At 32.3% G+C, this 72,089-nt stretch overlaps 5 protein-coding genes and 2 long non-coding RNA genes across 11 annotated transcripts in view; 4 read left to right on the forward strand and 3 right to left on the reverse strand.

Moving 5' to 3' along the window:
* Window positions 1-6,540: 6,540 nt before the first annotated feature.
* Window positions 6,541-12,407, reverse strand: LOC121115424 (uncharacterized). The gene is made up of 2 exons (XR_005863489.2): window positions 7,485-12,407; window positions 6,541-7,421 (listed from the first exon to the last, which is right to left on the reverse strand). It is a non-coding gene; the product is annotated as an uncharacterized lncRNA (long non-coding RNA).
* A 597-nt stretch (window positions 12,408-13,004) lies between these two features.
* On the forward strand, window positions 13,005-16,227 carry LOC121114192 (lysosome membrane protein 2-like). Its single transcript, XM_040708068.2, is given in 4 exon segments — window positions 13,005-14,049; window positions 14,356-14,495; window positions 14,498-15,456; window positions 15,791-16,227. Coding segments are annotated over 4 exon segments (1,815 nt in total). The 5' UTR covers window positions 13,005-13,361; the 3' UTR covers window positions 15,819-16,227.
* A 4,698-nt stretch (window positions 16,228-20,925) lies between these two features.
* On the reverse strand, window positions 20,926-24,141 carry LOC121114191 (uncharacterized). Its single transcript, XM_040708067.2, has 2 exons — window positions 21,895-24,141; window positions 20,926-21,802 (listed from the first exon to the last, which is right to left on the reverse strand). The coding sequence occupies exons 1-2, from the start codon at window positions 23,449-23,451 to the stop codon at window positions 21,269-21,271; spliced, it is 2,091 nt and encodes a 696-aa protein (XP_040564001.1). The 5' UTR covers window positions 23,452-24,141; the 3' UTR covers window positions 20,926-21,268.
* Window positions 24,142-25,497: 1,356 nt separating this feature from the next.
* On the forward strand, window positions 25,498-27,208 carry LOC139904913 (uncharacterized). Its single transcript, XR_011779190.1, has 2 exons — window positions 25,498-26,262; window positions 26,336-27,208. It is a non-coding gene; the product is annotated as an uncharacterized lncRNA (long non-coding RNA).
* Window positions 27,209-34,249: 7,041 nt separating this feature from the next.
* LOC121114190 (scavenger receptor class B member 1) lies at window positions 34,250-60,108 on the forward strand. 2 transcript variants are annotated; one of them, XM_040708066.2, is made up of 3 exons: window positions 34,250-36,174; window positions 41,660-41,786; window positions 57,511-60,108. In XM_040708066.2, the coding sequence occupies exons 1-3, from the start codon at window positions 35,078-35,080 to the stop codon at window positions 57,526-57,528; spliced, it is 1,242 nt and encodes a 413-aa protein (XP_040564000.1). In that variant the 5' UTR covers window positions 34,250-35,077; the 3' UTR covers window positions 57,529-60,108. The 2 variants fall into 2 exon arrangements, with proteins under 2 accessions (XP_040564000.1, XP_040563999.1); XM_040708065.2 differs by lacking the exon at window positions 41,660-41,786.
* Window positions 60,109-62,995: 2,887 nt separating this feature from the next.
* LOC121114189 (protein disulfide-isomerase) lies at window positions 62,996-66,520 on the reverse strand. The gene is made up of 6 exons (XM_040708064.2): window positions 65,002-66,520; window positions 64,631-64,922; window positions 64,327-64,565; window positions 63,753-64,271; window positions 63,426-63,699; window positions 62,996-63,347 (listed from the first exon to the last, which is right to left on the reverse strand). Exons 1-6 carry the CDS (start codon window positions 65,071-65,073, stop codon window positions 63,169-63,171), a joined length of 1,575 nt encoding a protein of 524 aa, XP_040563998.1. The 5' UTR covers window positions 65,074-66,520; the 3' UTR covers window positions 62,996-63,168.
* Window positions 66,521-68,985: 2,465 nt separating this feature from the next.
* The window catches only part of casp (Fas associated factor casp), a 3,916-nt gene continuing 812 nt past the window's right edge, over window positions 68,986-72,089 (forward strand). For 2 of the 4 annotated variants that reach the window (XR_011779191.1, XM_040708062.2), the window contains exons 1-9: window positions 68,986-69,595; window positions 69,668-69,736; window positions 69,819-70,282; window positions 70,345-70,406; window positions 70,467-70,690; window positions 70,754-71,038; window positions 71,104-71,258; window positions 71,325-71,616; window positions 71,745-72,083. Coding sequence is in view for 2 of the 4 variants with exons in the window: in XM_040708062.2 (XP_040563996.1) it covers window positions 69,560-69,595; window positions 69,668-69,736; window positions 69,819-70,282; window positions 70,345-70,406; window positions 70,467-70,690; window positions 70,754-71,038; window positions 71,104-71,258; window positions 71,325-71,616; window positions 71,745-72,083 (1,926 nt within the window). In the remaining 2 variants the exon portion in view is untranslated. Of the gene's footprint in view, window positions 69,596-69,667; window positions 69,737-69,818; window positions 70,283-70,344; window positions 70,407-70,466; window positions 70,700-70,753; window positions 71,039-71,103; window positions 71,259-71,324; window positions 71,617-71,744; window positions 72,084-72,089 lie in introns of all 4 variants that reach the window. The other 2 variants (XR_005863221.2, XM_040708061.2) reach the window with 1 other exon arrangement.

Below are 72,089 nucleotides of genomic sequence, written 5' to 3' on the forward strand. Positions count from 1 at the left end.
TTGCAATTGGATTAAGTAGCTCTACCATATGATTCTTTTCCAGACTAGTTATTCAGTGATTGTTTTATTATTTAGTCACTCATTGCTTATATTTGACGACTTCCGAGTTTCTCTAATTGATCTGAGGAATATTTAAATATATCTGAGCTAAACTATAGTCTTTTATCTATTAAGTGGCCAAATTTTATCCGAATTGCAATAGTCTTCATGTCAAGATAAGATAAACTATTTATTATTAATAAGTATGCGTTGTTATGTTTTTTTATAACGATGATTGGAAATTCGATGCACCATCAAGTGTTCAAATAGACTAAAAAAACAAATACTCATGAAAAGTAGGACAATTGCGGGTGATAAAAGTTTTAAATTTATTTCCAAGAAAAATTGCAATTACATCGTCTATATCCAATCAGGTGTTGTAATTTTTGCATCATTCCATTTTTGAGCTCAAATTTTATAATAGTTATTTTATAAAAAGTCAAAATTATGATTTTTTGATATTTTGTGAATATATCCAATAGCAAAAACAAACAAAAAAATTACTCGTATGATACTTGTACACCCCTGCAATATTTCATAATACAACTACATTATTGTTCCATATATCAAAAAAAATATTTTTATGATTTACATCAGGGAGCACTATATACCCTGTATAAACGCACGCACACGCCTAGATTAGTGCACTTATACAACTACATTGTTATTTCTTATTACATTATATATACAGTGCACACGGGGACTAGTTTTCATATATTGAGGCATTCATACATTGAGAAAGACAGATTTGCAAATCTAACTTTATCAATATAGATAATTGTTGGAAATTGTTCAAAGCTGAAAAGAAGCTAAATCAGAACACTGATTTGGGGGAAAGAAGCAGAAATATCCACAGGTGATAAAAACAAACCCGTTATATTTTTGTGTTAGCGAGGTAGATATCCAATATATTTAGGATGCGATAGTCAGTCCACTCCAATTTACTTATTCCATTTCTGTCTCATTTTCTTCTTAGCCTCATCGTGACCTAGAAGTGAACAAATCAATGAATTATTGTTGTTAGAACTTGATTCTTCTTCGTTCCCATTGTATTTTTTTATATCCTCGATTGATCCTTTTAAACTACTGAATGGAAAATATTTATTATATATAAGCGTAAATATCTCTAAATAATATGTATGCACCCACTTAGAACTTAAATATTTCTTTCATTTAAGACGTTACAGAAATTCATAGTTAGTATTCTGTCAGTCCTTATTTATTCGGTCTAGTCCAGTCTGAGGACCGATCCTTACAACATCTCAGTTTTAAGACTATTAGTACTAGAACTGATAAAAACCCGAATAAATAAACTTAAGTGACGTTCTCAAGGACGGACTTTTATTTGCAGTCTTCGGTCCTAGATAAGGATCGACACAACACTACATATACATACAGTAATATACGTAGCATGCAAATCAAATTAATTTATCTCATAATAAATGTGGTGCGTTAACTTAAAAATAGTCTTGCATAAAAATCTCGAAAAGGAGAAAAAAATATTTCATCTTCATATATTACGGAGTTATCTTGATTGTATCACGCAACTTTTCCTTAAAAAAGAAACCGAAAAAGGCTCCAAAATCAGTTGATAGTTATAGAAATTATTATATTTTTCATGACAATACAATATAATACGAACATATTATATTGTTAATTAGTTATATAATGTATTTTATTATGAAACGGAATAATTAAAAAAAAAATATATATCCTCATTGACGTCAGGACGGATCGATTTTAACTTCTTTAAAGACCGAAAAGTGGGAGTAAACTTAATGAGACCGGACTCGACTGCAGTCCTTGGCCCTCAATAAGGACCGACACATCTCTAATTGTTGAAGTAAGGCCTATTCAACGGATCAACGTTCAGCACAGTGATAAGGAGAAAAAGAAGCAGAAATGTCGATAGTTGACAACAATTAGCAAGGTAACACCGTGATATACGTACAGTCCAATATTTTATTGACATATTTGAGTCAATTATAGGCTTATTATGCAAATTACTGGGATGAATTAAGATACTTTAAAATTTCAACAGCAATTTAGAACCTTTATTTGATTTAAGAGACTTCTACTGGTCCTGATAGTTTCCTTATAACAATAAAATCCATCAGTTTTTTGTTTATTTACTGTGACGATCAAACTTTTAGCACTGTAAGTGGAATTAGTGACAGAACCAAAGTGTTAGTCATAATAATTTGTTGATAGAAATGGACCATGATTTGTCCATGGATAAAAACATAATTCTCACTTAATTTTGAGAATAATCATTCTAGCTTGTTTTTGACTTGACGGATCATAAAAATCAATATATATACTTCATAGGGATATTATACAAGGGCGTCCGCAAGGGCTGGGCTGGAGCTTTTCACTCTCTAATTAAGGAATTTATGTTTTTTACTAGAAATTTTTTTGTCAGGTTAAAAAAAATTGACACGAAAAGAGGGCATTTTTTTTTTTTTTAAAGGTCATTTTGCAAATCATGCAGCAAATCAAAAAAATTAAAATTAAAATTTATTACCTGAAATTTATTTTTTGTGAATAGCTATAGACTGGAATTTTTTACCCATAAATTTAATATTTGAAAGTTATTTTTCCTAAAATTAATTTCTGTGAATATCTATGAATTTTGATTTTTTTTTTCCAAGACCAAGCTAAGAAAAAATATATATATTAAAGGTATTGTGTACAAATTTGTGGTATGATTTAAGATAAATTAGAATGTTTTCTATAATTTAGAATGTTTATTTGATTTGAGAAACTTATATTGACCGCAATATGGCCAATTTCAGCCGTAAAATCCATTAATTTCTCATTCATTTTTGAGGAAGTTCATTTTTGGTTCAATAAGAATTTTTTTGGATAGTAATTTACGGATATTCGTCGGTGAACAATACAAACCTGGAATCCACACTCCCTCGTGCTCAATGCAAATATCTAAAGAAAAACCTCGTATCTGAAGATATTAATATTGATAACAAATTATGTATGTATAAGCAACTAACCACGAGGGTGCGATGTCTTGAAATCTATTATTATTTAATTTAAATGATGTTTTAAATAGCACGGTTTCTAGAGTCCCGTTGTATAAATGATGTGATAGTTTGCTTCACACCACTCTCTAATTCTACATACTGTAAGTTCTACAAATATGCATCATCGATCACCAACAAAGCAATTGGGGGAGTATGAGTCATGAATCATCATCATCATGATGATAATATGGATAGTCATACTATGTAGTAGTTGTAGTAATAACTATGTATATTCATGAAATAATATGTGGTGTGTCAACTAAAAAACAATCTTAAACAAAAATTATGAAATCTATTTTTTAACTTCATATATACTGGGTGATCCATTGAAATCTGAACACTTACTAATTAATTAATTAATAACGTTTGAGTGATTGAAATTAATTCATATTCCTATATATTCAAGCATAAACAATTAGTTACAAAATAAAACAAACCTGAGCTCTCTAGCTTACCTACAAGACGAGAAAATGATATTTGAACGTGATCAACAAATTTCCATTGGCGTACTCCTTGACGCTGAGCGTCTCCAGTACCACCGTCTACGTCATCAGCAATTCAGAAACATAAGAGAGAAAGAAGTGCTCTGTCAAAAAGACCAAATTGATCAGGAAGAGTTTAAGAAAACAACCCAGGTCAATCCCCTCAAGTCCATAAGAGCCCATTCAAAAAGATTCAAACCAGACTGTTCAGATACCTATCAAAAAAGTGGATGGTAAGGACCTTGTGGGGGTGGTGAGACCACTTTTGGCACCACCAATAAAAGAAAACTAATCTCCTCCATTGCAAGACTCTTTTGAACACTTTTTGACACTCTCGGCCTCCTACAGCCCTGATGCCAGCACCCTCGGCTACGCCTTTTGGGTACATGCCGAAGGTAAGGCCTGCAGTGTCCTTCATCATAATACCAAGGTCCTCAATGATACTGTCATCCAGAACTGGGACAACATGATATAGGACTACATCTGCAGTGGGTGCCAGGCCATACAACGCCGCCTGAAGTCCATTTTTGCCGCTCAAGTCAGCTACATTAATGATTAAGAGAGCCAAGACACACATATATTTATAGAATTAATTTAGTTGAAATTCTATTGTTAATGAATAAATGATATATTGTTGAAGTTATAATTTAAAAGTATTCATATTTTAATTCACCACTCGGTACGTACAGCCCGACATTTCATGTGGATATTTAAGTCATTTACAGGTATATTATCAAATTATTGGAAGGAGTGTAGATAGACAAGAATATTGTCACATATGGCCCCTTTTAAATACATAAAATCTATCCATTTCTCATTCATTTATCGGGACAATCAATTTTGGCGTGTCTTTAAGTGTGCAATTTCCGGATCCTCTAAAGGGTTAATAAGAACAATTTCAATGATAAAAGTTAAGGATAATTCGTAGAATAGTACAATTGTGTAATTCAAACTCAATTTGAGGAAATTCACTTGCCTGTGTGTTGTTGCGTAGCATATTATGAAATGAATATTTAAAAATGAAAACTATCATAGAGTGACGTCAATGAATTACGTCTCTCTTTGACAAAACAAAACATAATTATTATAAGGAACTAGGATGTACCCGTTTTATATGTTTTACAATGACAAACTTGCTGATCTGCATAACACGTGATATAAAATGTCTATAGTACATTGGTTCTCAAGTGATGATACGCGTACCCTTTGGGGTACTTGGAGGCACTCTAGGGGTACTGGAGATTTTGAAAGAATATTTTAAAAGTTTTATATAACTTAGGGGCGTCTGCAGAATGTGGGATGGAGGGGCTGTAGGTCCTCCCTCCCCTCCAAAAATAAGGATTTTTTTTTTCTAGAAAATTTAATGTCTTAATTTTTTTTTTTTCAAAAAGTTTAGTAATTCAAATTTAACTTAATTTCCAGTGAATATGTATGAACTTTAATTTATTTTTGGGAAAAATTTCATTATTTGTAAACAGCTGTGGATTTTAATTTTTTTGCAACTAAAAAACATAATTTTTTTGTAAATAGCAATAGATTTTTTTTTTTTCCAAAATAATTAATTTTGGATTTCTTTTTTTTTTAATCCTAAGACCTCTCCCCTCCCCCCTCCAAAAAATATAATCCTGTGAATGCCCTGGTACTGAAGCTAAAAATGCTTTCTCCTGGTAAGGTGGTACTTGGGTTAAATAAATATTTGACAAGTGGTACATCAATAAAGAAAGTTTGAGAATCCCTGCCATAGTAGATATCAAACTAAGATAGATATAGGTAGTGTTGCATCCTAGATTAGATTCATGTTAGGAGAATATACTTTCTAATTTTTGAGTTCTGTCGTTTGATAGTTTTTGATCATTTTCAAATAGAGTAATAACTACAAGTTAAATACATACAAGTTTGATTCGTTCCTGGACGGAGTAAACAAAAAAAAAGATTATGTGAAAGCATGAAGCTTGAAGCGGCTCTCACATCTCGTCACCAACTCTCTACAAGCTAGCACCTAAATATAACTTTGCATTTCAATAATTTCAATATTTAATAAGGATCAATTAGGTAGATATCGAAGGAAAAATATTGTATTTTGTGTTACTAGTAACCGAAAATAAACGTGTTAATCCTGACAATGAAAAGAAAGTTTGGAAGAGGAGAGCAGTTTAGCTGTCATAACCTTATATTAGATCAGCTGTAAACAGCTGTGATAGGAAGTAAATAATTACAAATCCCACTTTGAATCTAGCAAGTACCTATATAGGCAGGAAATACACCGATGTCAATCCTCAATTCTACTCAAAGTCCACTCACTTCCTCCGCAGGGGTGGGATGGAGGGTTTGTTTACCCCCCTCCTAATAAATGAAATTAATTTTTTTTTTGTGAATAGCTGTGGATTTTTGAAAAAATTTGATATTTGAAATTTAATCTTTCAATTTTTTTTCCAAAATATTAATGAAGAGTTCAAATTGTTTAAAGAAATTTGTCGGCTTGAGTCAAGTCGAGTCTTCTTTTTTTTTCAAGTTCGAGTAATAGTACTCGAATACAACACTAGGCAAAACTGACCTTCACAAGGAATGCAGATATGCTAAATAATATTATACAGATAATTTAACGATTCTAAGAAACATTCCTTACTCTATTTTATAAGTCATAAGATATGTTTGTCAAGGCTTCAAAATGTGTTGTTAAATACAAAAATGTTCAGAAAATGTATCGATTGAAGTGAGATAATGTGATAACACTGACTTTCTCTGAGCAGTGACGGTTTTTAGTGGGGTATTGCAGGTAGATATAAGACATGATTTGGAGTCTGTCCCAAAGGACCGGGTTAAAGTATAAGTAAACTTGTATTATCTGAAAAGATCTAAGATACGAACCACCTTCAAGTACTCAAACTTTTACATACCATAAAAAGGACCCAAGGGATATTCTGGATCATAAAAAGCTTATTGTATTGCTCAGTACTTAATCCTAATTATAAAAAAATGTATTATTTATATCAAAAGCAGCATCTCTATTTATTCTGATAAGTGCATAAAGCCACATTTACTTTAATAGTTGTATTGCATGGTTATTTAACAAAAAATGCACAATGTAATTGGTTGTTAGCTGCCAAAGTTTCTTCTTCTTTTCCTCTAATAAGTGCTCTTAACATTCATTGGTTGGATACGAAATAGTTCTTATTAAACTGTTAACAGTTATTAACTTTATTTTTTTTAGTAATAATTCCACATTTGGAAGAATTGGTTAACTACCAATTGATTTTGCACCTTTTTTCTCTATAGTATGCAAAGTTAACGCAGTGCCCAGTGTTATTATAACAATCATTCTAATACCCCATGTTCCAAAAAAAAAAAAAGGTAAAACTTATTAACAATGGTATACTTTTTACAGGAACTATTTGATGAAGTTAGAAATAATTTTATTTATTTTTTCATAAATCGTTACTTGACTGTAAAATAATTGGATTGTATTTTTCCGGCATTGCATTCCAGGTTGACATGATGGATGCCTCTAGGGATGTTGTTGAGCTGTGTAAATTGTTGCAGGCAACTCCCTCAACCGGAGCCTTAATGTTGTAGTCCACTGGGTTCAGGTTTTTAATCAGAAAACAAAATTGTTGACTTTCCAGCCTTGAGCTTATTGAGGAGACGTCTTGATCTCGTGAGCCTTTTTGCCTTTTTTGAGTACCCAAAAAACCCTGACTTGGGTTGGATATTTTGTCCGACACAAACCAGCAAAATTACTACAAAAGATGTAAGCTGGATCAATTTAAAAAATATTTTTGTCCCTCTATATATAAAAAAAGAAGTTAATGATTGACTTGCATCGTGTGGCCCGTTCCTGCATAAGATTTTGTGTTCAAAGAAACTGAAAATTAAAATTAAATTAAATTAAAATCTGGATAAACTATTCATTTTGAAATTACACAACCTCTCTATTATAAGCATTACTGCGTCAAAACAATGGATTATTTTATTTGATCGTTTAGTTAAAACATGAATGTAAAATAGTCAAAAGATAAAAAAACGTTCATCGAGAGACGTTCTTTTCCAATACAAGATAAATATGATGGACAACAAAGGAACTGATAATGTAATAACTGTGTCATCGATATTCCCTTTAAAATGTCTTCTTTGGATGATATTTAATAAGAGGTCCTTCTACCATACTCACTAATGAAGGAGATTTGGGATTAGGAGTTAGATCTGCATGGAATAGAAGGAAATTCTATATATAAAAATTAGGAGTTTCTTTGAACAAATTGAATCATCCTTGATAATTCCTTTTGAAGCACTCTTTCAAGTTTCATATCCCAAAAATGAAATTTTCCGACACAATCTTTCATTTTTCCATAGCTCCATGATTAAATACTTACATCCCAAATGAGCATTTTCAATAGACGATGAGATAAGTTCCTCTGTGGGCGTTCATAATTCATCACTTTTTAACAAAAAATTATGATTTTCTTTAACACTTGTGGAATACCTATTTATTGACGAGGCTCTATTAACGAGGTTGCCAGTCTAGTGTACATATTCTAGATATGAAGTAATCTATGCTCTGTAGCATCATTTTCTTGTGATGCAAAATTTGCATTGAGCTATGATTTTTCACATTTCATAATGGTTTATCTCATAATTATCGTTTAAAATCCTTTTAAATACACTGAGTGGTCCATTAAAATCAGAACTCTTTGAATTTTAAACTTCAACAAGATATAATTTATTAATAATCAATAGAATGTCAACAAAATTAATAATATAAATAGATGTGTGTCTGAGGTCACTTAATCATTAATGTAGCTTCCCTTGGTTATAATGATGGCTTCCAGGTGGTGGCAGAAGGCCTGGCACCCGCTGCAGATTAAGTCCTATATCATGATGTTTTCTTTTTGTTTTATTAACTTGCATACATCGTCCATCACTATTTAGAATGTACTGTATCTATTTGGAATTTATGCATATTGAAACATTATACGGTTATATCATATCTCAAGAGCTACTCATATATTACCGTATTTAAGGTCAAATTTCCCCTGGAAAAATTATTTATATGTAGTCTACAAGGGTAACTTTGAGTACACCCCGAATCAAATTCCATGTGAAAACTTGTTACTGGAAACCAAGAAGATGTATTGGCAAAGAATGGGAGCAAGAGTACCACTTCAAGGAAACACTGTGATCATAATTCACTTATCTAAGGAGATATGAATGAATACACCCTGCAATAGCGATAATGTTGCGGATTCTTCATTTCTCCTTCGACCTGACTAAAAGATCTAAGTCCATAGACGTAGTTATGAATTTTCCAAATCATTCTATTCTATGAAAAATAAATTGTATCGACAATATCAATAATTGCTGCACTCTAAAGTCAAATTGATAAATAACGAGCTAAATAACACTATCAAAAAGAGGCAAAAGAAAGTAAAAATTATAAAGTATTTGTAACTGTTGTCACATATTAACATCCTCTCATAGAAATTTGCAATAATTATCCTTATAGGTCATACTTTATATCATCATTGTGATTGTTCATAAGATTAGTTATACACACTGGGCATACGAGAGTCACTATCAACATTAGTCACAATATTGTATTACTATACCTTTATATATATATATGTACTCTGTGCCATTGTATCTCCTCAAGCTAACGGTCACGTTTCGTTACTTTATTTTAATACTTTATCCTCCTCTTTTCCCAAACATTTTTCAAATTACCAACTAATTTTAAGTTTCTTTTATTTTAAGTCGCAGGTTATATGGACCATATATAATATAAATCTCTTGTTTTGAAAGTCGTCCCTTTGATATCTTCTAAGAGTGAAGGAGTAAACTGCTTTCCCAATATGCACCTACATTCTTCTCTCATATGTGCTCCTTTAAGGACAACGAATCATGCGCAATTAGATTTCGTAGTATGACGCAAAAGTAGGAATCCATAAATAAATACCTTAATTTACATATGTACATTAAAAGTGGGATATCTTGCGTATCACATTTCTATTTTGACTCACAAATCTAACAAAACTAGATTATGTACATTGTAAATAAGTAGGAACATACTTGGGGTATCTAGTCTCCAATCCACAGGCAGAGTTGTATAAAGTATGACCTGCCCTTATGTAAAAATAAACGAAAATGAACGCGGTACTCCATACACTCCTAATAATGTTTTGTAGGGGAGCAGCTACGCTATCATGACGTTTCAGCTAGATGATGCAGGAAGTAAACACAAATACCACTCCTCATATACTTTGGAATTACTCCAATGTCGATCCTTAATTTCACTCTAACTCCAACAAGGACTTACAATTGTTACTAATTATGTAAACCGTGTGTATATTTTAGCTCCCTTATTGTTTCGGAATTGGACACCTGAAGAATGAATTTAATTTTCATCAGCTGTTGTCATTATTTTTTAAGTCCTGCGTAGAAAACTTCCTTCCGAAGTCATTCTTGTTAATGTCCTTGTTTATTTCCTTTTCCTCATCCTCCCTTGTCACAGCTGATGTTATGAAACGTCATGACAGCTCAGTTGATATCTTCTAAAACATTCTTCAAATTGTTTGGGTTGATTACCATGTTGATCTTCAGTTTCTTTCTTATTAACATGTTCAAAATACACATTATTTTCATGACTACTTGTAACTCTTGAGCAAGTTCTTATTTTTACTCTCCGTTTTTTATGAGCACACATATCTGTTATTACTCTATAGTTTCACAAGAGGTGGGGATCCAGCATTTTTCGTGAGGCTGCTAAACGCTGCTACATAAAGAACCCGTCTAGGTCAGAGGTTCCCAACAAGAGAGAAATTTTGAATATTCAGTAGGAGGATTGTTCTTCACCTGAAACTCTCTTTATGCGGCTAGCCTTGTCAGCTGTGACAAGGGAGGAGGGGGAAAAGGAAATAAACAAGGACTTGGCAAGAATTTCTTCCGATGACGATCCCCAATTCTACTCTGAATCCAACAAGGACTTACAATTATAATTCTGCAACAAATCTTCTAGGTTACTCTCCGTCTTTTATGAGCACACATGAATGTTCAACCAGGTTTTGAATATAATTTAATGTTGTAGAAAATGAAGTTCACTACTCAGGAGTTAATTAGTAATGAAAATAGTTGAGGAAAATAAAGTTCATTTATCAGATTACTTACTTCAAAAGAACGAGCGAACTAAAAAAAACACTCTTTTCATCACTACCAATAATAATAATAACAGTTGTAAAAGATAAAAAAATCATTTTCAGGTTGCACACTCATTCTAGGTTATATTTGAAGGAATCTACTTAAATGCGGTAATAATATGAAGACGTGTATAACAGTACCCATAAGTATATAATGAGGATAAAAAATAATGTTATTTAAAGCAATGAAGAAGAATTCAATAACATAGAATATCCCTCATTGATAATGACATTTGAGGGATTGAATTCAAGGTCTTGAAGAATTAAGTAGGTTCACTTTATTGCTGTTTTTCTTTATTCTAAAAATAAGGAAATAACTTTTTATGAAATATAGCCAGAGGAACTGACCATTGCAGTTTTTCGTTTTAGTCTACGTCACTAATTTTATCATTGAAACTTCATATACCTAATCTACAAATTGCACATGCTACATTATATATCTTATCTTCAAATTTGTATAAGACGTGTACTAGATTCAACTTGTATATGCAAACTGTACAAGTTACAATTATTACGTCACATACGTCTTTATATAATTAAATCATCACTCAGTTTACAATTACCAATTATTATCGTTTCATTTTGATCTATTAAAAGTACTTATTCATTGTGTATTTATGAGTAGTATAACCGTGGAAATTTGAACTTTATAATGTGTCACGGAGTAATACTCAATTAGTCATTTTCATAATAACTATACCATTAATATATCAACCCTCAAAAAAATACCAAATTATTGCATTATTCCCATGACAAATAAATCCAAATTCTTTATCTCATTTTTTGGTTACAACTTGCACCAAATCTCAACTCGTACACAACATATACTAGTTAGGATTTTATACAAGTTGGAGTAGAGTTACTTAACGTCTCACAACAGCCATTTTAATTATTATCAACTATGTCCGATGCCATAAATGTATTTTGATCTATTAAGGTACATATTTTATACCTACATACCAATGATCCTACTCATAGTGTTGTGTCAGTCCTTAGTTATTCAGTCCAGTCCTTGGAATCGACCCTTCGGACTGTCAGAACTAGAGAACTGATTAATAAAAGAAGAAATATAGGTGAGTGGTGTCATCAAGAACCGAACTTTATAAGTTTTAGAACTGAACTGGATGGGACTGCAGTCTTCAGACCTAAATGAGGGTTTATACCCCCCCCCCATAAATAAACAAAAACGTGATTACGACACTACTTCTTATTTACTATTAATTAATCCTTTAATTCATAATTTAGCCAACAAATATACATTCGACCATCTAATGCAATGATTTCCAACCTGGGTTCCGTGAGGTTATCAAAAAATGTATCTTCTAAAAAAAAGCATAATAAATTCCATATGTATATATCTTTCTTAAAGAAACAGTCATAAAAATAATGTTTGACCCAAATATTCGTCAAAATTACATGTTCCCTCCCCCAACACAATAATACATCTTAGGACTCAACATTGATGAAAAGGTTAGTAACCTAACTTATCTAATTCAATTTCAATCATTGTATTATCCTCATCATAAATCATAACAAGTACTGTAGATTCTTCATTCATTATTGTTGTGTGTCATCATATCAAGACTCTTGAACAAAAATTAAGATAAGTAGAAATATCCAAGTATTTTTTGTCATCATATATACATAGAGACCTATATGTATTATAATTATAGGCTCTGTATTCAAATTACTGAGGTGAGTAAAGATAATCAATAATTTTAGTTATAGTTTATAACCTTATTGGATTTGAGAGACGTATATTGGCCCCGACATGGTCCACTTCAACAATCTAATCCATCAACTTATCGTCGCGATTAATTCCGGCGTCTAATGAATGCAAATTCCGGGTCCAACAAAGGGTTTATAAGAATATTTTGTTGATAGACATTGAGGATAATTGAAAAATACAAGTGTAATCACAACTCAATTTAAAAAAAATCATTCAAGCTTGCTTTTGTATTGACGGGCAACATATCTCCTTTTTATTGCAACATGTATTCAAAAACACTACTATATTAATAGTCATTCGTGCTGACAATTTACAGCAAATAATATACAATAGATAAGATTGGCTTTATCATGTTCTGTTCCTGATTGCATTGTGATAAATGACTGTGAACTGTGAAGCCCCTTCATATTGGCAGATGTAGACCTTAGAGTAAAGAAAGCGTTGTATTGTTTTGTTTTACATGGCTTTTCAAACTTATTTTAAGTTGCTTGGCTGAATAGAGTACCCAGGAATTGATATAATATATACACGTAAAAACCTAAGGGAAGAGGATTTGGTCAATCAGTCAAAGGAAAAGTACGTTGTAAATAGATACACATTTTTATAGGAAGAAGTTTAAAAAAAAAATGAAACATCACATCAGGCAACGACAACAAGATACAAAATGGTGCTCGGGCGTGCGTGAGAAAGGGAAAGAGAGGGAGAGAAAGAAAAGAATCATACGATCATCGGGTTTATACCGCGTGCTCGTCTTCGGAATTCGCATTTGAATTGTAATATTTGAAACAACCTTATTAAGCTCAGTCGTTGTACAGCTGCAGGAAGGGGAAGTATCACTCGGGCGGTGGACCGACGCATATTATTATTATTAATTAACATATGAAATATGTCTGAATCTACTTATCATAAAGACGATATGTCTCTCAGCCTGGACGAAAAAGAGCGAATGGTTTTTATTCCCACTCGTAAGAATGCTCCAGAGGGTCTAAGTAGGCCAGGTCTCTGCTTCCAGAAAAAGACGCGTTTATGTTTGATTGGCATTGGCGGGACTGGAGTCTTTTTCATACTGATGGGGATTATCATCTTATCCGCTGGGAGAGGGATCCTTCATAACAAAATCATATCCTCAATGGCACTCAAACCCGGATCAGATCGTTTTGCCTCATGGCTCCGCCCCCCAGTTCAACCTCATTTATCCGCGTACGCTTTTCATGTTGAGAATCCCGAAGGGGTCTTGCGAGGAGATAAGCCTCGTGTACGTGAGGTGGGGCCTTTTGTCTACTCTTCTTCCACGCTCAAGGATACAGATGATACGCTCAAATGGGAGTCTGACAATGAAAAAATCACCTATAGACCCAGGAAGCTCTACCAATTTGTTCCAGAACTCTCGGAGATTAAAGACCCTGAAAACACTTTTGTGACCGTTCCTAATATACCTTTTTGGACCTATTTGAATAATGTGAAGAAGAAGGGAGGGCCCATCGCTTCTGGTCTGATTGAGACCCTCTATAGCATCGGCTCTGTGCAACCTTTTGTCAACGTTAGCCTCGCTGGTCTCCTTTGGGGATATCATGGTAATTTATCACATTCTTATCAATGTATTCATGTCATTATGAGGGTGGGGAAATTTTGAATATGATAGCGCTAGCGTCTCTTACCATCTGCTTCCGTTTACCTCTTAGGTGTTATTTCCCCCCTTAAATCATTATTTATTATGTGTATTTGTAGATTAATATTAGCAATTAAGTCTTTCTCAACTCCCCCCGCCTGACTCGCTAACTAATCAATTGACAACTTAATATTATGCATATTGATATATATTCTAAGGAATTTTAATAACTTATATCTGAGGATGCTAAATTATATTTTTCTATTTATAGAGGAAATCCCCTGTTTGAAATTGAATCGCCCTCAGGCTGTGCTGGTGAAGAGGATCCTTTTGGAAGTGATGATCCCTTTGGAGGGGATGATGATCTTTTCTCCATGGATGATGATTTCTCATCAGAACAAAATAAAGATCAAAACATGAAGGAAGTTCAAGAGCCTAATGTAGAGTCTGAATGGGATAAATTAGTCAAACCCAAGGCAGAGTTTATGGATTGTAAATGCAACTGGGGACTTTTCCGTGATAGGAACGTAACTCTTCGAAAACCCATCGAATTCATGAGTGGCATTTCTGATCTCTCTGATAAAGGAAAAGTATTAGCATATGATGGAAAAACGGAGCTTGGATGGTGGAAAAAGGGGTCTACCTGTGATAAGGTACGAGGCCAAGATAGCTCAACACTTCCTCCGTCGTTAGCCCGTGATATGAATTTGGAAATATTTATTGCTCTTATGTGTAGACCCATTGATTTAACTTATGAGAAAGATACTTCACATGCTGGAATTCCTACTTATAGATTCGTCCCTCCCATCAATGCCCTTGGCTCACACTTGGATTCTAATAAAACTCTTCAAAATCCAGACAACGAGTGCTATTGCTTATCTGGAGATAACTATGAATGTTTCAAGTCTGGAGTGTATAGTATGGAACCATGTAAGAGAGATACAAATGCTCCACTTGCACTTTCCTACCCACATTTCTATCAAGCTGACCCTAGTTTCCTTGAAGGAGTTGAGGGACTGAATCCACAGAAAGAAAAACATGAGTTCTATATGGATGTTGTTCCAGAGTTTGGATTTCCTCTTGCTATTCGTCCAAGATTTCAACTCAATGTTGTTATTGGTGATGTAGACATTTATGATGAGGTCAGAGATGTTAAGAAAACTGTTTTACCTTTCTTATGGGCACAGGATGGTTTCGACGAGCCTTCTGAACCCATGGCAGAAGCCATCAAATTTGGATTGGACGCACCTCAAAAGTTACCCATGTTGATATCCGTCGTTTGTTTTCTCATCGGAGCTTTATTCATTCTGAGTAGCGTCACTTATTTTCTCTACGTCAAAAGAGTTAACTCATCGGATCAAATTGTCCCGAAGTAAATATTCTCTCCTGTAACATTTAACGCAAGTCTCAGTACGAAAAAGTTTTACCAAAGTTATGTGAATCCTAGTTGGATGAAAAAACACCTTTTTATGTTAATATAGTGACTATTAGTTACGATTGTTGTAGATGTAATCATTCAAATTTTTGAGCTGCTGTTAAACCCCGAGCTTATGAGGTACTTTGTGTTCGTCTTAATGTTTATACTGTCATAATGGGACTTTTGGCTGTGTATTTATATATTTAAAAAAATATCTATGATTATTGGAGATCTCTCCTAAGAAACACTTCTGTCTTAGTTTCCCTTGTTAAATATTTTCTATTTTTAGTCTCATGTCGCTTATTCTTACATGTTAAATTATAAGATGAATGTGTTTATGGACGCCCTAAGGAGCTTTTTGAAATAAGGCCATGAAGATATGGATAACGGATTCCAAAGGCGCATTTACGATATGTTTTTTCCACTTCCCTCTTCGCCACAATGGTTATTGTTATTTTTTTTTTAACTCGAGTGGGTTTTTGTTAAAAGCTTAACACCTTCTGTTTATTTGAGTATTATAGTTGTTGATGAAATTTGGGTTTGTAATCAAATGTCCTTGGGATTTTTCTACAATCTGTTGAAAATCTAGTATAAGAATAACATACTCACTCTAAAACTGTTTTCTCTTTGTACATAATTATTTTTAACATAATATCTTAGATAGATCAAAGTATTTTTTAAGATTTCATAGATTTTTAAAAATGAAATATACTTTGTTTTAATTTATTAGCCATGGAGTATTTATTTGAATTACAAGTGTTGAAACACTGGAAACTGTTTAAACCTCTAGCGTGGAAATAAAATAAATTATATGGGGAGGTTTCGTTGTGTTTTTAATCTTCCGAAAACTTGTTCAGTTTAGTTTAGAGTATTTTTTAATTAAAATAGCTAGTTAACTTACTGGCATTTAACCGTCTATATCCAAACTCGTAAAGATGAATTTAACAAAATTAAATATATACATTAGTAAATAAATTCTTATAAAATCCTTAATTTTAAATGGTAGATTATTATATTTTACTCTATTAGTGATATTTCATTATACATAGATAATTATAAAAAATATTTATTTCTTTATGAATTGACTGAATCATTGTATGAAAATTTCCTTAATTAATAAAATTTGGGAAATTGGTTAAATTTCTATCATTGTAAGTTAATCAAACACATGTCTACAGCAAGGAGACCTATCATTAAGATAATCGTAACTACAATCAGAATCTAGAAGATTTTTATATAGATAAATTTATTTAAGTATAATTTATATATATATATATTTCTCAATAATGTTTGAGATTAGGGATTAGTGATTACCCTTTATTCAAGAATAGAGTAACCTTAGAAAGGTCGTACTAAAAAATATTTTTTCATATCTATAGAATTTAGTAGATATTCTGGTTTATCCATTAGTTTTATGTTGTAGAATGTAGAAGACAAGTTTGTCTTCGTTCTTCCTTATCATCCTTGTAGTAAGACGATTGTTGAAGATATTGATATTTACTTATGTATGTATATTAAAGTTTTACTTCATAATATGTATATTTAATATTGTTAGTTCAAACATTGTATCTTTTGTTAAAGTGTTTATTGTATATTGTAGGATAAGATCCGAAGATGACAATTTCTTGAGATAACAGTATTCCTTGATTTTATAGGTTTGATTGTAGAAAATGGTAACTGATCTATTTACAGAAGAATAACTAACTTTTTATATTTATTTTGTTATAAAAATATAAATAGGGTAAAACATGACATTTCTGAATATAAACAAAGACATTATAAGATACATAAAGGTCTTGTTGTCCATTAATTGCAACGAAATCTTCATAGGAGAAGAATACAATTATGTGGTTTTATATATTCGTTTTATTTTTTATATAAATTATTTATTTTCCACCAATGAATGATGTACTTTTTTATTCATACGGGTCTAAGCCCTTTAAATTATTCGTAAGTACATCCTTTTTATGATAAATATTCCAAGGTTTTTTAAGACACCATACAGCAAAATATTGTCTGATATTTAAGATATTATCTATCACCTTATAAAATTGCATAAGGCTGCACTAACCATAATTGCGTTATTTACCTCTGCATCGTATATATTTTTACAATCATAACAATAGTAACTTTTGTAATTCCAATTAATTATAATTATTTGTCTATAAATGTAGATAATTGTTTGAATATCTTTGTAGTTTATGTATGTGCTACAACTTCTTTTGTTAATAAACTATTTCATATTTTTCCCCCAAAAAATTAATATTCATTATTTAAACGTATTATACTACAAAACCGTAATTTATATTTAGATAATATAAATGTGAATTTTTTAATGTATTTCTATAAATGATAATTGTTAAATATAATAAACCACATTCCTTTTTACTCTATAAATAAAGTTTCTTAAATTTTAGAATTTATTGATGAACTATAAATTAAATTTATGTCGTTGATATCGAAAAAACACTTGAATTCAGCCAGTAGACACATGAAACAAATAATCATGATGCTAATGATGATCATATTAATATTGTCGTATAAGTAATTCGATATACCATTTTTTCATTTAAAATCTTTAATGTAGCTAAAAGTTATCAATTTGTTCTCATTCAAGAACTTACCCATTATTGGAATTTTTTCAGCAAATAAGTTTTTAGTATAGTAATGGGGGTATGGCTCGTAATCTTTTATACATATTGATATAAATATATTAATAGAATTTTAATAAATGTTGCTAAACCATATGTTTCTATTTATAGAGGAAATCCCGTGTTTGAAACCTTTAGGTTTAATAATTTGAAGAGATATAATCATTTATGTATTTTGAAACTTTCTATGATGAGTTGATATTATTTGAAGAATATTTGGGATGTTTCTGTGCAATTTTATACATGATATTTGAAAAGTTATACATAATTAACGCATTTAAGTATTTTATTTTGATATTCATAACTCTATTTCACCGTATTTAAGGAGTTCTCCCAAAATCCCTCCTGAGAAATTCAATAAAACTACTTCTTCAAAAATGGATCCCTGAATTCATTGTATATTTTGTGTACAAGTTGGTATTTTGTACAAGTTGTAACTTGTATAAGCAAATTGTACAAGTACAAACCAAACAGTTAGATGAATGAGAAAAATGCAATAACTGAATATTCCATGAATGATCTATATATTAATGTTGCAATAATTTACTATTTTTGGCAACAAATGAATTAAATTATAAATATTATTTGCCACATTATGATGTTCAAATTACCCCAGTTATATATATCATAAATATATAATAACCATTTAATTTGAATCGATCAAAATGAAATGATTGTATCAGTTAATAGTCGGTGATTAGAATGACCAATGCTGTAATTAAATAATGGATTTTTACACGATTAATTGTAACTTGTACAATGTGTTTATACAAGTTGCAACTTGTTCAAACATCGCAACTTTTACTCAACATATATAATATAGTTTGTGTGTATTTTTTTTTATGGGTGCCCCCACCGTTGGCCCCTAGGAGGTTGAAACTTTTTATGGGTACCTCTTTTGAACATGGTAAGGCTATGTCGGGGGTTGTCATATAAAGGGGGGTTTATTATATACCCAAAACAAAAAAAAGTATTTTTGGAGCTCAAAGAGACTAGATCAGGGGTTGAGTTACAAAATCAAATATGACTAGCGTCTCAAAAAATAACAAATGAATACGAACGTTTTCTAAATTTATTGAAAGTCAAAAAAGATATGGAAAAAAAAAAAAAAAATTGTTGAAAATTGCAGTTTCGTTTTTTTTTTTTTTTTTCAGATGCAAAAAAATGGATTTCCAATGTTATATTGGATTCAAAGATTAAATAAAGTTTTTAGAAATATCTTTAGAAATTCGTTTACATATAAATTTGACAAATAAAAATTAATATTTAACTGTAATATCTTTCATTTTTTAATAATTTTTCCATTTTTTCTCTCTTTTTTTAATCAAACGTCAATTTGTAGGAAGAAATCCCATAAAATAATGTAATTTGGATACAAATTTTTAAGCCTAAATATTTCAACATTTTAGTATTTTTAATTTCTATAATATTTTATTATATAATTTCTTGCAATATTTACAAAAATGAATCATAATAATTTGGTAGAGATACACATTTTGCCACGCAATTTACGAAATAAAGAAGATGCAATTATGTACTGACGAAGAATATAAATTGTACATATCGACAAATAATCTACCAATTTATCCTTTTCTTAAAATGTTATGGGTCGTTACTCGTTACCCTTATTGTATGACGTATTTTATTGTCAGCTGTAGATATTTTCGCTTCTTTTCCACAATTTCAGTGTTTTGAATGTTGATTTTGTTGAATTAAAATATGTTCTTGCTAAGTTTTGAACACTCCTCGACAGTTACTGAATAATGATTCCATAGTTGGGAAGAATTGGCTAACTGCTACGAGCTGATTTTTTCTGTTTCTTTTCGTATAAAAGGTTGCGTGATACAATAAGGGTAACGACGTGATGTGAGTTAAATTCCGAACGTTTTGTAAACGTAATTATATTGGAATCAACACTCTGGCTTCGACTATTGGAATAACTATATATCACTTTAAACAATTCTATTTATTTAAAAAGACCATTTTGAAATAATTTTCTTGATAGGAAATATTTCTTATAAAATATATTATTTACGGATAATATGCGAAAATGGATAAAATTAGTAATCTTTTTCCTATATTTTTCCAAAAATAATAACATTTGAATGTTATCTTCGGGATTTCGACTGTTGCAATAAAGACTAATGATGAGGACTCTATATCTATACTAGGTAGGTATGTAATTTTCAACCTTTTCTTTACTTCGGAGTAAAAATACATTTAATACTCATATAAAAGGCTGCTGATATTAATATGTATAAAATTGTATGTATAATGGGCATGTTAAAAAACAAAAACAAAAATCAACAAGGTAACTGTGATAATTTGAAGAATGCATTGGATGAAAGTAGATTCAATCACCTGTGACAAGGGAGGACGGGGAGAAGGAAATAAACAAGGACTTGGCAAGAACTTCCTCCGATATGGATCCCCAATTCTACATTGAATCCAATAAGGACTTAGAATTATAACTTTCCAAAAATCATCAATGTTACTCTCCGTCTTTTAAGAGCAAATGTTCAATCAGCCTTTGAATATAACTGAATTTAGTATAAAAGGATGCTCATTATGCAGGAATTCAATAATATGACAACAGCTAAGGAAAAAAATATTCTTTCTTTAGATTACTAATTCCAAAAAAACCAAAATGCCCTAGCTAAAAAATACACAAGATTTACATTACTAGTGATTACTCACATAGGATGACGTTGTCATCATAATTTGATAAGAACATTTGATGCTAGGAGCTGAACTGCCATATTTTTTAAAGAGGTTTTTGAATAAGACTGTCTTTATTAAAAGAATAAATTTGTATTCACATTCGTAACATTCACATAATATCTGATGAATTCATTATAGAGCTACGATCTAAAAATAAACGTAAGCAAAAAACAAGAGAAAAAAATATTAAAATAAAGTTTTTAAAATATATATAAATATACAGTTTCAAAATTTAGATAATGAATAAAACATTCAATTAGCTATTAGAGTTGCGTACATATCCATGCTTCTTTGATCAAATCAATCACAGTAAAATAGCAATTATTATATATGTAGAAGCACTAATTATAATATTGAATATTTCTTTGTAAATATATAGATATACAGATATAACATTATTTTGGTAACTTCATCACAATAGCTTCACCAGGCTCAAGGGAAATATCCTTAAATTCAGCGTAGTTACCCCTCGTTGAATTAATAATTGATGCATTTCCAAAATCCGTACCTCTACCCGTGTGAATTTGAACATAGCCTCCAGAGTATATTTTAGCAACAGAATCCAGGCCTAGAGTTCCATTGCCCCCAAAATTTCCAACATACACAAACCGGTTTCTTCGATTGTAGAATCTCTCCATTTGTAATATGCCGTCCTTGTGCAAATGAAACTCAAAGTTAATCTCTTTCTCAAACAATTCTAGACAATTACATCGCCTATAGTTTCCATTCATATAAATTGGAACAGATTCCTTTCGGAGGGACGTCAGCTCCTTAAAAATGCTTGAGGAGGATTCAATATCTTCTCTAAGAACATTGATGGTACCAGGAAGCATAAATTGCAAGGCTAAAATGGCATTTGAAAGAGGGCGAACAGATTTTAAATTCCAATTAATCCATGGGTGCTCAAGGGAAGTATCCCAAGAAGTAATCTAAAGGGAACAAAGTCGAGATTTTTATTGATTTCAAGTAAAAACAAACATACAACAATAATTGTGTCACAATGAATATAAACATTCCTTACATTATACATTTTTTCAAGAGCTGATAACATCTCAAAATGACTCTCTGGTATTTGAAGGCTTGCATCCAAGAGATCCATTTTCTTTATGAGGGATTCGTCTCCTATCTTTTCTGCAAATTCAACTTCAGTCACTAGGATTTTATTAGTAGAAGAAGTTCCATATTTGGCCATGACGGTCCTCCAATCAGAGACAGCATCACCAATCCAAGTATCTGAGCTGAAATGATTCAATCCACGAAGTATGATGCCATCTACTCCTCTTTGTACCCAGAATTTGATGCAATTAGCAACAGTATGCTGAAGCTCAAGAGATAGCACAGCCTCAATCCAATATTCCTTATCGTTGGCAACATCTCCAATGACTGGTATTTCTACTATTAGATTGATATCATGGTCATGCAGTTCCTGAGTAAATTTTAAAGCTAAGGACTTATTATGAAAGAAATCAGGAATGTTCTTCTCAACAAACTCTTTGGTAGAATGATTTTTGTGAGCGTTATCCCGGAGGACAATGCTTTTAATTCCATGTTCCTTTAAGTTTATAATTCCATGTGAGAGCAAGTCATGAAAATTCTCTTCAAAGTCGAGTTCTACAGATACAATCCCTTGATACCAAGAGATGGTGGGATCACAAGTTTTTGGCATTTGAGCAATAACGATACCTGCGGCCACAATGCAACACAAAATGAAGGAAATTGAACCCCAAAAACAGATACCTCTTGCCGTAGCCCAGTATTTGGTATCGTTATGTTGAAACCATTCTTCATCTCTTTCCATTTTTTTACTATTTGAGGAATGTGAGTGAGCTCCTCCACCATGGCGGCGGGATCTTCGTCCAAATCGTCTTTTAAAGTCTCCAAGTAGTTCAGCTCCAGAGTCAGATGTCGTCATTCCCCCATCTCCAGAGAGACACCCCCCTTCGACATTTACACCTCGATTGGCATCTGACTCAAATGCGGATGTATCATCAGTGTCAGAAGGAACGGCATTGTACATACCCACAGTATTTTCAGGGTTATCCATTTTATTAGCCTCAATCATGGATATGGAGAAGGAAGATTTTATGAGTCCCTTTCCAGGTCTCATGAGTTGAAATAACTTATTACCTGTTGGAGACTTGGGGTTATTCACATCATTATCTGGATGATTTCGAATGGAATCAATCTCGTCCCGCCTATCATTTTCAGAGTCTGAAGAACTTAAGGCTGTCTGCGGAAGGAGCTCCAACTCATTTTCCTCTTCCGCTAATTTCCCAAGACTTGGTTCTCGAATATCCATTCGTGTTTCGGGGAGCTCATAGGCTTCACCCGACATATAGCCTGTGGAGAGAGTGTCATACTGCTCTCCGGAGTTATAGCCACTGGGTATTTCATCACTATATAAGCTTCCTGACTCGGGCGAGTTATCCCCATTTTTCGGATTTAGACGACTGTTGCTCAGTTGTAGAGTTCCGGAGGAATCAAGTTGATGATTGATGTCACTTGCACTAGCATTGACAAGCTGGATATTATTGGTATTGTTGCTTTGATTCTGGATATCGGTATTTGCTGTTTCCATTTAGGTATATATATTATGTTTGTGGATTTGAAAACAACACAAAAAAATTGATAAGCTATCAAATAAAGTGGTTTTTTTATGGTTACAAAAATAATTATAAAAACAAATGAGAGGATATAAAAATATTTCGTAAAATCACTGTTCTCTTATATTAAAATTTATAGCGTATTGAATAACATCGAAAGTGCTGGTGGAGTTGAAGGAGGAAGATTGGCAAAAAGGCAAAGTTTAAGTGGAAAATAAATATAGTTTCATAAATTTGACACAGTTCTGTTATCGGATACGTATATATGAGTTAGGATCGAGATATCTCCTGGTCGATCAGCAACTCGCATGTTGGAATAACTTCATACAAAAAAAAAAAAGGGAGCACCTTTTTTCAAATAAATTCAAAAAAAGAAGGAAATCACTGAGTGTTCTTGTCGTTCTATATGTTTGTGCGCTCTTCACAAACAATTACTTATAGCGAGGATGATACTTTTATTATTTAACCTTTCTTCCAATGTAAATTCCTTCTTAAAAGCTTCACAACTATGAACTAAACTAGAAGTTACAAGTTTCCAGTCTGAAATAAAATATTTTACCGGGGCCTAACACGATATTAATACTATGATTAAAATATATACTTTCCACTCTCTTTAGCTCGCAGCAATGCCTTCTTACTCCAACAACAAGAACAAAAAGACAGACGCGAAGAATGAATACACGCCTCACAGATGAACGGAGTAAGAAAGAAAGCCATGGACTTTCTTTTTCATTCAATTTTTGTTGAAGGCGCGTCTTTGGAATGGTATGACGTAATGTTTCCTTCTTCTTTTTTTCATCCTCTGGCCCAACAACCTTCTTCTTTTCTTTCTCTTCCTTCCTTCCTTCCTTCCTTCATCTTCCCTTCTCTTTTTTGATTAGCAAAAACGTACTTTTTTTCATTAGACAGAACATATACAGGGTGAGCAAGCTATCTGTACCGCGAAAGGGATTTTTTTTCAAATGCAATTTTCTCTCCAACTAGTCATCACATTAAATTAATAAAACCAGGTTCTGAAAGCTTGAAGGATTTTGATTTATTTCATTTATTAAAATCACCTCGAGTCTCTACATGAGGTCGAAAGTGCGAGCAGTCCTTCACCTCTTGGTTCCTTGGCAAATCTTGGAATTCCTTCTTGATCCGACTGATAAGTTCGTCTTTGTTGTTGTATGGGATTCGGTTGGTTTGTCGTTCAATCACAAAAAAAAAAAAAAAAAAAAATCCATCGAATTCAGATTCGGTGAGTTTGCAGGCCAAAAGTACGGCAAGTTGAAGTCGTCAAAATTGTCTGGAGCTATTGGGATGGAGTGGAGTACTTTAGATGCCTTCAAATTCCCTCATAACCTTGCAAACAAATGTTTCACTGTCTCGAAGAGTTCGAGTAATTTCTATGTTGTCGCTCCCGGCACAGATTCTGAGGCTCTGTGTCTTTTCAAAATTATTTAGGGACAGCAAATTCGTCAATTGACTCTTTTTTTCCCCAACTGGTGCAGGTTTGAACTAGCTGACTAACAAAAAATATCAGCTTCTAAAATGGCGGTAAATATTTCTTGAGCACATTGTATATAACCTTATAATTTATACCATTAATATAATACCCTCCCCCCCACAAGAAGGGCTTTTTCTTGCAATGCGAATATATATCAATCCCCCCCCCAAAAAAAAAAAAAATATATATATATATATAAATACATCTAATTAATTGAAACTTCTTTTTTTCATAAAACAGCAAACCTTGAAATTTGATCCAAATTCCTTTCTTTTCTTAAAGTAAGAACTATGCTAATATTTTTTTTTGTTAATTATTTGTATTGTCATTCTGTGGTTTCGAGGTCACACGAATATCGGACGTTCTATGCCTCTATTTGGAATGTCTTTATTCCTTTATTATAGATTCTAATAGTAATACAATCAATTGACCAAATGATGCATTTTAAAATGGACAACTTTAGTAGATATTAATAATATGTGCAATGCTTACAAATATAATATGTTATTGTTGCTTGCTGTATGATGTGAAAGAGAATTGAATACGAAGCAAAGAAAAATCATTTCTGATGTAATAATACATTCATTGTATATTCTTAAACTAAAGAAGGAACAAAAGGGGATGGCACCTAATAATGGAAATTATTTAATAGGTTTTTTACGGGCTTCCTATATAAAATTCGTTCCATCGCTAAAGGGGTGATCCTATCTATTGGTACACTTCATTTAAACTTTAATAAATTGGAAATTTATTCGTCGATTATCTTCAAACACGAAGAGAGATAGGTTTTGTGACTCAAAATTCCTTTTGTAAAGTTTCGACTCAATTAAAGACAAAACAAATGAGAACGAGTAAAATGGAGCAACAAAGGAGATAAATTTTGAAGCAGCTTCTCTCACGCAGGATGTCCCACATAGCCATATCCAAGGAGTTCATGTCCAACTTCAGTGAGAAATGTCTTCAAAACAAAAAATCCAGCCGGAAGCATGGTCTTGGGTGTTATGGCCAGCTGAGGCGAAGTCTGCCCTCCCACTTTTGTGGGGAGGAAGGAGCGGCTCAATGCAGATTCTTTCATCGAATTTCTTCACAAAAAGTGCTACCTTGGGCACTTTGTCTTCACTCAAGACGGACCTCCGTGTCTTCGTACTCCTAGAGGAATGTCCAGTCTCCAGAGGCTTTTATCAAGGAGGAGAGGACCAAGCTCCAGTCTGACTTCATAGTCAAGGTCTGTAAGGGATTTATAAATCATATTGATGAGAGCTGAGGGCTTACATAATAAATAAAAGTTGCCAATAACGTAAGTGATCCATTTTTTATCACGAGTAACAATCTGTTACAGAAATGACGAGTCTTTCCCTTTCGGTTAGTAGAACAGTAAGATATGGCAATTACTTCTTTGAAAACTCCATACTCGACGCACGATAATTCAAGACTAAACCTGGCCAAGCGCAATACTTTCGAAAAAAGAGTTTGTAGTATACACTCACACCTTTACATCCCGTTATCGTATGATCTGATGCTACCAATAATGGTCAAGACATACTTAGTTAAAAAAAGGGCATAAAAGGACATACAAAATTACTTTTTCCCCAAACTAATACATTACGCTTTGCAAAAGCAAGGCCATTTTTTCAAGTTAACCAAAACAATGGAAAATATAGTTACTTATACATCAATCACTCCAGATCTTATATGGAATCGTCCTATACTTCTATAAAAACTGAAGAGTTCCTTAAAGAAAAATATAATCAAATGTAGAATACAGTGAGGATCGAACATGATAACTATGTTGTGAACATCCGCCTATTTTTTACTTCTACAATTTGAATGTTTTGGACAATTAAGACGGTGGTGTCACCTTCTTCTTCATATCATAAATCCATGTTTTTTATCTCCATTGGTTAAACAACCAAGTTATACAAATCACAATAAAAACCTCTTTTTATTGATATTTAGGAAATGAGTGAACGATTGGATGTCAAAATGGGACCAACAAATAAAATGACTTAAACCTGACTGTCTAACAAAAATCTATTCTTCTAATGCCTATTTTAAAAAAAATATATTTGACCCTAAAATGTATTCAAAATATATAATTACATCCTTATACAATCATATTTCCATAGAGTAGATACAAATTATTTATTAGAATGGAAAGAATAAGATATTTCTCTTTAATTATCCTACTTTTCTCATACATAATCGATAAAAAAATAATAATAAATGTAAAAATCTAGCCATTTTATCGGGATGTTCAGTACATATTCTTTGATCTAATTCACAGGGTGGTCCAGATGAATTGAGAAAATCTTTAAAGGCTTATAACGAACAAAGTAGACGAAGTAGAATCGTAACTTTTTTATTATTTGAAAGCTACATTTAATGACAGATAATTATTTATCATGAGATCCGCTTTTCTTTCATAACTTTGTCCACGCGGCGCCAGAAGCTTTGGTAGGCCTGGGTGACCTCATGCCGAGCCAGCTTCGACATTGTACGGCTAATGAACTTCTTCCAGGCCTCAACTGACGAATGATATAGCTCCCATGGTCGACCATTCCCAGAGGTATAAATGACATGGGTTCAGGTCTGAGCTGTTTGCAGGCCAAAATCGAGGCTCCAAAAGTGAGGACATACCGGTAGTTGCATAAATACGCCGACTAATTTTTAAACGCTTATATCTCGAGGTTCAGTAACCGGAAATAAAAAAATTCAATACAAGTAACTCGGTAAATCTTTTGGCTTTGTTTTTGTTTTTCTTCCTTGCATCAAACAAAGTCGTTTACGATGAATGACGAGGCCAAACGTCATATGGTTGCCACTCTGAATCAGACTTAAATCAGAGGCCTACTTGGAGATTTTGAAGGACAAGGTCCTTCCATAGGCCCTCAAGATCTCTAACGGGGGCCTTTTATCTTCCAGCAGGATGGGGCACCTGCCTATACCTATGGAATAACTCAGGATTGGCTCGCTTCCAACATGCCATTTTTGAAGAAAAACATTTGGCAACCTCAATCACCTGATTTGAATCCCCTTGACTACAGTGTGTGGTGGTAAATTGAGAAGAAGGCCTGTGCTACCCGCCACCCGAATTTTGACTCATTGAAGGCCAGCGTCAATGAGCAATGGGCAGCTATGGAAGACCATTACATTATCAATGTGTGCAAGGCCTTCCGCGGGCGCTTGGAGGGTGTCATAGCAGCTGATGGCGGTTATATTCAGTTATTATATTAAGTTTTATACCAGAATAAATTATGTAGTATATTATTCTCAAAAAAATACGTCATACGAATTTTATTACACATTTAATTATTTGCCACAAATAACCCGCGTATTTATGCAACTACCGGTATTGTGGCAAAGACATTCTGCACTTTTTTGGAACTTGTGGGGTGGTGCAATTTCTTCATTGGGCTACTCCATCTATGCAGAAAATGGCAATCTCTTTAATCACCTTCAGGTACACGTCTGCTTTCACCGCTTCGCCCTTTTTGAAGAATGGGGGGGGGAGGATGAAGTTCCTCTGCCTGAAAACGACACCCAGAATCATAAAGAACATAAATATTGCGGGTGTTTGCATATAGGATTTAATATATGCACAAGTCTACAATATTTCATTCATATGACTACGTGGTCATTACTTAGATCAAAATATGGTTATGCCATACAGCATGGAGCACTATATATAATGCACCCAGCGACTTTTTTTTCTATATATATATATAGAAAGACAAACTTTCATTTATTAATATAGATAATAAAACTAGGCATTAGAAGGATAGATTTTTCATAGAGGGTAAAGGTTTTAGTCCTTTCATTAGTTGGTTTCATTCTGGCATACAATAGTTCACTATTTTCTTTAATATTATTTAAGAAATGTTTTGATTCTTATAAAAATGGGTTGTTTAAGCCCACAAAATGACCGACATCAATAATGCTGACGTCACGTTAAAAAACTCTGGTTTAAATATATAGGAGCAGTGCTCAAACACTGGACTCTCGTAAATCTTTAACATTTTTTTTGCAGGGCAAAAAAGAATCAAATATCAGATGTATTTCTTTTGAAATTTTTGAACTTTTGCTTGGAATATAATTTTTGTACATGGCACACAGTGCTTTATTTCCCTAAAAAAGCGACTAAAACTATCAAAAATTATATTATATATTTATTCCTACAATTCCAGTTGTAATTTATGTTTTGTTTAACTGATTTATCAAAAATATATTAACTTCAACTGATTTCATATAATTTTGAAAGCATTTTTCTTTATATATATTAAAATTATTGAAATATAATTTATTTGTTGATACAGGGTAAATAAACGAAGATATGAATTTAATCAATCTCATCAGATTCATCGTTTACTTTCTCAATATAAATATTGATTTGGAATATGCCAATAACTTTTGTTTATTTCCTTTATAATTATATTTTTGAATGTAAGATATTAAGGGGTCACTGCTTATTAATAGTGTGTTAATTCCTGATAATTTTTTTGAGTAGTTAAGTCTGGCATTTCTAATCTCATAATTTAATGTTTCTCCAGCTTCTTCAGAATAAAGCCCAATTGGAAAAAAAAAAGACTCAATTACTTGTTTTTCATGCATAAAGATTTTAGTCATAGATGGAGGCATAATGTATATGGAAATATTAGTTGACTGAATAGAGGAGGGAACATTTTCATTGAGATAGGAAAGATTTAACCATGGTGAAAGTTGCGTCAAGTTATGTCTTGGCAATTGAAACATAGATACATATATATTTTTGGGGTACCTACTTTTTATATCGAACAGTACGCGTGCAAGACATTATTGCTTCTGGAACCCCCTTAGAAAATCCTTAATAATTTTTTTAACAACATAAGACATTCATTATATGATAATACACACATCATTTTTTTAAATAATGCATTACAAAAAAAAAAAAAAAAAAAAAAAAAAAAAAAAACTTCATTTGGAAACCTTTGAGCACCAAATGCGAGGGGGACTGTCCCAAAAATATATTCATCTACGTTCATTTCTATTGTAAAGAAGCAAATTTTGCCACGTTAAATCCTTGCTCTCTCAATTTTTGTTTTGGATTATACCCACTAATTTGTTCAACCTTGCAATACACTATCAAGCAAAATCCTTATTTTGGAAAAGTGTGAAAATATGTGCAGATTTTTTTACTTTTATACTCTTTATTAATAATGTATCTAACTAACTTAGTTTAGTTTTTTTCTTTTGGCACACTTGTTCTTCAATACTAAAACATTAGGAATATGAATAATTTTATGTATTTAAATCATAAAAATAGTACAATTCTCAAAAGCCAAAAAAATATTTTTTTATATAATATACAAATGTAAAAGTTACTGTAAAATGTTACCTTTAACTAATTTATTGACATATTTTTATTTAAAATTGTGTACGAAGCTCTAAGAAGTCTTCAAACTTTAACTGGATTATAGTATGTTATTGAATTATTCTCATACGTATAATATACTCCCCAATTAAGTTGTAAAAACAATATTACTGTTGATTAAATTGTTTTTTAATGCCTGAACAACAAAATATATACACATTTTTATTAGATGTAAACAAAAAAACCTAATTCAATAATATTAATATTTAGGGGTTTTTACCGGTTATTTTTTTTATATAAAGTAAAGCACTCTGCGACACTTTCAAATTGTAAAACAAATTAACAATATATGTAATATGATTAATAGTGTTGGATTGGTATAAAAGGACTGCTTTCATATTAAACGGGCCCTAATAAAATTTGTCAGTCTTAGGACTGCTCCTTATTGGTCTTTTCTAGAAACTACAACAACTAAAATAACTTAGTTACTATTAACCATTTAAGTCGCTGAAGTTACATCATAATTCATAACCTCTTTCAAAGAGACAATTTACCTGTAGGAGATGTGTGACTAGAACGTATTATCATACCTTTTTAGCTATCATTCATTATTTTTATTCGTTCTTATATTCTTCAATCCTAGCTATGAGGGAAGAAAATAAAAATATATCTAAGACCATAGGACTGAAAGACCGATGTATACGGCCTTAAGACCGTTGAATGGTAAAAAAGATCGGACTGATAAAAAAACTGAAAAGGCCGGGGAAAAAAGACAAATAAGGAGATCAGTCCTAGGACTGATCCAACACTAATGATTCGAAATATTGAGACTCAATAATAGAAGAATGCACCTCTCAGGTCTTTTACAAATTTTGATGATTTTGTGGAATTTTTTTTGCTGCCTTGGGTCCAGCAAAATGCTGGAGATCGACTTTTGGTCTGGTAGCAAGGCTCAGCAGCTTATCTTGTCTCAGGCAGGTGGTTGAAATGGTTATGTGAGCCGTACTATGACTTCATTGGGAAGGAAATATGGGCCCCCAGGAGTTCGGATCTTTATCTGATAAATTATTTTGTCTGGGGCTACGTTGAATCTAAAACAAATCGAACATCTTATTCCATCATGGACTCTATGATTGCTTCCATCGAGGAGACAATGACCAATATGCTAGGGAACTATCTCGTCAACGTCTGCTTCTCCTTCCAGGTCCAGATTCAGACCGTAATTGATGCTGGAGTAAAATAAGCTCTATTTTAACAATTATATTTATAATTCAAGGCAATTTCAAGTACATTTATGCCCAAAAATGTGGTCTCAGTGACCATTTAAAGATTTTGTACAATGCGCCGATATGATCGTAACACCCTGTATTATTTTTGTATCTTTATTTATGGACTAATTATTCAGTTTTTGGATAGTGCTCGTATCATTAGATTTTTTCCAAAAATCATTTTTTAAAAAGTTATTACCTCTAAATTTGAAAACACAGAAACAATCAACGTATATTCCCGTCTCATTAAATATTATTAGCTTACGTAATAAATCAAGGCTTAATTGTATATTGATGCAAATTTGAATTAAGTTTCAAAAATGTTGGAGAGTCTACGTGGGATAAGATTTGTAGAAAATCTCCTTTAAAAAAAGAGTGCGTTCTCCATCTCTCTAGTACTCCATACTCTATGATTTTATTTCTCTTTGTATGTCTGCAGCTTACATGATTGATATAGGCCGTGGATAGCCACGTCTAAAGATTTTTTTATGTATATGTATAATGTATTTATGACCTCTTATGAGAGAGAAATTTGTCCACAATACATCACAGCGTTACCTATCTAACGCAAATATATATACATTATAGGTACAATGTATTTTGATGTCAGCTATGGAACTTTCTAAGTTCCCCCTCCTAAGCAGTGTTATGATTGGTTGAATTAAAAATAGCTATGGTTCTACTCTGAACAATTCAAAACAATGATTATACAATATTTCCATAGTTGAGAATAATTGGCTCTTTACATCCGCTAAAAACGTTTAACGGAGGTTATGATTTTGAACCTGTTTGGTGGTTTGTAAAACACGAGGATTACGGCAAAAGTATCGAATGGATTTTGATCAAACTTGGTAAGAAGGTTATATATAGTCACAGTAAAAGGCCATTCAATGTAACACAAAAAGTACAAAATCCATAATCAACCATAACTTTGGAACAAATTGAGATGCACATAACTCAATTTGATTTGAGAGGAAGGTTTTGCACTCTACCGAGTGTCCATTCTAGTTTTCATAAAATTAGAGTATCTCTATGGAGTATTTTACTGTCCTCTTGAGTGATATTACTAGAAAAGTAACTCAAAATTTGCAAGTTTTCATTATAATTCGAGTTTAGACAAGTCCAATTTTCTAAAAATATTAAGGACGAGTTCGAATAAATTTCAGAAATTTGTCAGCTTGAGTCAAGTCGAGTTTTTTTTTTTTTTTGAGTTCGAGTAAAGAAATAATACTCGAATCCAATACTAAGCAAAACTGACCTTCATTAGGAATGTAGATATGATTTAACTATATTTGATTTTAGGCTGAGGGTTTAGGCTACAAAGTACTATTCTAGTTACCAACTGATTTAGGACCTTTCCGTCAGAAAAATTGAGTGCAATAAAAGTAACGACAAAAGTAGAAATCCATGCAACATGTTTTGTGATCTTCTAAACTAATACATGATGAAGTTATATATTTTTTATCACGCAACCTCTCATTCAAAATTAAAAAAATGAACAAAATCAGATTGTAGTTTGGTAATTCTGGGCTAATTGTTCACAAATATGGAATTATTAAAAAATAATTATTGAGAAATATTCCCAGCTCAACGAGATCTAATTATAATTCGACTAAGCAACCGTCAGAAAACTGGTTAAAGAAAAGAAGCAGAAACTTTGTCAGCTGACAATAAAATACAATGTGTTGTTTTAGTGAACTAACGTCTTGACATAGATCCAGTTAGTGTTGTGTTGCTCCTTATTTAGGATTGAGAACTACAGTCTCGTCCAGTTCAGTCTTTATATAAGATTCTTTAATCTTATATTTGTGTTTTTAAAAACTTCACTCTCAGTTTATTTATTTTTTATTATTTCAGTTCTAATGCCGACAGTTCTAAGGACCGATCCCGAGACTGGACTGAGCCTGATCTTCTATACTAATACATAGGCATAATAGGGACTATTTAATGTTCCTCCCGACTTGTCTGCAGATACTCATTTCAACCATTGATTGGTTAAATTAGAAATGATTTTTTTAACCTGCAAAAATTAAATTTTCTATGAATAGCTATGGCTTTTTAAAAATTTCCTCAAGAGAAGTTAATTTTCTTTTTATTAAGAATGTTTCTCCAAAAAATTTAATTTTTGTAAATACTTGTTTATTTTTGAATAATTTAACAAAAAAAATTAATGTATTAAATAGCTATAGATATTTAGATTTTTTTTTTCAAAAAATTTAATAATTGTAATTTAATTTTTTTGAAACTTTCCTCCAAAAAGTAACTAACTTTTGTGAACAACTCTGGATTTTTGATTTTCTTTTTCCGAAAAAATTGAATTCTTGAGAATATCAATGGATTTTGATTTTTTTTTTCCATAAAATTTAATTTTTCGTGAATAGTAGTAGTTTTTTTGGGACTTTCGCTGGATTTTTGTTTTTGTTTTGGTGGGAGGCTTGGTTTTTGAAATTTTTTTGAAAAAAAAAAAAAAATCAAATTTTTTTTTTCAAGAAATTAAATTTTTTTTTTTTTTTCAAAAAATTCCCTAAAACCAAGCCTTCACCAAAATACAATCCTGTGGATGACCCTAAATAGCCATTAATAATAAATTTGAGATCTTGTCAGTTTTTGACTTATTAGAGAGTCCTCTAGTGGCTATTCTTGTACATCAAACAACTCCTATATGTACATCAATCGGCTAAATTCTTCCTTTGGCGACAAAGAAGGATAAACTGTCATTGTTTGTTTGTTTTCTTATTTGAAAAAGAAGAAAAATACACATACAGACAGCTCGCTAGAAAGACACAATACAAATCTTAACCTAGATAAATTCTTTCCTTGGATATATGTATGTGTACACTGTACATATTACACGAGTAAACACATGCTCCTTATTTACTTTCTAGCTTATCTCATTCCCTGTTGTCAGCCTCAGAGTCCATCATCAGGAGCAGGAAAGAGTAGCATTCACAACAAGTTTTTGAATGCCTGACTGCCTTTTATGAGGTCAATGCAAAATATTATTCCGCTAATACTTACTTAGTTATCTCTAATCTGAAATGAGTGCTGCCACCTATGTTTATCTTGATGCTGTTTTATTAGTGTATGTAGTAACATAGGTGGTAGGTATGTGCTGCTACATATCTCTGACTTCTCTATATCTATGTAGAAGGAGAAACGCAAAACATTTGTGTTATCAATGATTCCTCTACAAATTTAGATTAGTACTTCATCACACAATGACGACGAAAAGGAACAGAGGATAGAAAATAACATTACTTTTTTGCCTCTGTATTAGTCTACTGTTGCTCCTGCTGTTGTTGATAATAAATACTACAAATAACTCATGTCTCTGAAGCTATCAGTCAGTGAAACATTTTTCTAAACAAGATTACACTAGCTGCACATCCTCTCATCTCCATCAACCCACTAGTTCGTCGTTCGTTCATTATTTCTCCCTCGTTCTCTCTACTTCACTTACTATAGTTTTTGTTTTCTCAATTCAAACATCCATCAACATGTATGGAAAAAAAAGCGTCATACGATGGATGTCTCTGAGTATTTCTTCCTCCATTCTGAGCCTCCTTTTCGTTCTCTTCCACGATCAACTCCAGTCCTATCTACAAGAACAAATACAGTCTCAAATGACACTTCAACCAGGGACACAAATGCTTGCACATTGGACAGAACCACCTCTTGAGCCAGAGCTCTATGCCTACATCTACAATATCACAAATCCAAAGGAATTCATCTCTGGCACTGATCTCAAAATAAAAGTATCTGAGATTGGTCCATTTGTCTATAGGTCACGTGTGAGTAAGAATGTCACGTCTCACAGACCCGGCTCTCTTACATTCACATCGTCTTCCTTCTACACCTTCGTACCTGAGAAATCCATAGTTCATCATGATGACATCAAAGTCACCGTTCCAAATTTAGTTATTCTCAGTGCACTCATGAAAAAAGAGACAAGAGAGTCCATAGACTTTGTTAAAACCAATATAATCTGGTCTATACTCACTTCTATTCCATCTTCGAGTCAAGAGCCTTTCATATCTCTTACTCCAAACCAGTATCTTTGGGGATATGAAGAGGATCTCGCCTGCATTGATGCACTGGAACAAGAGGACGAACATGAAATGCTTTTCCGATCTGCATCGAGTATAGTGCGGCCCAAGAGTCGATTTTGGGACCCAGAAACTGAGACATGCAAATTTGGCATCATTTCTCAAAATAATAACACCGTCTCGAAGGAAGTGACAGTAGATTCCGGATCATCTTCTCCCTACTCCAAATGCAAAGTTGAAGTGGAAGAAAATCGATTTAAGGGAAGAAAGTCCTTACCACCAGACACGTATGATCCTAGTTGTCCTCCATCTCCGAGTAGCAATCCCCTTCAAAAGTTTGGACTCATGATTGATTTCTTTTGTGGAGATATACGGATGGAGGCCGACTCTGAATTGAGTGGAGAGACTCAAGAAAATGCCTCATTGATTAAGAGGGAACGCTATGTTCCTTCAAATGACTCATTCAAGGATCTCATTCCTCTCGAGTCCTGCTTCGAAGGCGTTCCATTCTACATCTCTCAACCTCATTTCTACGGGAGTTCTTTTCGGTAAGGCATTTCTTAATAATACTGCACAATAAATTGATTCATACAAAGAATGTTCGTTGTACTTAAGAAAAGATATCCCATTACATACATTGAGAATGCTTTGATTTTTTTATTTTTTTCTCTTAAACACTTTGTAAAAAAAAGTTTAAATCTCTTGATTTATCGATCATAAAAAAGGATGAAATTCCCAACTGTTGTTGCCATGTTCATTTTCTAATTTTATACATCTACTAGTGATGGGATTAGGTCTGAAAATCCTGATTTGGTCCGGGACCGTTATAATTTTTAGTTGAGTACGGACTGGTCTAAATAAAACTTAGACAAAATGTAAAGTGTATTTTGTTGTAGGCTGTCGATGTTTCTGTTCATTCTCTCCCAACCAGTGTTCTCAACGTTGATTAGTTTTTTTTAAATCAGCTCTTGCTAAACTGGAAAGACTTTCAACAACTATAAAATAATTATAGCAAAGGTGGAAAGAATTGGATAACTTGCAACTGATTTTGGGTAGAAATAATATGAAAATGAACGCAAGGGATTTCTTACACCCTATTATAACAATGTATTAATGTGGAAGATTAGGTGCAGTATAGTCTTAGGTTGCGTGATACATTAAATGTAACGACGTGATTTATTGGTGTGGATAATCAGGAAGCAATATCACAAGGATATCTAGTTATATCCCGTCGTTAGAGATATTGCACGCCGCCGAAAAGTTCGTAATTAGCCCATTATTCTCATCTATGGAACTATTTTATAGTGCTTAAAAATAGTAATTTCTAATTCAACCAGTCAACGTTTGGAATGGGTATCTGCAGACAAGTCGGGCGGAACATTAAAAAGTCCCTATTATGCCTATGTATTAGAATAGAAGATCAGGCAAAGTCCAGTCTCGGGATCGGTCCTTAGAACTGTCGGCATTAGAACTGAAATAATAAAAAAAGAAATAAACTTGAGAAAAGTTTTTAAAAACACAAATCTTTATATAAGATTAAAGAATCTTATATAAAGACTGAACTGGACGAGACTGTAGTCCTCAAGCCTGTTGTGTTTCAAAATGTTGAGCATCGACCATCACTGACAAATGTGACTAATATATCATATTTTTTTACAACTCATATATCAGACGGAATGGGTAGAAAAATGGTCAATAGATTGAGTTTGAAAAATATTTCTACATTTAGAAGACAATTATTTCAGTCTACTGTGTAGACTGAAATATGTAAAGACTAGTACATTTAGCAGGGGTGTCCATAGGAGTTGTATAGATGGGAATTTAATGACTAAAAAAACAAATTCGAAAAAAAAACAAATTCTTTGCATAGCTGTAGATTTTCGAACTTTTTTCGAAAACATTTTATATTTTAAAATTAATTTTTGAAACTTTATTCCATAAAAATAATTTTGTTGTGAATAGCTCTGGATTTTTGAAATTTTTTGTAATGCGGTTTTTTTTTTAGATTTTTGAAATCTTTTTCCTAATAATTTATATTTGAAATTTCAAATATTGATTTTTTTTCCAAATAATGGGTTCGTTAAACTTTATTACAAAAAATTTTACTTTATGGAATTTTTTTGTATTATTTTTGGATTTATATATATACATAATCCTGTGGACGCCCCTGTTCACTTAAAATTGAATTTAAAACAACAGGAAAAGTAAAAACACTACACATTCATTATCCACCAAATTCCCTTTTAAGCCAAAAAACATAAAACAAATCCATTATTCACTTCATTGAGTTAATTCACTATCAAGTTATAGAAACAAACATACAACACTTTTTGGAGGTACTCCAAATATTCTTGTTCTTTTTGCTATATTTTTCTCACATACTTTCTTAAAATATGTACATTTAATACAAAATTTCCTAATAGATAGAGAATTAATTTTTATGAAGTAATTAAATTGTTAATTTAATTCTCATGACTTTACAAAGGACAGTGATGGAAGGAGCGAGTGTCTTTAAGGAGTTGATGATTCATTACTTACAATTCATGATTCATAATAATATGCGTAGTGACCTTACATATGTTAAGTGTGTATATAGATTCTAGAGATGGGCTTCAGTCTGAAAATCCTTCACCGTTATAGGGGCAGTTGAACGTCCAGCACGACTAAAGGACGGAAAACTACAGCCTTAAGCAGTTCAGTTTTGGTCCGTTCCTGTTCAATCCTGTATGTAAATCCTACAAACTTATAGAATTCGGTCCTTTATGACGTCACTTCACTTTATTTATTTAATCAGATCTAATACTATCAGTTCTAAGGAATGGTCCCAAGGACCAATAAGTCTGGTCCTAATACTTGTTTGGGCCTGACCTTCCATACTAATACATATGTATAATACGGACTGTTTAAGGTCTGGCACGACTTGCCTGCAGATCCACAGTGCTATTGCAGTAAAACTCCACATGATATTCCATGATAATTATGACATGCAACATTATGAAGTGTGAAAAATCCATGCTCAAGCATAGTTTATAGCACAAGAAAACGATGACAAGGATTAATTTGAATTTTTTTTACAGAATTGTGACTTTCTCTTGGTATTTCAAATTTAAGATCCTGTCATATTTGAATTGGATTGGATAGAGGGTGTGCTAGTGGCTATTCTTGATCATCAAAAAGTCTTTATAATTTTTAGTGGGTCCAACTAAGTAGGTCCTTTAAAGGCGTTTGGTATATCTCCAATAATGTGTTGATCTAGATCAGTCCACGATATAAAATCGATCTGGACCAATTTAAAAAAAAAATATTGCACTGGATTTGCCTTAATTAAAATTCGACTCAGACCTGTAGCCGCAGGATCAAAAGAGCAAAGGGAAAAGTGGATCCACCTTTTTTAATACTAAGTGTATACTATTATATATCTGATATAAAAGTGTAATGTTCTCTCATTAAAATGTTACCATTATACAATTTCGCCCCACTTGCAATATCATTCCGATACCGTTGGCATAGAGCAGGGATGTCCAACCTTTTAAAATAATGGGCTGCATTGCCACTTGAAATATTCTAAGGGGGCAAGGAACCTATTAAGTATCATCAAAAATTGATTCATAAAATAAAATATACATGCCATATATTCATACCCAAATAAATTGATTTTAAACGATGAAATTTCAGTCTACAGTCTGAGATTGCGCTCTGCGCCGAATTTCAAAAAATAATAAAGAAATCTGACAAGCTCGAAATGATCAATGCAACCAATGTGACATTAACGTTGTTTACATATATTAGCTGTAAACAAAGCGACAGAGAGTGGCGGTATCTTCCTGGCCAATAATAATTATGTCTGATATAATATAATTTGATTTATAAAAATGGTGTATGTTATGCACATAGTCGGCACTGCAAAAGTTATTCATAGAAAGTACCATTTTTATAAAATAAATTACTTGAAACAACAAGCTAAAGACAGTCACATGCATATTTTTTTGTTAGCTCATGCCCAGAGTTGTGTAGTTTGTAATGAAAAAACAACCTTTAAATCTAAGAAAAGGAAAAATGTTTGTTGCGTGTGTCATTCTTCTTTTTTGTTCATTATTTATTCGGTATTCAAAGTGTTAACTTCTCCCTCTGCAGTAAGCATCCTCCCTATCTTTGGTATAAATTGTTTAAAAATGCTTATAAAATAAAAAATATAACTACTGATCACTCGTACATGAGTGACTGATTTGTAGAGTAGTGTTTGTATATATATATAGCAGCACTGGGCTGTGATTGGAGGAACATTTGAAGGTACTCTCTCCTCTTGCATTAGCGAGTAGATCTTGATCAGTGTGCAAAGTGACTCCCATGTGTTGCTAAGATAATGTAGTGAACATATTCTACTAAAGAAATAATTACAGTCCACTTTGATTAGATAATCAACGTTCTGTTCAAAGGATAAAAAAGACAGCTGGGCATTCGAAGGTGCTCTAGGAATTACAATATTTTTCCTGAACTAATGATATTTTTAAAAGAAGAAAGTACTCTTCTTAATATCAGTAATTCATTTTCTCCCTCCAAAATCATATAAAAGTATGCTGATATTAACAAGGGCCTTAACTTAGGTGTATATAGTAGCTTTCAATTGGTTGAAACACTTTCAATTCCCTTAGCTTCATTATTAATTATCATTAGGTGTTCTGCGTCATTAATTTATGAGAAGTTTTAAATTGCGTGTTTGAAAATAATTCAAGTTAATTTGATGTCGCCATATTTAAACTGACATTGTGAAACAATATCCGGTGGACCTATTTTCTAAACATATTACGTTTGTAATTAATATGTTGAATGTGATGTTTTGATAAATAAAAAATATACACATGTTGAGTTCTGATAGATCATAGGAAGTGTAGGAGGAATAAAAAGTTCAATAGTAGACTACATGTATGAGCCTAGAGTATACCGGGTGCTCCATTAAAATCTGAACATTTTGAATGTTAGACTTCAACAAGATATAATTAATTAACTGTGGAATTTGAACGAAAATAATACAATAAATAGATGTTTGTCTGAGCTCTCTTAATCATTAATGTAGCGGTCCTTGGCGGCAATGATGGCTTCCAGGCGGGGCATCCACTGGGAATGTCGTTCTCTGTTATGACGTCCCAGTGCTGGATGAAAGTAGCTTTAAAGGCCTCGGTGTTTCGATGAAGGACACTGCAGGCCTTCCCTTCGACATGTATCCAAAAGGTGTAGTTGAAGGAGTTAGCATCAAGGCTATAGGGGCCAAAAGTGACAAACAAGAGTTTAAAAGAACTCAAAAGATTCATTTAAAGAGTTTTGGAACAGAGGAACTGGAATTCTTTCATGACTGGTGTCAAAAACGGCCTCTCCACCTGCACAAGATTCTTTCCACTCCTTTTTTTTGTTAGTTCTCTCGATTGTCTGGTGGGAAACCCAAGATCTCTTAAACGGGCTCTCATGGACTTGAGGGGATTGGCATGGGCTATTTTCTTTAACTCCTTGTGTTCAGTTTGGCCTTTTTGACAGATCCCTTCTTCCTCTCCAATGTTTCGGACTTGCTGACGGAGTAGACGGTGGTCCTGGAGACACCTAATTACATGGAGTGCGCGAATGGAAATTCGTTGATCACGCTCGACTGTCATTTTCTCAACTTCTACGTAAGCTAGAGAGCTGAAATTTATTATGTGTGTAACTAATTGTTTATGCTTTAATATATTGGACTCTGAATTAATTTAAATCGCTCAAACTTAATTAATGATTGAATTAGTAAGTATTCAGATTTTAATCGACCATCCAGTATATACAAGGCGTAGTAAAAAGAAATCAATTATTATTAATGGTTTTTTTAGAACTTTTTTTTCTATTCATATTTATCTCCATGCCAATCAAAACAGTGCTTACATGATGGTATATGATTGGCTGTTACAGTATCAGGACCATCAACAATATTCACATTTTCAGCCACCTCACTTGTGTTTTACCCTTTATCAAATAATAACTGTAAAATATGTCGTATTTTCTCTTATCTAGTATCTTCGTATACGTCCACTCCAACAAACCTGAGCCAAACAATCACAAAACTGTGGCAAAAGTTTTTTCATGTGGAAAGCTTTTATTCCTAACACCATCAAGCGTAAACGGATCACACTTATACGACGTGAGATATACATTGCTAACGACATCTATTGGAAAAATAATTGACTGATTAATGATAGTCTCCTTGGGAATCCAAATAGTGTTTATAAAACACAGATTAAAAGTCCTTAAAAAAATATTGAATAAAATAAATATTTTATCATTTATTTGAAAAGATGTACCCGGGTGCACTGTATATAGTGCTCCCTGATCAATATGGTTCTAGGAAGATTCGCCTTGAACATGTTTGCCTTTTACATTTTTTGCCGTCTGTCAATTTAGCCTTGACTCATTTCCGCCGTGTACTGTTTTGCCTTGCAACTTTTTTGCCTTGGATAATAATAGAGGGAATACTGCTTCTTCTTAGTTATATATTTGTTTTGAATTTTAGCTGTTCTATTCCAGCTTTAAGAAATTAAAAACAAAAAGATAAACAAGCTAAACAATAAAAATTCTTCAAACCTTAATTATATATAATACGTAGGTTTTAAAGCATTTGGAAGGAATCACGGAATGCTACTGCTACGTTCCGTTGCAAAAAATCATTAACATTTATATGCAGTCCATTTCTTCATCAAAATGCCATGAAGAGATATTGAATTCTCTACTTACATCAAGGATTGTACTAGAGTTATAGATCAAGATGGGCCTCTTCCATGAAAGTCTACATGTATTTCTGAATATGATATATTTATATTATATATAATCATATTTCATTAACTTATCAGTTATCACTGTACTGGCCTCCAAATCGTATAAAATGAGTAATTGTGAGGGTGTACAAGATATATTGATAGGGAGTCAGAAACCCCTTACCATTGTATAATATAATAAATTTTTATATATTTAACCTCTATTTCTCTACTAAAAGAAGCTATATTGAATCATTTTAAGTAAATCAATCAATATTAACAATTTCAATAATATATATACCTTGGAATACAAGGGTAAAAATTCAAAACAAATATTTAACTAAAAAGAAGTTGTATTACCTCTATTATTATCCAAGGCAAAATAAGTCGTAGGGCAAAAATGTTGCAAGGCAAAATATGACAAGGCGATAATGGAGCAAGGCAAAATCGTCTCAAGGCGAAAGTTGCACTCGGCGAATACGCACAAGGCAAAAAAGTAAAATGCAAAAATGTTTAAATGAATCCTCTTGACACGGATTAATATAGTAATACAGTATATCGAACAAAAAGGTAGAATCATATACAAGAAGCACTTTATAAAATAAAATTAATTGAAATTTCTCAGGCGTTCAGTTCAACTCATATTATAAAGGAAAAAAAATCACTGGGAGTACTTTATATTAAATTACAAAAATGATTGTGACTTTTGATGAGATTGAGCAACGAGATAAAGTACTTGATGAGCCTATATTATAATTTTTTATTATTGAGTGAGAAGCTACGCTTGAGTGTGTTGATGAAAATTTTGTATTTTCGGCAACTCCCAATAACTCCGGGCAATGCCGGGTAATACTGCTAGTTTATTAAAATAAAATGGAGACATTTCTATTTAACCTTGATAAAACTTCATTATATAAACTTTATTGAATACAACTTGATAACAAATAAAAACAGTGATTTTTGAATAAAATCTAATTATTCATAGGCCCTGAAGATCCCTATAATAATGGGTATATTTCTACAATTAATTTTGTTTAAGCTTGATTAGAAACAAGTAAACTAGGATAATAAAATGAAGATATCTAATCCTTGCAAATGTAATATCTAATATTTTGTTTAGACTATATAAATAAAATTATTTAACGATAAAAAAACATGTTTTTATTTCTCATAAAAGGGTCAGATATAGTGGTGAAAATGTGTGATAAATAGTGATAAGACATGTTCAAAAAAGGCATTAAAATCTGACTGAGAGTACTTTATATATATATCTATATTTTGATTTTTTTCCTCCTATATGCATATATGCATCTTATATGCAGCTTCTATGCTATATTCTGCACTCCTGCAATATTTTATTAATACGACTACATTATTATTTCTTAGATCATAAATATGTGTATGATATACATGAGGTAGCACTATATACATTGCACCCTGTCACTGTTTTTCATACAATCAGATAAAAGTTGCTTTATTAATATAGATTTCCACTCATATATTTTCACAAGTTGTCCTATTTGTTTGTTCTAGAATGAATACAATTATTTAGATGATTACACGATGTGTTGCTAATTTAGTTTTCATTTGGATTTGAAGAACGAGGACATATTTAACGTATCCTGTTACTACAAGACCTGAGAGATGCATTCTCCTATTATTGAGTCTCAATATTTCTAAACATATTTAATATGTTGTTTAATAAATTTTGCAATGTGAAAGTGTCTTGTACAATAATTGGTGTCCCGACAAAAATTGAAAAAAAATCAAAAGAAATTCCTCTTATATTTTGAGACTTATTTGCCCTGAAAAGAGAATGGGAAAGATTTACGAGAGTCCTGTGTTTCAACACAGCTTTTATACATCTAATCTAGAGTGTTTTGACGTTACGTCAGCATTGTTGATGTTGGTCATTTTGGTGGCCTAAACAATCAAGTTTTATCAGAATGAAAACTCTTTTTTTTTGTATTAATATTAGGGAAAATAATGAACAATTCAAAATGAGAGCAACAAATAAAAAAACATTTAAATAAAACGACGTAGCTCAATTAACAACGTGCTCGGGAGAAATTATTCTCTTGAACTCAATGTGCGTAGATTTCGTGCGTCGTTCGCAGAGAAGGACTTTGTGTATATGGACTTCAAAGACGTCTTATCTAGGTAAGATTGAGTAAAACGTTTACTCATACTTAATCAGTGCAGCTCCATCTGACCAATGAAAGTAACATAAAAGAAAGCCTTACTCCAAAGTTTACATAATAAAAAAAGAAACTACGGAGTAATTTGAATTTCGACTTTCCCTTGGTGTTTAAAGTTATAAATCCTGAAAGGTTTTGACTGACCCTAGTGGCTATTCGTGTTTATTAAACAGTCCCTATGTGTACAGTTAGATTCTTCCTTTGGTGAGAAGGAAGGATAAAGAGTCATTGTTTGTTTGTTTTCTTATAGAAAAAAAGACGAAAATAGTACATCCAGAGAGCTAGCTAGACAAACACAATAGAAATTTTAATACATAGTTGTAGAAAATCCCTATAAAATGGGTAAGTTTGTAGAATTGATGACATTATATGTATTTTCAAGTACAATGACGTCATACGAAATTTAAAAAGAGATAGCTCGGATGAATATTAATCCCATGTTCTCTCGTAGAATACGGAATTCAGGATACGAGCATCTATTGAGATGGATGAGCAAATTAGAATTTTTTTTCCTTCAATTCCCTCTATCTTCCTTTGGTCCTGACTCTTGGAGAACATAGAAGTCCACTTAATAATAAAACAAACTAATGTGCGTGGTAAAATTAATTCTTATTAATTACACAACTTATTACGTATTACTCAACTGATTTGCCTGTATTATGGAATGAATTAATTTATATTATATATATAATGTTCTAGATATTATCATATACTTTTGAGATTTTTTTGAAAAAATAAATAACGGTGGATCTAGAAAAAAAAAAAAATTTGGTCACTCATACCATAAAAAACCGAAAAAAATCGGTCCAAGAATTAAGACCACTGTCTGGAGGAAAAAATCAGTCTAGAAAAAATCCCTTAAGATCGAACCGAACAAAAAAACGAGTCTCAACACTAGTAATAACACAATATAAAGAGGCGTAGTTTGTAATGAAAAAAAAAAAAACTACTTCTAAAAATTAGAAAAGGAAAAACGGAAAGTTTCGTTGTTCCTTCATCTTTTCGTTCATTATTTAATATGTTTGTGTGTGTCCTGTGGTATTAACTTCTCCATCTGAAGAATGCATTATTGTCTATATTTGGTGTAAATTCTTTTAAAAATGCTGAATTAAATATTGATTTATTAAATTCCTTGCAATAATGCTATTTTAAATGAAGAAGGTTCTCTCTCCTCTTTATAATAATAAATAATTCCTTTTCTTTCTCCCCTCCCCCAAAATCATATAATAGGCAGCTGATATTAACAAGGGTCTGAAGTCAAGTCAGTAGTACGATATATAGTCATGGAAATCCTGTGTACAATGGACATGTTAAATAAAAACAAAAATCAGCATGATAACCCTGACAATTTGAAGAATGTTTTGGAGGAGAGAAAGTATAAGCATCATTACTTTTCATTAGATTAGCTACAGTCAGCTGTGACAAGAGAGGAAGGAGAAAAGGAAATAAACAAGGAAGCAAATCCCCAATTCTACTCTGAGTCCAACAAGGACTTACATTTATAACTCCGCTACAAAGCTCAGGATTACGCTCCGTCTTTTATGAGCACATTCAAATGTTCAATCAGGTTTTGAAAATAATTGAATTTATTTAGGAAAGGATGTTTACTACTCCGGAATAAAATAAAAATGACAAGTACTAATGAAAATAAAATTTATTCTTCTGATGACCATTTCCAAAAAAAACGGGACATCTAAAAAAAATCCCCAGATTTAAATACTTGGTGATATGTCTCCAAATCGCTCTAGCCTTCTCCTCGCCCTCTTTTTTTTCTTATAAAAATATCAACTCGAGTAATAACATACTTTAAATAAACTTAGGGTCGGATATATAATAAAACACGGCATGAGAGGGATAGTTTTTTGATCAACAGTACAGACTTCAGTCTATTTATTTGCTGGTCCTATTTTGACCTTCGAATAGTAATAGCAATAGCATTTTCCTTCATACTAATGAAAAAAAGGGCTTTGATTGCTATAAAACTTGGTTTTTAGGAACTCAAAATGGCAGTCATCAAAAATGCTGACGTGACATGAACCCGTCCTATACTTTTAATGCACGCAAGATAAAGAAGAAGAAAAGAATACATGTACAATGTACATTGTATTTTGATACATTGTTCATCTATCAGTAACTTAATCCAAAGGAATCAAGGGGTTTCACGTTCTATATATTTGAAAGATTGTGATATTTTTTAATGTTATGCATTTAGAAGCCAGACATTTTTATGTGTGAACAAAAAGAAAAGAGCCAATTCATGGATAAGCATTGTAAGTCGATATCCCAAATTGGATCTATCATTTTTTTATGAAATACTTTACTTGAAAAGACTTTTTGATGTCAAAGGGTTTGCATGTAAATTAAACTGTCTCATTTTCTGGTTTCTTCTCCTCACCCTGAGTTAAAGAGGATAGAAAGAGTGTATTTTGGGCATTTTAAAAAAAGAAACTGAAAATCAACATGGTAACCCGGACAATTTGCAAAATGTTTTGAAGGAGAGCAGTTTAACTGCCACGACATTAGATTAGATCAGCTGCAATGAGCTGTGGCAAGGGAGGAGGAGGAGAAGGAAATTAACAAGAATTAATTCGATGACGATCCTCAATTCTACTCATGGGTCGAACAAGGACTTACAATTATAACTCCTCTACAAATCCTCAGGATTACTCTCTTTCTTTTATGAGCACACACAAATGTTCAATTAGGGTTTGAACATAATTGAGTGTAGTTGGAAAGGAAGTTTACTCCTCAGGAATTAAATAATATCAACAGCTAAGGAAAAGAATAATCACTCTCCAGATTTTCAATTCCAAAGAAACGGTCCAGCTAAAAAAATACACAGGATTTGCATCACTAATGATACAATTCAAAAATTGTACTTTGATTTGCAGTTTTTCATTATTTATTTTTTAAAAATCAAAGATAAAGAGAAGTCATTTGTATAGCAAAATTGAGTCCCAGTAGAAATGATAGTTATAGATGAAAATAATTTTATTAGGGCAGAGGGAGAGAGCGGCTTTTTGTAGTTGGTACATTTGAATAGTTGTTTATCTATTTTCCAAAGCTGTTATCATTATTTTTTTATTCATGAAGAGAGAATGGATATCTATAATATGCATAAAGTAATCACTAGTGCGTTATAAGTGTAAATCCATTCTTCCAATTGTCAGGATTACCATTTACGATTTATTTTATTTTTACATACCTGCATATTTTATACAATTATACTTATAGCATCATATTTGGGCAAGCTTAAAAGAAATAATAAGTGCATAATAAAAAATTGAGAACATAATAATTTTAGTTATATAAATACCATAACGCTTTTCCGACTGATGTTTTACTTCCAACATGCTTTTTAATAGTGAGGTCAAAGTGTATATATGTTATCAAGAGTAGCTATATACTGCCCCCCTGTACTGGAAGCATACTACAATTATGCTCTATGACGTCAAAATCGGTCTGTCTTTCCACAGCAGTCGTTACTGTGCATCAAATTGAAAATTCTGGCAAGCCCAATTACATGATGGCATAACCTTGATACTTGGGATGGACCAAGAGGCTTTAAAATGAACAATCTCGACCCACAAAAAAAAATCCAAATTTATTTGGCCTGTACCATATCAAATATGTCACGAGAGGCCTTAAACTTGGTAAAAGTCAAGTGTTTTTACCGGAATATATGTAGTCTAATATACATTAAGATATAAGAATTCAGGTAGTCACACAGTTTCAAAAGGCATGCTTATACTTAGTATTGGGAATCATAAGCATTTTGAGTATGTAAAATAAAAAAGAAATCGAAAATAAACATGGTAAACCTAAAGCATTAATTTAATGTGGCGCATCGAAAACAACTGATCAGAGCTTCTTCGATAAAAAGTGACTCCTGTTGTATCTTTTATCCACTTGAGCCGTCGTAAAGTAATTATTAGTGATGTATCACGAGTATTTGATCATGAATAATGCTGGAATATTCCTTAAAAATGACTAATAGTAATAAGGTTGTGAAACCCTTAGTTTGTCTCATCATTAGATATAAAGAATAATTAGGTTGAAAAAATCTTGGAACACTAAGACTGTTTCATATAAAAATGTGGACTTAATACAGAATTTGACTTCACTCAATGTATCTACGATAGTGTGTGTCATCTGTCGATATCTACTTCTATTCAATCATCCATCCTCCTCATATACTCCGTATTTTGGGAGATTAGGAATCCATATTTCTGCTAATAAAGTGAAGGCTATTCGTTTCGTGGTTTAGGCTCTCATCTATGCTTTATTTCAAAGAATTAGAGAGTTGAGTCCCTCTCCTCCGGGTTTGCCAAAACAAGCTACGAAGAAGACTGTCTAATTTCACTCAAACCCATTAGGGAAATCAAAGCGAAGACTTATTCTCTGTTAACTCTTTACACTTGTCATCATCAATTATATCATTCAATCCTAGTCCAAATATAGTCAATCCAAATGTATTGTAATTTCTAATTTGCTACTTATCAATTACTATAAGCATTCTTATTCAAATAGAAGATACTATGTAGATAGATACTCCTTGACGAATTGAATCTAAGAAAATACCCTGTTACTTTGTCACTCCCGGCATTAAAGAACAAGTAATTCTGATAAAGAGGAACATAACTATATATAGTGATCATGAATAATTGATAATCAATATTCCTTCAGTTTCATTCCACTCTTAACACATGAGTTATTGAGTATTCTAAGTGATAAGGAGACATACATACATATATTCAAATACTTACTATGTACAAGGATTGGTTGAAGCAAACAACTTATAAGATTAAATTTTGCTTAGAATGATTTAATTAAATTCAAGTATCTTAATACTAATACTTTATTGAAATAGAACGGACAATAAATTTAAGATTCTGAATTTACTTTGCATTAATTACCTTTCCTTTTACTTATATCTTGGCTTCATTGATTAGATTTTTTCAAGTCAAATTTAAAAATTTAAATCCTGCATCGGCTTTATAAATATGATTGTCTTTTACAGAGTGTCATGCGCTTTTACTCCATAAAACTTTCCAAAAATAAACTTGATGCGTCTAGAAAAATATATTTCATCAATAATTATTGGCTCTAAACGTGACTTGGGCCATGTGCTTGTAGAAAAGGATATCCTTAAATTTAAAACTCCTGACAATTTTGTCAAGTATGAAATGCTTGGCCTACAAAAATAGTAATAATGCACATTTCTTAAAGGTATATAAATAAGAACTACAGTCTTACACGTTACTAAACATTGCATAGAGTATCTTATCTGTTTTGGTATTGATATATTGTTCAACTGTTCAGCTATAAATTTATTTTTATTTGAAAATTATCTTCTTCACTTTTGATGGTATTTAGAATTCTTATACACTTCCAGCTTTATGGGACATTTTAAGTATATATCCTTTATTATTAGACCGTAGTTCGTTCCATCATAAGAGTTTGGTGTATAGTAATACGCTACGACTCGTTTCCATCAAACTGTAGGTACACTCCCGATAGCATAAAAACTAGTTCTTTAATGACGTCTCCTTCTGAATTAGGAAAGGTTGATTCATCAATGATGGAACCTCTCTTACCAACATAATCGAGTGAAACTTCAATTGAGCACTCGTCTAACATTAAAGAAGTTTTCTATCAATTTTGGACATACTTCTTATTTTAATCTTATACATGTCAAAAATTTCGTTTAAAATTCCGTTTTTGAACATGAAAAATTCAGTTTATTTTTGGAAAGTTCTTGTACAAGGAGGAGGCAAGTATTCTGTTAATAATTCATAACTCGACTTACCACAAGCGATTCTATTTTTTGTTGGGTCTTTGATAGATTAATTAGTAAAACTTTCGTCTTCAAGACAACTAATTGTTTTGCTCATAGTTTCAGGAGTGTACACAAGATTATTTATACATGTATATATTTTTTTGAAAAAATTTCAAAAATTTATATTAGCTATACAGTTTTTTCAACGGGACAAATAATTTTTTTATTGAAAAGCAATTTTTTTTTTTGGGGAAGGGGGGTTACAGTTTATCCAGCCTCCCCTCTGTGAATGCCCTTGAGTATAAATTGTTTTTTTCATCGAAGATATTACAAAATTATATTATATTACTTCCTAATGAAGCAGGAAGAATTGAAAAAAATGATATTAACATTTGAATGAAATTAATGTGACGTAAGAAGGTTGATTCAAAAGCGACATCTTGTAAGAAAAAATGATGGCCCGGGTGCACTGACTTTTTAGAGGCTGGCTACCTCGATGTGTCACTTTTTTTAATGCTTAAGGTAAACTTGATAATTTGAAGAATATTTGAGAGATGAGCAAGTTAGCTGTTATTACGTTTTATTAAATAGTTGTAAAACGAAGGAAATAAAGATGGCCCCCACTCCATATCAAGCAAGGACATAGGGAAGAGTGACTCTGTTTTTGATCCTCAAGTCCAACAGGAAATTGCACATATGTATAGCTCCCTAATGTTTGAAAGGAGATAAGCTTAAGTGTCATGACGTTTCATTAGATAAGCTGTGAGCACCTATCTGAGTTTGGATTAAACACTAATTCCACCCCCTTAACTACCGAGGGAATAGGCAGGAATTACTCCTTTGTTAATCCTCAGTGCTTCTGTTAGTCCAACAGACCTTTATAACCTCAACCCCTTGCTCTCCGTCATTCATTTGTATTGAGCATAAACACTCCTGATTTCTGGTATGTTATCTCCTCCAGAATGAAATAATTATGATCACAGCTTTAGAAAATTTTCGGTATGTAAGAAAAATAAACCTAAAATTAAAACATGGTAACACTGGCAATTTGAAGAATATTTTGGAGAAGAGCCGCTAAGCTGTCTCGAAGTTTATATTAGATCAGCTCCAATCAGCTGTGCCGAAGGAGAAGGGGGAGAAGGAAATAAACAAGGATATTGGTAAGAATTACTTCGATGTCGATCCTCAATGTTACTTAAAATCCAACAAGGCCCTACAATAATAACTCAGCAACAAATTCCCAAGGATACTCACCATTTTTATGAGCACACAGGCGAATGTTCAATCCCCTTTTCAATATATAATTGAATCTATTGAGGAAAGGAAGTTCACTACTGTCTAATTAAATAATGATGGCAACAGCCCAAGAAAAGAAAATTCATTCTTCAGATTAAATTTAATGGAAAAAATTTCAAAAATATTCCAAAAAAACTTGTCTGTTAAAAATACACACGATTTACATCATTTAGGATAACAGCTTTTGAATACAAAACACTGCTCAGATTCCTAAAAAAGAAGAAGAAAATGGCACACGAAAAACACTTTGTATTTACACGCCTACTTAAACATATCCAGAAAGCTTCTATCTCTTTGAATGTCTGATGCAATAGAACAGAGTTAATGCCTTTCTCTCTTATCATCACAGAAAGGGTCCTCCATCATTCCAGTCCTTTTCATTCATCTCTTTTTACTAATTCATATCCAATCCGGGGAAAATATTTTTTTAAAATGATGATTATTATGACTCACAACCGTAAGTCTAACTTTAAAAATGAGAACAGATTCTTGCAGAGTCAAGAAAATATTTAGTTTTTGTTCATTCACTTATCATATGCGTTGCATGCCTGGAAACAAAGCTATATTAATTATCATCATGAATCAATAAATTCTAGCTTAAGTATACACTGCTTGATTTACTATATGAATAATGTTAAAAATTACTCTAGCATTGTATAGTTTTAAACACACCTTTCATCGCAAAAAAATCTTTGATCTTTGAATAGTAAAAAAACCATTGATTTCTCTAAACTATACTCGAAGTAGTTATAATTTAAAGAAATTAAATATAGCACAATCAGGAGAAAAAGGAGAGAGAGATGAAAGAATGAGAAAATCATTGGCAGAATTGGCAGACCATTTACTGGGTGGCATGCAATAATGTTTGTTTCATAGTAACTTTTTCCTTCTCTGAGCTTTCAATTGACTAATTATTAGGTTCGGGCATTTCGTAAAGCACAAAGAGAAAGTGGGAGCTCTACTTATGGTACTAAAATTAAGTCCCTTTTTAACATCAACTGCCAGGTATATGATCTTGGAGGGATAAAATATATTATATAGAAAATAAAACCAATAAGTGTTGATCTCTCTTCAAGAATGAAAAATAATAATAACAGCTTGATATTTTTTATATGACGTGTTGAGCCAGAAAGTTCTTTAGTCTCTAGAACACTGAGCTTTAGTTACATACGCTCGTTGCTAAGCCTAATTTAAAATCATATTCATTCTTGAGTTGTATATTTTATAAAATATGAGTTAGCTTTAACGACTGCGAAATTTCATCCTTTTTTACGTACCTTTTTCATACAACTCTATAGATATAGACTCCCTTTTCTTTTTTATATGATGCGCACGCTCGATGATACATACAAAACAAAAGTATGACAACATAGTTATTTCTTGGATCAAAAATGATTTTACAGATCACAGACATACACCCATTATTTTTTACTTGCTAGATGGCTCTTAAGTTGATCAAATGTTACTCCTTAAATAATTTTTCAGAATAAATAGCAAGATTTTTATTCCAAAAGAACAGATGTTTCACTCAATTGTTCAAATTGTACCAACTCACTGAACAATAAAATTATATCTCATGTTAACACAAGAAATTGCTCTAATGTTCTTAATGGAAAATCTTCTGAGATTGAGGAAAGTAAGAGTTGATATTGTAATAAATACCAAAGAATATATGTACATACAGACAAACTTTGCTTAAATAATATAGATAAATACACTTCAAAATACAATATGAGTCAGTACAGGGGCGTCTGCATGATTATATTATGGGAGAGGGTGCTTTGATTTTGATTTTTTTTTTAAATATAGAAATATTTGACCAAAACAGTCACATTGTAATAGTTAGGCATGTTAGCAACCTAGAGGGCTCTTCAAATTTATTTATATTTTTTAGAATGTTTAATGTAATGATAATAATTTTTATACTTAAAAATACAATTTTATCTAGCCTTTCAAAATGATTAATGATGGATTTGGGAGATTATGATGACTATAATTCAATTTAAGAATCAATAACAATGATTAAATTCTTAAATTGAATAAGATTTATGAGTATGCTCCGTACTTTGGTCCTTTGAGTCCTCTTACTTTCACGTTTTCCCAACGATATAATTTTATGCCTGCATTACATTTTTAAATAGATATAATTTGTGTTAATATATTGTTTGATTTTTATCAGAATCTACTATATCAAGGGGTCCATTAAAATCTGAACACTTTTAATTTTTGAGTGTTTGAGCTCTTTCAATATTTGATGTAGCCACCCTTAGCGGAAACGATGGCTCCCAGTCGGTGGCAGAAGGCTTGGCATCCGCTTTGGATGTACTCTTCTGATTTGGTATCCCAGTGCTGACTGACAGTGGGTATGAGGTCCTCAGTGTTTGGACAACGGAAACTGCAGGCCTTCCGCTTGATATGGACCAAAAAGATGAAGTCGAGGGGATTCGCATTAGGGCTATAGAGGCGCCAAAAGTGTGAAAAAAGGGTTCAAAAGAGTCTTGCAACGGAGGAGATTTATTACTGATATAAAAGAGATCTCTTACATGTTCCCTAATGGACTTGAGGGAATTGGCCTGGGTTGTTTTCTTTAACTCCTCCGGCTCCAGTTTTCCTTTTTGATAGAACCCTTCTTTCTCTCCAACGTTTCAGATTTACTGACGGTGTAGATGGCGGTCCTTTAGATGCTTGGTTTGTGCAAATTGAAATTCTTTCATCACGTTCTTGTGTCATTTTCTCAACTTGTATATAAGCTAGAGATTTCAGGGTTGTTTTTTTTGTAACTAATTTTTGCTTATATATATCGAAATGTGAATAAATTTCAAACACTTAACCTTCATAAATTTTTGAAAGTGTTTAAATTTCAATGGACCCCCCGGTAAACCATAAGAAATTTAATAATTCATCGACATGAAATATCTAATGATTTATTGATCCAAAAATATTATTGTGTAAATTATTTTTCACTCTTTAATTAAAATGGTGTACTTTTTAACTGTTGACGAGTTGTATTCAAATTCAATTTATGGGAAAACATTTGACAAGTAGTCAAAAAATAGTAGAATTATGTAGATAGGCTCTGTGAAATTCTGGAGAATCTAAATCAAACTATCCAGGCAGTTACATTCTTTGTAAAAAATACATTTTCTATCCGTCCTACAGTTTGAAGAAGTAAGTTTTGCGAGTAAGTATGCACGAGAGTTATCATAGCTGTGGATGTAAATATGTTAAAATAATGCAGAATCCAAGGATTAGAGATGTTTTTTCTTGTAAGAGCGCGAGGAGAGGATGGGAGCGAGACATATGGTAATACTGAATTAAGACCTTTCTTAGCATCAGTTGCCTGCTACATGATTTTGGAGGGAGAAAATTAATTATTGTTATCTCCCTTCTAAATTGAAATAGCCTCCGTTTAGGGAAAATATTATAATTATAATTAAATTCATGTATATTTATTTTATTAAGCTTCCCCTTAAAGTGTCCAAAAATAACAAAGCCCAGGGGAGACAGTTGGGGAACTGGGGATCTCAATAGTCTTGCGTTTCAAGCTTGTTGAGGATAATTTTGCACAAGGTCAGACGCTTTGCTCGATCCAAAGGCTCCAAATCCTGACTTGGAGTTCTTTTGTAGGTATTAAGGCTTAAGGCTTGCTTCACCAATCGGTGCATGGTGGTCAGGCTGCTGTACAATTCACGAGCAAGGTAGGTCAAGGTCACCTTCAAATGCCTCAATAGATTCTTTTTGCCCTTTGATCTTGATCTGGACATTATGAAAGCGCTTTTGGTGTTCCTCTCACGGTCACCTGATACACAGTAGAGTGGTTACAGCCCAGCACTTTATACATTTTGATGGTGATGTTTCACGCGCGGAAAACTACAGAATTGTAGCTCTGTATAGTTCCAGGTTTTTGGTTATGATACTTTTAATTCTCGCTTGACTTTCCTTACTTTTGTTTACAGTTTCTTTGGAAAATTATTTACAATAGTTAATTAAATTATGCTTAAACATCGAAATATAAAAAATAGGACAAAAGTGCATGATTTATACAGTGTTACATTTTAGACGGAGGGAGCCTTTTTAATATGTTTATGACGTCATTTAACATCTCGTGACTGTTTCTCAAAAGTAATGAGAAATAATTGATCACGCACCAGTGAAGCTCTCCACTGTTGAGTGTATATCTCTTAAAATACAAAGAAATTTAATGAACATTTATATACTAAACTAATTTAGCTTGAAGAAAAAAAACTATATATTGTAAAAATATTTTATCAATTCTATATACTTGTCTATTCTTAGAAATGAGTTGATTTATAGTTATTACCCCGGTCGTATCTAAGTATTATATATATGCAATTGACGTCACTTTTTTTGGCAGTTTTTAATTAAATTATTGTAATGAGTATAAATATATTTCGTTCTATTTGTAAAAAGATGTGTACTAAAATGAAAAAAAAGACCTGCATTTGCTGATTTGGGATATTATAAAGAATGATAGACGTTGCCATTCACTTTATTTAAATACTAAGTCATTTTGTACAAATGAAACATGGAGACGAGTTTCAGTAGAAAGGAAATATAATTTGTATTAAAGATGTTCCATATTTGAATAAATAGGAGGATCAGAAAAAGTCTAAAATTCTCTCACTTCTAAACTACATTTTCTTTGATCCGGGTCGGTTCAGATGTTAAGACCTAATTACTGCTGTAAATTTTGGGTACCCGAACTTTCGGATCCCGATCCGAAGCTAAAATTAAACGGATAGTCGGCTCAAATTGTATTAGTATTTTTCCTAAAGTTCGGACCTTAACAAAATAGAATCTGCAATACGGTTACATTTCTACTAATGTTCTGATGGCGAAAAAATAAATAACCGAATGTTATTATTATGAAAACATACTTATTAGTTATCAATAGAATTATTTTTATAATAATATTGGACACGTCATTACATTATTGTATCTCACAACCTTTCCTCCGAAAATAAACTGAAAAAGTTGTAAAATCAGTTGGTAGTTAGCCAATTCTTCCAACTATAGAATTATTATTGAATAATAGTTTCACAGCTTAATAAAAAAATAATTAGTATCCAAACAATCAATATTAAGAACACTGATTAGAGGAAAAGAAGAAGAAACTTCGACAGCTAATAACCAGATAATGTGTCCATTGTACATTGTGAGCATAGTGTTACCTAACTAACATAAAAATATAGAATGTATTTTGTCGTCAGCTGTCTATATCTTAATTTGCTTCTTTTCTCCTGATCAGTGTACTGAATGTTGACTTGTCGAATTATATTTAGCTCCTCTTAAATTGTGAACAATTCTAAACAAAAGTACCATAGTTGAGAAAAATTGGCCAAAAACCAACTGATTTTTAAGCCTTTTTTGCTGTTTCTTTTCGAGAGAAAGTTGTGTAATGCAATAAAGGTAACGACGTATACCACTTGATGCAACTGTTTATGTAGATGTCGCTCCAATCACTAATCAATATAGATTAAATATTTTTTTTAAACTAGGATTAAGTATTTAGCAATACATTTATAGGCTTTTTAAGATCCAGAAAATTCCTCAGATCTTTTTTATGACCCTTAAAGTTCTATTACCCGAACCTGATTAAGATCTCCAATCTTTTTGGAGAACATTAGCTTACTTATACTGTGCCTGGGTACTTCGGATCTGGATACCAGACCTGTCCTACCTCTACAGTTATATCTTCATATTTTAAATTCCTCAACGATTTGAGTGACTTTCGTTCACAGCTTTCTAAGACAAAGTGTATACTAAATAGTAAATACTCAATAATTATAATCATGATACTAATTCCACGTAACTTTTCAGATATCAAGATCAAATTGAGGGCATTGAAGAGGGCCAAAAGGATCGTCATGGGCTCTTTATGGATTTAGAGAAGACATATGGAGGGATCCTTGGACTACAAATGCGCTTTCAATTGAACTTTAAGCTGATAAGGGACTCGGCTTTTGAAATTATATCGCATTTAGGACAGGAGGAAACTGTTTTACCTCTGATTTGGCTCCAAGAGGGCTACAAAAGTCTTCCTACGCTTCAAATTGTGTCTTTACACGTTGGACTATACATGCCTTCTGTTCTTCCAAAGGGCATGGCTTTTATATTTGGACTATTATCCATCATTTTTTCATGTATTCTGTTACATCAATTTCGAACTTATCCGGATATTAAAAAAAATGTGGAGGAGTTTGAGTGTCGATATGCCTACATTAGTGATGCTCAAAAATATATTTGAAATAATGATATTTTCTATTATAATTAGTGCTAGATCTGTCCTAGGACCGATTTACCGATCTTTTTACAATTCAACGGTCCTAAGAACAAATTAATAGTATTTAATACAAATCTGTTGTTTGTTTTATTCTTACAGCCATTTTATGAAGTTTTTAACATTTTGGAAGAAATGTTTCTATTTTATGTAGTCAAATTAAAAATGATCCCCAGGATGGAGTTCCCATTAATTATGATACAATTTAGAGCTCAGCAAAATATAGAACTTTTTTATTAAAGGAGACGCCATCTTTGGGGCTCAAAGTTGATATTTTACTGTATAAAATGAACAAATTTCCAATAAATCTTGATATAACTCCATCAATTGTCGTTATGAGTAAAAACAGACTTGACACATGCAATGAATACTACTTAATACCAATGATAAACAGTGATATTAGAATTAAATCAAAGTAATATGCACTGAAAATCCCAATGAATTGTTTTAAATTGTGCAATTATTCTAATTTTTGAATTATTATTGATTATTGTTTCCATTCTAATTGTTAATCTTTATCCAAATATGGAAATGATGTTGTGACATTAGTGTTTTATGGGTACTAAGACTGATTCACCAATTGTTTTTGCCCCTCCCTTTCATACTTCTTTATTGGTTCGATCTTTTTTTACCATTCAACAGTCCTAAGGACTGATTAGACGGTGTTTCTGTCCTACGGTCTTAGATAATTTTTTATTTTCTTAAATCCTAGCTAGGATTAAATAATATAAAAATAATTTATTATAGCTAGAACGCTTACTAATAGGTTCTAGCTATATACCTCCCACTTCAAACCTCAAGGATATTGTCTCCTTGAAATAATTTATGATAAATTTCCCACCTGAAATGATGTAGTCATTATTATTATAACAAAGCTATTCAACAACGATTTTGAGATCTCACTGAAAATTTACAAGCATACGTATGACGTCATTGAGACCCTGAATACAGGTATATAACCATGGAGAATAATTGAAAAACCTAGAAATAGTGTTCATTTATAAGGAATCTATTCTACATTTAGTCAAACATTGGTTCCCAATGACCTCACCAGAAAGCGATAGAGTTTCTTAATAAATCTGAGCCTTGCCCTACAGTTGGATTCGATCTAGACCCGAGACCAAAGCATTTTTATGATTGACTTCGTACACCTAATCAACCAACCTCCGATATTAAAAATTGAAAAAATAGGAGTATCAATTCTGAGATCGAAAAGTAATAAACACATTTGTATAAGTTTGTCAAGATGTATAGCTTCAAAATTAATGTCTTTTTATTAAATTGTTCGGGATTTGATTTTGTGGTATTTAACTTCATAAATTAGTAATACAATTTTGATGTTTTAAATATATTTAGCGCTCATGAGTATATATATATTGGAATACCTTTATTGTAGATATTCTCATATTTGGGTCCAAAAGCCTGCTGGCTGACCGGAAACCCAACACATCGTAGCCTGATAATTTTTTACCCAATCCCCCTTTACTTTGCCCTACGACTTTCTTGTTGCTGAACCTAGTTTTAATAATATTGGATGTAGTTAGTAACTACGTCATTTCAGCTGTTTTAGTTATAATAAAATACGGAGAAGGACCACCCGTCCTAGGACTGACAAATTTCTTTAGGACCGTACTGATAGGACCGCAGTCTTTTCAATTTTTAACACAGATACAAACACTAATTATTATAAATCATGATAGGTTGAGTGGAAATAGGGATTAACTTGCGTAATTTATAAGAAAATATATTTTGATGGTACATTGTCCAGAATGTTTATTTATCTTGGTTTAAAAAAAAAAGAGGTTTCCAAATCCGCATTTATACATTAAAATGTATAAGCTTTGTGTTAAGATTGAATATTTTATTCTTCATAGTCCATACTCAACTAAAAGCTAATATTTAATTAGATTATTTTTTTAAATCATTTACAAAATAGATTATATTTATCGTAATATCCTTGAAAACGTGTAATTTATACTGTTTATAAATTAAATTAAGAGTATACCATGCTTAAAATATCATTTATTTTCATTTTATATTTTTATACATTTACATAATTTAATATTAAATATTTTCTACCTCGATTGTTTATTAAACTTGTTTGAGAAATTGAATTAAGAGGCAAAATTGTTCTACTATTTATTTCTTTAATTCATTTAAAAAATAAAAAATAAACCCACATTACATGACTCAATTTTGTTTATTTTTATATTTTTGATTCATATCTAAGTATATCATGGCATAAATGGTATGCCCTTTGAGTAAGATGAAACCTAGTTTAGTCTTGATCAAATAAATGTCAATCATTGATGCGTGTTTTGAAACATATTTATAAATAGAACAACTTCATTGAAAATGAGTCATTGCCGAATCATGTGTTTCATATAATTGGCTTAAAAGTATCAATGTCAGCATAATTAAACAACATAAATGATTATTTGTGTAGACTTGAACAATGAGAGCATTTGTAACTGTTTGCAAACAAAATTATATGAATTTTTTAGGTTATGAGAGGAAATCTATGAGAGAGATCTTTGTACAATATAAATTGAACTCCAAAAAAGAAGATCCGGATACAATCAGTCCAGTTCATTCTCAGGACCGGTCCTATTAGTCTTTGGGACTGGTCGTCGTTAAGACCATCGGTCTTAAAGACTATCAGTACTAGAACTGATTAAAACAAGAATTTATATATTGTTCAGTGAAGTTATCAAGGACATACGTTTTATGAGTGATATGCAGGACTGAACTGGAACGGACCGAGACTGAACTGGACGGTACTACAGTCTTTGATACTAATTAAGGATCGACACAATACTAGTTATAGGGGGAAGGGGGGGAGTTAATATTTTGAATAATTAAGAATAAAATATTCATTAACTTTAATTATTTTTTTAAAAGAATCATAGAGCATTTTCGTTGACGTCATCAACTGCATTGCAATTGAAAGAAACAGCATCTTTGGGACTCAAATTAGAAGTTTATATAAATATACAGTAAATCTTGATTACACTCCATCAAATGGTTTTAAGAATGAAAACGACTCAATCCTGAATTGAATACTACTTGATGTCAATGATAAATGCTATTATTTCAATTAAATTAATGTAATGTCTACTAAAGATGCCTATGAAATGTCTAAATTTGTCCAATTTTTTAAAAATCGATTATCGATTTAATATACACTATGGAAATAAGATTGTATAACGATGTAGTAACTTATTTTTAATATAATTTAGGATCAGATAAATAATAAAACTAGATAATTAAGGGATACAATTTTCATAGTCGTTAAAGTTAAAGTTGTTTTATTTACATATAATGGCCAACATCAATAATGATGACGTCACGTGAAAATGCTCTATTGAATCTGCATCTACCAACCTGAATAAAGTTAATATCGTAATGGGATATTTTCATTATTAACTTTATTCATCCACTTAGGAAGAAATCGATTGAATCATTAGCAGAATTTAGCAGAATTTTTATTGTTTATGGCATGCATTACACAATTAGTTTATTTCAATTTCCTAATTAAATTAATTACTATTCTATGATAGTAAGATATAAAAAAAAAGCTCCTCCAGTAGGTCAAAAAAGAAATAAAAAAAGTCTGCACATTCCATGTAAAAAGTATTTATTGTCTAATCAGAGTAATTCATACTTAATCATTTGTTTAGAATTACATGATCGTATCAATGATCTAGTATCTAATATTGCTCTCATCAATATTGTGAATATCAGCACATAAAGGAATAAGAAAATTGTATATCTAGGGCGTGGAAAAATATGTGACTACATATTTTTGATTTTGGTAAAAAAACAAACATATTTTCTCATGTTTTGAAGGAAAAGGTATAACATATTTTCCACTTTTTAGTGAGAAAATGTTAGACTTTGCCCTTTTTAGTATATTTTTAAACATTTAATCAGTGAAAGGGAATTTGCTTCTTGTACTGGCCCAGCTTGGTATTCCCAGTCTACCTAACCTCTGAAGCCCACCTCGCTTCACTCTTCACCTAAGCTATAAAACCAATTGGGTCAAATGGGTAACATTTTTTATTATGGGACGTAGATTAATTTCTTAGTTTTATGTACTAAGTAGGGGTAGTACCCGGCATAAATAGATTTATGATATACAAGTTGTGAAAGGAATCTATGCTGCTACTTTTGGGCCGCTCTTTTTGGCAGCTGAATTTTCTTTAAGAAAACTTCTTTAAACTTACGTTAATTTGAAAAATTGGGATCAAGTTATGAATTCGTTTTCCCAAATATTTAGAAAAAAACACACAGGATTTAGTGACATGTTTGTTCGTATGATTAGGAGGGAATTTGAGGCCTGTAAAGGTGATTCAGAGGCAACACCAATGCAGGGTGAGGTTACTATGTCATGGTTGATCATGTGTTCCCCCAAGGCATCAGGGTTAACACTGACACCTACTTAAAAATGTTAGAGACCAAGGTGAAGCCGGGGATCGACATGGTTGCCAATAGGTGACATTACAAAAAAAGTAGTCTCAAATGGCTCCTAGACGATTTCGACGACTCCATCTCATCTCGTCAGACTCGCCGGGATCAGTATTTGATCGGGGTTTTTTTTTGATAGGGAACGATCGAACGATAAAACAACCGTACCCCTGAAACAACAAACAAGAACTTATCAGTCGGATCAAGAAAGAATTGCAGGATTCGCCATTTTACAACTATAAAAATGAGAACCTTATACATTTAAAATAACATTAGTACAGGGAAAATATTATAGTCATAATTATATATATTTATTATTTTATGCATTTTTAAAACGATTTAAAACAAATAATAGACAATAATGCTAATTCAGAAGGCTAAGTTAACGCCACAATGATCTATGAAATAATGAACAAAGAAGAAGAAAGAGCCCACACATCAACCGTTTTTTCAATTATAATCTCTATACTTAGTTTTTTCTTCTTTACTCAGATCCCTTCTTTATTAATGAATGAGATTAAACGAATTCAATAAAAAATAATTAATTTAGCTTATTGATAGATTTAATTTAATTCTTTTATTAAAATACTATATTTTGGTCTCTAAAAATTAAAATCACAATAAGTAATAAAGTTACGACATGGATACTTTATAAATTCCGAGAGATTCAAACCCTCTTAACATTTAGCTAAGGAATATATTGCTAAATCAAATAATAAAAATTAAAACTATTATAGTTCATCCTTCTTCTTGTCCTCACTCTCTTTTTCAGCCTCCTTTTGAGCCTTCTTCTTTTCCTCCTTCCTCTTTTTCTTTTCTGTGGGAGGTATCTTTTCCTCGCCTTCCTCAGGTGCAGCCTGACCGTAAATCCCATCGGTTGACAAAAATTTCAAAATGCCTTCCTTTGTCCCTATAATAAATAATAATTAATGGATTAATTATTGTTATAATTGTAGTTCAAAGTATAATAGTTATTAATTGATCGTACTCTCTCCGTTGTAATCGATGTACTCATCACTATCATCGTCCTTTTTGTAGAGCCGAATGGTTGGATAGCTTTGAATTTGAGTATGGCTCATTTCGTTTAATGTTGCATCAATTTTAGCGACAACTACGTTATCTTTGTCTGCAAGACTCTCTCCAACTTCATCCCAAATCGGAGCTAACTTTTTACAATGTCCACACCAGGGAGCATAGAATTCAACCAGAACATCCTTCGTCTTATCGAATGCAACGTCATCAAAGTTCTTGGCAGTCAAATACTAAATCGATATAAATATTAACTTCTCTATCACAATTAAAAATATGCTTTAACCTTAACATGCTTGGCATTCCAGTCTGAGGGTAGATCCTCCGTCTTGTAGTCCCTCAGAATTTTACCTTCCAAGTACTCGTCAATAAACTTTTGAATATTATCTTTGGCAACGGTAGTGTCATCTGGTTTAAACTTCCAGATTTCATCCTTCATTTGAATAATTCGCATTGTGGGCATTTTATCCTTTTTTAAGCCTAAATAATCAATGACACGTCGATTGTCGTCCTCATCTGTATTCACGATCACAAACATAAGATGATGGCGATATTCCTCAGCAAGTGTGCGGATGTCAATGGACACATCCTCAAATTCTGGAGATTTCTTGCTTACAAAAAAGAGTAAATGAGATTTGACAAGCCCCTTGAATATCTTTTGGGATGTTTCGTGGTTGAAATCAATCACAAGGGGTAATGCATATCTTTCAACAAATTCAAGAAGAACGTCCTTGTCAATTGGGCCTTCATAAACGGCTTTGCCTTCATCAAATTTTTTAAAGAGTACAACTGTTTCATCATTGACCTATATAAGATTAAAATTGGAATTCAGCTGTTCATTTTATTAGGACCTATAATACCTTATATTTTTCGAAAATCTTTTCGTCGGAAGTGAAGGCCATGGGATAAACTTCGTAGTCCCTCACAGCAGAAATGTATTTCTTGGCATTTTTAGACTCTTTATCCTTGTAGAAACCAATGACTGCTACATCATTATCCTCGACAAAGAACTCTGCTTCTTCAGCTGTGTTCAAGAAAATGGCGGGTGGACCAATTTTCTTTTCTAGCCAGGCAACGATTTCACTAGCCATTCTTCCACCTAAAGATAAGCATTATATTCTAATAAACTCTTTATTTTGAAAAAGTAATTCATCCATGACTTACCATTGTACTTGATTGGCTCTTCGCCTTCTCTATAAAACCTCAGTGTTGGATAGCCCGAAACTTGAAACTTTGTTATTAATTCTTGCTCAACCGTTCCATCAACTTTACCCAATTTAATGGGTGAATCCTTTTCTCGAAGCATTTGAGCTGCCTTTACGTACTCTGGATCAAGAGCTTTACAATGACCACACCATGGAGCGTAGAATTCAACAAGTATATATTCGAAATTTTTAATTGCCTCATCATAATTCTTCTCCGTCAAAATGAAAATACCCTCATCTTTCTCAAATTCCTGAAGAGAGAGGAGAAAATAAATTATATTCAGTAAATTCCGCTGCTGAATAAGCTTTAAAATAAACAAGGATACTCACTGCTCCAGCATGAACTTGATGTTGGCTGAAGAATATGAATAAGAAAACGCCGAATGACAGTTTCGAGATCATTTCTTATGTCTGACTTCAATCCCTCTTAATTTCTTCTATTGGTAGTGTTGATGTTTTTTCCACGTCAGATAACACAAATAGTAATATTCTCTATAATATTAAAACTCCTCTCAAGGAGTTTGAAGGAGTGGACGTTCGTTCTTGATAAAGTGAACGGTAATCTACCTGAAAGCCGGTTACAGCGCACCCTTAAAATGCCTTGTAATGGTTTATGTACCTTTAAATAAAAACCTTCCACGTAGGTTAAGGTTTGAAACTTTTACTCGAATCATAACAAAATAAAGACTTGTATACCAAGTATTAAGTCGAGCTAGTGCCAAATGGGATTGAACTACATTGTTGACTAACATTGGATCACAATGATGTGCCGTGATAATTGTTTAATCAACTGGATTCAATTATGTTGTTTATGAACGTTAGAGGCCATTTTTATTATGTTAATTGCAATATATAAGAACCCTCTAACTTTTAAAACACATATACACACATTGTACACGCCGTCGAATAGAAAGTGAAGCTTCTGCTTGTGAGTGTGTCAAGGTTACTTTCATCTTATGGGTAGAGACTATGTGGTTGTTTTTAATTTTTTGGATAGGGAGGGGGAATGTGGAGTATAACAAATCTATTTAGATTTGAAGCAAAATATGCATTTTATATCTACCTATTTCTGTTTTTAAGAGCCTTATTTGATGATATTTGACCTTCAAATATAGGCAATTTAACAAATCCCTCCCCCAAAAAAGTTGCTATTTTTTTACATTACAGGTGGTTTGTACATATATAGACAAATGTATATTATGTAGGCGCCATACCATTCACATTGTAAAGGCTTGTAAGTCACAACTAATCCATGAGGGATCATTCACAAACATGACCATTTAGGGGCTTCCGTCTTAAAACCATATCAATATTCTTTGAAGAGGGGTCAATTTAAAACCACGTAGATATGAATAACTTGGCAAGATTATATATATTATGTCATAAGGAACATTGGACAAGAATTTGAAGAAATACAACAAGGATTGGCCGGGGTGTATTATACCATATCAGAAGAGATTCTTGATGCTTAGAAGCAGGGCGGCAGTTGATTAATTCATTTGTAAAACTTGATGGCCGGTGTGAATTTTTAGATATTATAAGGGATCCATGATGCTCAGGAAAACGACTGCAGTTGAATTTTTTGTGTCATTCAATAGTTTGATTGATCAAATATAATATAATTGCAATGAAATTGCACACGATAATATTGTCTTGTAATTAAATTAATCATGTCATATGGCGTACAATGATGTTGCTTCACGATAATATTACTCAGAGCCTGGCAATGATAATGTACTCCACGATTTTACCACGTAACGATATTACCTCAAAGATTTTGTTCGCAAATTTTTACCGAATACGGATTGGTATTTGTTTTACTTCTCTCATCTCATAGCTGCTTACAGCTAATCTAATGAAACGTCACGACAGCTAAGCTGCTCCCCTCCCAAACATTTTTCAAATTAAATTAAGGGTGATCATGTCAATTTTAGATTTAGTTTTTTTAACTATTGTACAAATACAATTTTATGGATTGACAAAGCGTGTTTTTCAGATCAATCTATATAATTCAACTCATAAATATCTACTTAAAACGCCCTTTCTCAATTCGATGCTCATGCTATTTTACTTCTAGAATCAACCTTCAAATGGATTCAAATTTAAAAAGGCGATTATATTCAGTTATATATTTTGTAGAAAGTTAGTTTATAAAGGACTGTGTTTTAAGGCTCCAAATCGCAGCTCTATTTATTACTTACGAGTGATAGTAACCGGCTTTATTAGGCATCGACAAACAGACATGCCTTGTTTTATTAATATAGAAGATGACTCCCCCAGAAATCCTTAGTTTTACTCTTACAAAGACCAATATCATTAATGTAAAATGCTAATACAAAATAGAATAAACAATGGCTTATAATTAAATAATTCAGTCAATATTTTTTTTTATATTTTCTATAAATCTACTTTGATTTTTAATGGTATACATTCCGTTAAACCATCTATTTTTACTCAATAAAATTACCCTAAAGAGAAAAAGAGAATTAAAATACAACGAAACCTTAATATATAACTACAACTACGATAAATATTATAGTTGTATAATAGTACAAACTTCATATTAGTTTGCCAAAATAAATTTCTCTCCAGATAGTATGAGGACTCCTTGGCTAGAGACACACCTTGAAAAAGGCGTGGTTTTAATGATTTAATGTGTTGAAAAACTTAGACTGAGTCCTTTATAGACGATTGTCCATTACATTAAATCATTCATAGTGATTTAAAGCAGCTTTAAATCGTTTTGAATGTTCATTTTGTCAAGTATGAATGAAAATGTTAATACTCTTTAAAATAGGAATGAGTGCTTAAATTGACAAATTTTGATACTTTGTTAAACCATGAATATCATTTGAGACTCATGTATTTCTTTTATATTTTAAAATAATACGGGAAAAAGCTGTATAAAATCCAAATAAATTGCACAACTAGCTATTGATTATACATATTATAGAACATGCAGACATTTATAATTTTATTGCGACTACTTGCATAAAAGAATATCAGACAATTACACTTTTGTAAGTGTCGTAAATAGTTGCAATAGAGCATTATTACTGACTTCATAAATTGAATCCTAATTGAAGGTGGCGCCATCTTGGTGGCACAAGGTTAATATTTTTACAATATAAAATAGACAAATTTCCAATAAACCTTTATAAAACCCCATCAAATCCCTTTATGAATAAAAAAGACTTAAGATTTGCAATTATAAGCAGTGATACTCGAATAGAATCAAAGTAATATGTACAGAAAATCCCTATTAAACGTCTAAAATTGTACAATTATTATTTTTTGGAACGATTAGGGATGAAAAAGTTGGATAATTGGATAAGCATATCTTATTTATTTTATTTTATTTATTAATTTTTATCGGCATTACTGAAATAAGATTGTAAACGATTTAATAAGATACATTGAATACATTTTGGGGTCAGATATATAATAAAACTAGGAAATTGAGTCATACAATTTTATAAACAGTAAGGTTTTAAGTTTTTCTATTTGTTGATTCCGTTTTGACATCCAAAAGTGTACTATTTTCCTTAATATTAATGGAAAAATGGGTTTACATTCTTATAACACTTGATTATTTAGGCCTGAGACTAATAAAACGTTTTTATTAGGCCCCCAAAATGGCTGACAATGAAGTTTAAGGGATCTACATCTGAGTATATTTTGATACTGGTGTATTTAATTTGCATTAAAATTTCATTTTCGAGGTCCATTAGATTTAAATATCAATATATATATATGTATCAGCGTTCTTTTTAGAATTAGATCCAAGTGAAAGATTCTGCACGTAGATTAGGATACAAATTTGAAATTAGATTATAAAAGATGGTCTAAAATACATAAAATCTCATAGTTAATCAAGAAACTATATTTCATTATTAAGTTATAATATATTTATTTCCAAGTATATAAATAATAGCACTCTGAGTCACATTGACATACTACATATCAATACAATTTCACGTTTGTTTGTTAATTTTGCTTGTCATTTATGTTTATTTATCTCTCGACAGGGGTACCAAGAGGTATTATTATTTTAATAAATACTCGGTTCCTAAAAAAATTACTTTTGTTATCCGAATATCTGCTATGTTTACATATACTTTAGAAGAATGAATTTAGTGACTTCTTATCATTACATTTAGTCCATGCTTCATCATAGTTATTATATTTATACCTAGCTATAAATTGGATTAAAGATATGTGAAAACAATGTTTTCATTCTGTATTTGGTAACAACGTTTGTTCTCCTCATGACAAGACAGATTGAGATAGAAAATAAAATAGTAAACGAACACCACGTGATCTATATTTGTACAAGGTAGTAGTCGTTGATATATTTTTTTTTGTCTGCTAGGGGTGTTGAATATTACTCCAAAAATAACTACCCAGGTTTATGAAGTTACCCGTTTATTTAAACTAAAAACAAGGTAAGTTCTGCAAAGGGACTGCAAAGTTGCTGAAAAAGAAACTAATGATGTCATCTTTGGTATTATAAAAAGTGACATCTTGCGTGAAAAAAAAGATATAATTACGACGTAACAGGCACGTTGCGGTACTTGGTTTTAAAGCTTTGATCGAAGCTTTGTATCGAAGTATAATCCTACTCTCTTTCTTTTTGTCATTTCTTTTCTTCCTTTCTGTTTCGTTTCTTTCTTTCTGCTTTTCTTTCTCTTTCTCTCTCCTATTCTTTATTCCTTTTTTTTGCTTCAACATACAATTATTTGTACGATCTTCGGACTTTTTTCTTATCAACCTAAACATTCCCTTCCTCCAATTGATGCTGTCAAATTAGATAATAATACAACTTTGGATCTGTTGTGCACCACTTCTTTGTGATTGATTGAATTGAGTTGTATCTGGAGGGGTTTTAATGGCTTCTCGGGAGGAGATCCTCGCCAACTTTCAAGTATATTATCATATTTGAATGACACTTCATTTAACTATATATACATTAATATTTTGCCGTCAACTTTCCTAGGCCTGCACAGGGATTGAGAATGTGGAATTGGCTATTTCACAGTTGGAAGATGCGGGATGGAGTTTTGTTGTAAGGAGTTATTTATTTTTTTGAAGGGGATTTGAAGGAAAATGGATGTAATTTTTGATTTTTTTGATTGACTTCTATCTAGGACGCTGTGAACAAAGTAATTCCAGGCAGTGATCCCTCTGCTCCACCTACTCCCATTGATATATCTTCCAGTCCAGAAATTATATCTCCTCTCTCCTCCAATAGACACAGCTTCGTGAGTCTCGCAGATGACTTCGTTCCAGGTACTTCCTCTACGCGTTTATTAGAATTTGATGTTCAGCACGGAGAGAAAATGATACATCTTAAAGTGCATGACAATGAAAGTATTCTAACCCTTAAAACGCTATTGCACAAAGAGACTGGCTTCCCTGCCTGCAAGCAGGATCTACATGGCTTTAGAGGAGTCTCACATTCCTTTATGTCAAGGGACTCCACTAAACTATCCGAGTTAAACTTACCGAAACAAAACGTCCTTCATTTAATTACTCCTGATCCTTCTCCTCCTAGTACGTCTGAGTCTACTAGCAGTAGTATGGCTGAAAATGAGAGTAATGGCGAGTCAAAGTAATTCAATCAATTATATTCTGCTTAATTATTAGTATTGTGCTCAATTTATGTATTTACAGTAATTTCAAGCTTACTATAGAAGATCAAACGAATGACAAAGTGTATAATCTAAACTTTTCTCGTGAGTATTAAAAAAAGGTTCATTCCAAAAGTGAAAATACCAATTATATATTATATACAGCCACGCTTTCTGTCCTCTCCGTAAAATTGGGTACATCAAATGTTACAAATATTCCTGTTTCAAAGCAAGTTTGGACTGGATGGCCAGAAGATGTCAATGATGATCTCAGTTTAGCACAATTAGGCATTCCTCAAGAGCATTATTTGACCCTTAAAAGATTGGAACCCAAATTGCCATCTACTTCTTCTGAAGGGACTTCCTCAACTAATCCTGAGCCGAGGAGTGTAAGTTTTGTACGAACATATCTTTGTTCTTTATACTCCCATCTATATTGTTGATTGTGTTAGATGCCTGAAATCGATGCTAACATGAGTGATGTAGACAGTGATGAAGAGTATGAGGATGCTCCTGAAATGGAGGATGAGTATTTCTTTTCAAATAACGAAGGGAGCAGTTCTACCAGTAAAGGTAGAATCTGCCCCTTGATTCCAGATGACTATGGAGATGAAAGTTTAGCTGGTGTTAAATTTGCGGAAGAATTCGCTATTCGGTATGGGTCTCCACATCCAAACTTTTTCCCTGGAAATTTAACAGATGCCATTAGAGAGTCTTGTATGCAGCCTGCCAAAGATGTAAGTATTTAAGAACTCGATTCTATTTCTCTAACAACCACAGCTACTTATTTTATTTTTTACAGAGAAAAATGCTCGCAGTCTATTTACATCATGATTCTTCTGTTCTTACTAACGTATTTTGTACCCAGGCCTTATGTGCTGAATCCATAGTTCAATTTCTCAACGCAAACTTTATTAGTTTCGGTTGGGATTTGACAAATATCTCAAATCGCGTCAGGTAGATTAGTTTCTCTTCAAATCAACTGATTTTAATGGAACAATGTGAATAAATTATTTTTTATAGGGCTACTGAAATGATCACTCGTGAATTTGGAAGTGTTGCTTCTTTGACAGTAAGGAATCTTGATGTTGAACGCTTTCCTATTTTAGCTTTAGTGTATCGGTTAAGGGGAACGACAGAAATTTTTAAAATGATTCATGGGAAAGTAACTTTGGATGAACTGATGTCAGAATTATTGTCTGCCCATGAAACTTATACTGCTCAACTACGAATAGAGGTTCGGGAAGATGAAGAACGTGCTGAACGGGATGCAGTTAAAAGGGAACAAGATCTAGCATTTGAAATGTCCTTACAGGTTCGATATTTTCATTTTTTAGTTATCTAGCTTTTTTATCGTTGGATCTTCATTGTTTAAAAATTAAAAAAATATCTAACGTTCATTTTTAAAGAGAAGGAACTTTTATAATTGATATTAAAAATTAGGCTGATAGAGAAAAACAAGCGCAAAGAGAGAGGGAGGAAGAGGAGCGGAAAGAACAAGAACTACTAGAAGAAGCACTAAGAAAGTCTGAGGAGGAAGCTCGTCTTCTTGAAGAAAGGGAAAAAGGAAAGAAGCGACAGTTAATTGAAGGGAGACTTCCGGACGAACCGACTCCCGACTCAAAAGATGCTTCAAGACTACGAATACGTGCCCCTGATGGAACTAGCTTGGAAAGAAGATTCAATCAAAATTCTTCAATAAGAATTGTTCTAGATTACTTATTCACAAAGGGATATTCGGAGGAGGAATTCAAGGTTCTCACTAGCTTTCCACGCAGAGATGTAAGA

Source organism: Lepeophtheirus salmonis, chromosome 3 (assembly GCF_016086655.4).
Source record: "Lepeophtheirus salmonis chromosome 3, UVic_Lsal_1.4, whole genome shotgun sequence".
In the NCBI taxonomy this organism is placed as follows: domain Eukaryota; kingdom Metazoa; phylum Arthropoda; class Copepoda; order Siphonostomatoida; family Caligidae; genus Lepeophtheirus; species Lepeophtheirus salmonis.

Coding starts and splice junctions, on each gene's coding strand:
- LOC121114190 (XM_040708065.2), top strand. CDS start 35,078: ATGTATGGAAAAAAAAGCGTCATACGATGGATGTCTCTGAGTATTTCT. Junction 36,175..57,510: donor TTCTACGGGAGTTCTTTTCG/GTAAGGCATTTC, acceptor GTAACTTTTCAG/ATATCAAGATCAAATTGAGG.
- LOC121114191 (XM_040708067.2), bottom strand. CDS start 23,451: ATGGAAACAGCAAATACCGATATCCAGAATCAAAGCAACAATACCAAT. Junction 21,803..21,894: donor CTCTTGAAAAAATGTATAAT/GTAAGGAATGTT, acceptor TGTTCCCTTTAG/ATTACTTCTTGGGATACTTC.
- LOC121114189 (XM_040708064.2), bottom strand. CDS start 65,073: ATGATCTCGAAACTGTCATTCGGCGTTTTCTTATTCATATTCTTCAGC. Junction 64,566..64,630: donor AGAGCCAATCAAGTACAATG/GTAAGTCATGGA, acceptor GCTTATCTTTAG/GTGGAAGAATGGCTAGTGAA. Junction 63,348..63,425: donor CATCGATTACAACGGAGAGA/GTACGATCAATT, acceptor TATTTATTATAG/GGACAAAGGAAGGCATTTTG.